Source organism: Haliotis rufescens, unplaced genomic scaffold (assembly GCF_023055435.1).
Source record: "Haliotis rufescens isolate VD_foot unplaced genomic scaffold, xgHalRufe1.0.p SCAF_3, whole genome shotgun sequence".
Lineage (NCBI taxonomy): Eukaryota > Metazoa > Mollusca > Gastropoda > Lepetellida > Haliotidae > Haliotis > Haliotis rufescens.
This window is the reverse complement of record NW_025964001.1, coordinates 66,254,293-66,307,971: the sequence shown is the minus strand read 5'-3', so window position 1 is coordinate 66,307,971 and position 53,679 is coordinate 66,254,293. Positions and strand designations below refer to the sequence as shown.

General features: G+C 42.9%; 1 protein-coding gene and 1 long non-coding RNA gene across 3 annotated transcripts; both read left to right on the top strand.

Moving 5' to 3' along the window:
- Positions 1-3,318: 3,318 nt before the first annotated feature.
- On the top strand, positions 3,319-6,906 carry LOC124151484. Its single transcript, XR_007223217.1, has 2 exons — positions 3,319-4,972; positions 5,116-6,906. It is a non-coding gene; the product is annotated as an uncharacterized LOC124151484 (long non-coding RNA).
- A 17,787-nt stretch (positions 6,907-24,693) lies between these two features.
- On the top strand, positions 24,694-28,878 carry LOC124151483 (NF-kappa-B inhibitor cactus). Of its 2 annotated transcripts, none has more exons than XM_046523972.2 (5): positions 24,694-25,366; positions 25,996-26,348; positions 26,515-26,603; positions 26,774-27,039; positions 27,179-28,878. In XM_046523972.2, exons 1-4 carry the CDS (start codon positions 24,885-24,887, stop codon positions 27,014-27,016), a joined length of 1,167 nt encoding a protein of 388 aa, XP_046379928.2. In that variant the 5' UTR covers positions 24,694-24,884; the 3' UTR covers positions 27,017-27,039; positions 27,179-28,878. The 2 variants fall into 2 exon arrangements, with proteins under 2 accessions (XP_046379928.2, XP_046379927.2); XM_046523971.2 differs by having other exon boundaries at positions 24,695-25,366; positions 26,774-27,007.
- The last annotated feature ends 24,801 nt before the right edge of the window (positions 28,879-53,679 follow it).

The following is a 53,679-nucleotide window of genomic DNA, read 5'->3' as shown; positions in this document are numbered from 1 at the left end:
TGGATTCATACCTTAAATGTTTACTTGAATGGCTGTTATATCAAACACTAATTAGTAGTGAAAATTAGGGGGCGGTCGGATAGCCTAGTGGTTAAAGCGTTCGATCGTCACACCGAAGACCCGGGTTCGATTCCCGACATGGGTACAATGTGTGAAGCCCATTTCTGGTGTCCCCCGCCGTGATATTGCTGGAATATTGCTAAAAGCGGCGTAAAACCATACTCACTCACTAGTGAAAATTAGTAGTGAAAAAGTAAATATTTTCATCCGTTGCGTTATACTTGACACTGCCAACTGTAAATCGTCAGTGTGCCAGGTATTTGACTATCCTGTCTATGAGGAACATGGCTTACACACCACAGAGCACTTACAAGTATCGTGATACGTATAGTATCGTGAACAAGTTATTGTGATACGTATAGGATCGCACAGTTGGTGTATCGTCCCAGCCCTAATATTTTTGCTACCAAGCTCGGAACTTGTTTGGACGAGGGCAGGGTGTATAATGATGAAGTCATGTTATGCCAAAATTCATCATTTTGAACGATATTATCATGAAATTATGAAGGGTAAACACATCAATGTATGTGCACGTTGCAGTTGTCATTAAGGTAGAAAATGGTATAAGTTTGAACATTACATTAAATATCATGGAACTATTGCTTTCTGAAAAGGTAGTGTACCTTGGTATGTTTATTGGATAGGTTAGATTGGACTATATTGTTAGTTGGCATGTACATAGCCTTTCTGTGTGTACAGTCTTGTACATCATGTTTCCGACACATATAACCAATATATGCAGAAGTGATGAAGAACTATTTTTGGTGAAACAATTTTGTGTGACATTTAGATCTATGGTGTGCCCAGCATCCATCTTGTAGTCTGGTAACTCAAAGTGCCAACAGCTTTTGTTGTGACGTCCATTCAACAACCATCTTCCCGAGGTAAGGGAGTTGACTGACTGTAACAGTTCAATTTCCACCCTTGTTGAAATAGGCTGGAATTTCATGGCTTGATCGTAGCGCCACCGGTGCTATTACTAGTTATGTCCCTTCTATGTTCTTCCTATTGACCAATCAGTTTCCACCTCCCATATCACTTGCATTTGCTTCAAATAAAATGGCGCCCAGTCAAGACAATCTGATCACTAATCAAGATCTATATTGTAATAAAACGGGTCTAACTTGGCGAAGTGCATCAAGTCATGTGAACACCTTGATTAAAAACTTGAAAAGATTTGCAAAATATCTATTGACCCTAAGTTGTCGGTATACATGTTTTGCAAATCCTGCAATCAACCGAAATCTGTGAGGCAGTTTACGAATCGGATGTCGATTTCCTTACGCATAGACTCGTTAGTCCAGCCAACATATAACTACATAGTTTCAGCCTAGTTCGGCAAGGGTGGAAACTGGACTTTTGTTAGTTAACTCCCTTGCCTCAGGAAGATGTTCAACAAGACATCACAATGTCTGTATACACCAACCAGCCAAATTGTACATATTCTTTGCCATCTAATACTTGCCTAACAGATTATCTTACGTACAATGAACAGGAAGATATTTTGGTAAAATATGTGGCGATTTCAAAGTTTGTAAATGCTTGTGATGAGAAAAGTATTAATTAGTGAGCATTACTGCGATAGTCAACTACTATGTCCTCATCTTGATACATCATCATTATTCATTTACCACAACAAAGGCGTTTCACTGATTTATTTCACTTGTGAAATGAGAACAATGTACACTGTATGTTTGGAGCATCATGGAGGCGGTCGGGTAGCCTCGTGGTTAAAGTGTTAGCTCGTCACGCCGAAGACCCGGGTTCGATTCCTGACATGGGTACAATGTGTGAAGCCCATTTCTGGTGTCCCCCGCCGTGATATTGCTGGAATATTGCTAAAAAGCAGCGTAAAACCATACTCACTCACTCACTCACTCACTCCCTCTTTGGGAGACATGTATGGCTGAACGTTATCAAGAAGCTTGTTTTACGGACCATTTTTGATATGCGAAAACAATGATTCTTTTGGTAATCACGTGATGAATCTATTGGTGATCACGTGATGAATCTGTTGTGATCATGTGATGAATCTGTTGGTGATCACGTGATGAATCTGTCGGTGATCACGTGATGGATCTGTTGATCACATGATGAATCTGTTCATGATCACGTGATGAATCTGTTGGTGATCACGTGATGAATCTGTTGGTGATCACTTGATGAATCTGTTGATCATGTGATGAATCTGTTCATGGTCACGTGATGAATCTGTTGGTGATCATATGATGAATCTGTTGTTGATCACATGATGAATTTGTTGGTGATCTGTTTTGAGGGGGTAGGGGTAGATTTTTATTGTTCCCAGAGTCGTGGAGTAATACAGTATTCCGTCAAAACAGATTGCAAAAAATGACACATAACACTCTATAGAATTTAAAGGTTTTGAAACAAACATTGTCACATTTCAAACTGAAAAGGTTGCAACACAATAAGACTCCAACATAGCATGTGTCAACAGAGAGCTAAGAATCGAATGCTGAGAATAAAAGTGACCTTTTTTGGTGAAAATTATTTTTTGTCGTCCTTTTTTATAACAATAAATTTCTCGATTGAATTTATGTTTTTAAGTAGTTTTAAACGTATATCTATGTTCGGTTTGATTCCTATGATTCCACATACATGCCTTTCCCCAATAAAAGTATGTGATTGATAAAGGTATTAGAGTAGTTAGAACCAAAACTAATAAGATATTTTGTCAATTTAATTATTGTGAAAGATAGTTAAGAAGCCAAGGTGATCTGTTGTTGTTCATGTGATGAGACCAATGTTGTTCATATCACAGTGTTCATACCATCATACCATCACACCATCATACCAACATACCATACCATCAGTTGTGTGTACTGTGTTTGTGAAATTACAACCAGTTTGCTTGTATAGGATATCATTACCGGTTTTTCAAAAGCTTTAAAAAGGCCTTTCAGACTTGGTATGATTCATGGCGGGTTAAGGGTCAGCACAGATTTTGCCGCTCCATTCGTTGACATGATATGACATCACATGCTTAAGGACGAAATGGTCTGTCAAACTTGATCTAGATACATGTATGTACCTCATTTATTTATGTCATGGTGCCATCTCGATAATTACACAGGGGCACGGGTGGCCCAGTCGTCTAAGGCGCCGCGTTTCGCTGTGCAGAGTTGTGTCCCTTGGGCACGCCAGAAACAAATGATTGTGGGTTCGAATCCTGGTTCGCCCCGATAATGTTTCTAGGTTTGTCAGCACCATACCCGTGCTCGTGGGTTTCACCGAAGTGGTAAACGTCTGAGACATGCATCACTTCGTGCTTTCCTCCCACATTAAGCTGACACGCCGTGATATAACTGGAATACTGTTAAAAGCGGTGTTAAACCAAACTCACTCACTCACGATAATTACTCAAAGTTTACATTTCTTGATTACCAGCTACAGTAGTTGCTGGAAGAGGATGAGACGAGGATGTGACCTGTGTGGCGTGATTAGAAAAAGTGGGTGATCTCTCGGATTGGAATATTGACTACTGAAGAACCCTTTTATGGGGAAAACTTGTTATGAAATTATTGCAATGACCAAACAGGACAAGACTGTGGTTAAACTGTTAAGTGGATAATTATTATTCTTATTTGCTTGTCTGTGAATCAGATGAAAATGTCACCAAATATCAGCACTGTTGTAACTAGGGCTGTAACGATTCATGATACCTACGATATCATTGGTACTAAGGTACACACGCTACTTGAATGGTCAGTTTGTGAGATCGTCATACACTTAAAATAGAAACTGATAGAGTTACTTCCCGTAGTGGCAGAAGTAGCATAGCGCAGGTTGTAAGCATGGCGGAATACAAGGACGTGGTGATAGAGGACCTGCCTGCTATTAAACTATTACATTTAATAACCATCCCTTCATTTAAAACTGTTTTGTTCTTGGTTTTTTTGTTAACACGTTTTTGATATGATACTAAGTAAATGTTTGAATCCAGAGGTTTTAGAATTATATTTCAGTGATTTTATGATTTTTTCCTATTTGTAGATGTATCATGATACCAGTGCTATCGTCAGTCTGTATTGTGATACGTATTGTATCGCAAGGTGCAATGTGATACGTATTGTATCGCAAGGTGCAATGTGATACGTATTGTATCGCAAGGTGCAATGCGATACTCAGCTCTAGTTGTAACTATCTAACAAATTAAGCCACGTAAGAAAACATGAATTAGGAAAACAATGATACTTAGCTTTCTGGCCATCGCCTCTCATTTTGACGAGCGCAGTAGTTGGGTTGGCTCAGTGTTGGGCTGCTGCCTTGGCGGTGTCCTAGGTTCTATTCCCCTCTAGATATGGTGTCCATTGTCTCTCAAACACACCCTGAAATAGAGCAGGGATGCTCCAACTCTCCCATGTATGACAGACCCAGGAAGACCAGGGGTAGAATAGGTCTTCAGCAACCCATACTTGCCATAAAACCCATGAGGCGAATAAACTTGTCATGAAAGGCAAATAACGGGATCGGGTGGTCAGGTTGACTTGGTTGATACATGTCATCGTATCCCCATTAAGTGGATCGATGCTCATGATGTCAGTCACTGGATTGTCTGGTCCAGACCCAATTATTTACAGACCGCTGTCATATAGCTGGAATATTGCTGATTGTGGTGTTAAGCAACAAACAAACATGTATGATAATGTATAATGTGCTGCTTTCATGTTCTTACATTTCGAGGAGAAGGCTGTTTAAATCATAGCGAGCTGCCAGGGTACTGAATGTGCTGTACATATTTTGCTATGTGTTTTATACATGTTGTCAACCCATGTTAAACATCAACAATATCATTGATAAAAGGATTTCACATTGTTCAAGAGTTATTCCTTCGGTAATCCAAGCTTCATTTTGAATGAAGGAAATTGTTTCACAATAATACTAGAAGGTCATGATACGATACGTATCATGATACATAGGTCACGATGGATATGTATCGTGATACACATATTTTCTGTCAAATCTTGTGGAAACTTCTTAACTTTAATTAGTTTCATAATAATACTATTAGGGGTGAAACGATACAGGAAGGTCACGATACGATACATATCATGATGGATATGTATCAGGATACGCATATTTTCGTCAATCGTCGCACTAAAACTCACGATGCACCGGTGTATCGTTTCACCCCGAAATACTATTATAGTATTTGAAAAGATAGAAGTGGATTTGTTTTTGACAAGTTTCCTTGTGAAAACTGGCGATTGTTGAGTATAGATATTCCCATTCTAACATGCCGAGTCAGCAAGTGTCCACAAGCCCAGTGTTGTGTGGCCCTGAACACCAGCTTGTTGTTTAGTGATCTGATGACAGGAGGCAGGTCAACAGCTGGGATGGAATTTATTGAAGTCAGAGCAGAATTTCTGTCAATGGAAAGAGCTGACAGTTGACTCAGAATTGACACATGGCTACTGATGAGCAATGGGAACTTACATGCAGGATCTTCAGATGGAGCAAGTGCTTCATCTGGGTGATCCACATCTAGCTTTCAAGGTTATGTCTCGCGTGCAAAGAATATATTTTTTCAGGTTTATTTTAGCCCAAATGGTGAATATTTATGATGACATTATCTTCTAGAAACAATTTTGAAATTCAGAATAAATACAAATCTGGGATGTCTCCCATTTGATTTCACTGAATATTTCCTTTGAATAAAATGAGTGATTGCAACGTTTGTGTCTGGCGCATTCAAACCCAAATGGTTTTTTTGTTCAACTTTCTTACAAATATATGCCTTTCTGAATAGCTGTTCCCTTATTTTTATTCATCAGTATATTTCTTTCCAAAGTTTCATCCAATAACATATGAAGTAGAGGTTTTCGCAAAATGAACTTGGCACTGAGACCACCATAAGTCTCTGTTAAGAATTGGCTATGACCATCTTAAGTCTATGTTAAGAATGGGCTACGACCATCTAAAGTCTTTGTCACGAATTGGCTACGACCATCTTAAGTCTCTGTTAAGAATCAGCACTGTGACAGTCATAGCTATAAGATGATTTTGGAATGAGGCCCATTAGTCATTACAATTCATTTTGTGACAGATACGCAGGTATTAGCAGTAGAAACTAACACTATTGTCTCCATAGTCCCACTAACTTATACCAAAACCCTTAAAAAGGGCAAATTCCTACTAGTCCTTTTGATACCTTACTATTGGGCAGTTTGACAAGGATGAAAGGACTAGTCCCAGTGTCTGATACTGGTCATGGTTTCCCAGCAGCATGACATTGCCGTGTGTTTTGTCTATGCCCTGAGATGACATGTGTACAGGTGTGTAATATTCATGTGCTTCACCTCCCCATATTGTACAAAGCACTTGTTGAAGGAAGCAAACACAGTCATCAAAAAGGAATTTGATTTTTGTGTATGTGTTCTATTTTAATTTTGATCCAATTTAGGATTATGATACAAGATGAAGCCTATGTTCTTTAATATTTGCAAAATATTTTTAGAATTCTAATAATTTAATAAAATTGTAGTGTTTATTCTCTCATGTGCAAGTAGCCAAGACCTTAGGTTGTCTGCAGAATTATTGGAAACAAACAAGAGAAATCTGTATATGAATTATAAGGTTTTTATTCAACAATGTACTGACAATAAAGACATGGCTTTAAGGGAGGATTTCTATGTAATGTTGAATTAACTTCTTATATTGAGAATTTTTGTTCTGAATTTTGTAAAGTAGCTGGCGTTGGTGGTGTTTGTAGATTATTTCCCATTTGTACATATTTTGGGGAGTACATGTAAAACAATCTGTTGTATGCATAAGTAATCAACTTATTTAAACATACCTTGTAAATAAACTTTTTTTTACAAATATAGAGTTGTATTTTGTAAAGATTTTAGATTTGATTTCTTTTGATGGCATTCGAGATACTAAGAATGGGTCACCAGGTATGCCAGGGTTGAAATGACGTGGGCCTCTGATTGTCACCTGGCTGATTGTGTGACATCAAGGTTAAAGTGGCCTTAGATGGGCCTCTGATTATCACCTGGCTGATTGTGTGACATCAAGGTTAAAGTGGCCTTAGATAGGCCTCTGATTGTCACCTGGCTGATTGTGTGACATCAAGGTTAAAGTGGCCTTAGATGGGGCTCTGATTGTCACCTGGCTGATTGTGTGACATCAAGGTTAAAGTGGCCTAAGATGGGCCTCTGATTGTCACCTGGCTGATTGTGTGACATCAAGGTTAAAGTGGCCTTAGATGGGGCTCTGATTGTCACCTGGCTGATTGTGTGACATCAAGGTTAAAGTGGCCTAAGATGGGCCTCTGATTGTCACCTGGCTGATTGTGTGACATCAAGGTTAAAGTGGCCTTAGATGGGCCTCTGATTGTCACCTGGCTGATTGTGTGACATCAAGGTTAAAGTGGCCTTAGATGGGCCTCTGATTGTCACCTGGCTGATTGTGTGACATCAAGGTTAAAGTGGCCTAAGATGGGGCTCTGATTGTCACCTGGCTGATTGTGTGACATCAAGGTTAAAGTGGCCTAAGATGGGGCTCTGATTGTCACCTGGCTGATTGTGTGACATCAAGGTTAAAGTGGCCTTAGATGGGCCTCTGATTGTAACCTGGCTGATTGTGTGACATCAAGGTTAAAGTGGCCTAAGATGGGGCTCTGATTGTCACCTGGCTGATTGTGTGACATCAAGGTTAAAGTGGCCTAAGATGGGGCTCTGATTGTCACCTGGCTGATTGTGTGACATCAAGGTTAAAGTGGCCTTAGATGGGCCTCTGATTGTAACCTGGCTGATTGTGTGACATCAAGGTTAAAGTGGCCTAAGATGGGCCTCTGATTGTCACCTGGCTGATTGTGCGACATCAAGGTTAAAGTGGCCTTAGATGGGCCTCTGATTGTCACCTGGCTGATTGTGTGACATCAAGGTTAAAGTGGCCTAAGATGGGCCTCTGATTGTCACCTGGCTGATTGTGTGACATCAAGGTTAAAGTGGCCTAAGATGGGCCTCTGATTGTCACCTGGCTGATTGTGTGACATCAAGGTTAAAGTGGCCTTAGATGGGCCTCTGATTGTCACCTGGCTGATTGTGTGACATCAAGGTTAAAGTGGCCTTAGATGGGGCTTCTTATTGTCACCTGGCTGATTGTGTGACATCAAGGTTAAAGTGGCCTAAGATGGGCCTCTGATTGTCACCTGGCTGATTGTGTGACATCAAGGTTAAAGTGGCCTTAGATGGGCCTCTGATTGTAACCTGGCTGATTGTGTGACATCAAGGTTAAAGTGGCCTTAGATGGGGCTCTGATTGTCACCTGGCTGATTGTGTGACATCAAGGTTAAAGTGGCCTTAGATGGGGCTTCTGATTGTCACCTGGCTGATTGTGTGACATCAAGGTTAAAGCGTTTACCCGTGAAGAGATAATTTAAACCATGTCAGACAGTCAGTCACCCAAGTCACAAATCTGATCCCTACACCAGGCTACTATGTATTCATCATTTGATAATGCAATAGTCATCGACCGCACTAGTATATGTACAGAGATCTGATGCGTAAGCCAGCAGGAGTTATCTCCCCCTACCGGAAAGGCCGCCATTCCATTTCCGGGAGGGCGTGCGCATGCTTTCAAGAGGGCGCCACAACCGGTTCTGGGGAGGAGGAGGACATAAGAAGCGCTCGTAAACTTTAATCTTTTTTAAAAAAATGATCAGAAGCGCACGGGTTTTGTTTTTTTGTAGTTGAAGAAGACTTCCCTTTGAAAACATCTACAAATCGGGCGCCAGTATCGTTGAAGATGCTGAACAGAGACTCGTCGACCCTGACCAGGCTGGTGGACGCCAAATTACTACAAAAATCGTTCTTATCATTATTAAAAATAGAGGTGCCGTTTTCGCCCGACACGTAGTAGCCGTTTTCGCCAAATGCGGTGCCGTTTTCGCCAGAGAAATCGGTGACGTTTTGCTGAGGTGCCGTTTTAGCCTGCACCCAGTTGGATCCACTCCCTCGCCTATAAAAAAAAGAAGAGCGAAGCCACTGCGCACGTTTAATCTCCTATATCAGTCAGTCAGTCAGTCACTGCATTCTATGAGATCAACATGGAAAACAGCACAGAGAATTGGGATGTGGACTTGGAACTCACGAAGACAGAAGCATTGCCATCGCCTCCATGGCTATGTAGCATGTGCCAAGGCCGTCTTCCAGTCTACGCTCTTGGCACTAAGGCACGTGATGGGACGTTTCAGTGCGTCTATTGTAACACCGTCCTGAAGGACACTTACGTGAGGCGTTTAACCGACACCAGTAAGTGTCCTGTCAGAAGACAGATGACAGTCCATCCATGCCTTTGTAGCACAGCGGGCGGTCGGGTAGCCTAGTGGTTAAAGCGTTCGCTCGTCACGCCGAAGACCCGGGTTCGATTCCAAACATGGGTACAATGTGTGAAGCCCATTTCTGGTGACCCCCGCCGTGATATTGCTGGAATACTGCTAAAAGCGGCGTAAAACCATACTCACTCACTCACTTGTAGCACAGCGCCTATGTGGGTGAGGAGGTAATCTTCAAGATCAAACAGCCCTTTTCAGGGCCACCCCACTCTCCCGAAGGAACGCTTTCATCATTGCTTTGCGACCTGTGAAGATTCCGGGGTAGAATAGGTCCCCATACTTGCCGTAAAAGGCGACTATGCTTGTCGTAAAAGGCGACTAACGGGATCGAGTGGTCAGGCTCGCTGACTTGGTTGATACATGTCATCGATCCCAATTGCGTGGATCGATGCTCATGATATCAATCACTGATTTGTCTGGTCCAGACTCTATTATTTTACAGACTGCTGTCATATAGCTGGAATATTGCTGAGTGCAGCGTTAAACAACAAACCAACCAACCAACCAATCATTGCTTTGCCTACCAACCACAACAACAAAAACTCCTCCCTCCACCACCTCCTTTTTTTTCGCTTTTTTTAAAATGAGGAAAGTGGAGGATTTTACGTGCGCTTCTGTTCATTTGTTTCCCTGCTCTGCATTAGGGGGATAGAACAACGACTGGTCGGCGCGGAGTCAGTATAATGTGTGAATCATGTTAAACTGTGGCATGGTATCTCAGTCGGCTAGCACTATGAAACTGGCATTAGTCCGGACTAGTACAACAGGCCTATCAAAGAAAACAAACAGAGCTAACAAGCTATGGAAAATGAACACACTTTTAAAAACGACAGCCGAACAATTTACAAAGAAAGACACAACCCCCATAAAGTTTGTTTCGTAATGCTTACAACCAGGCACATTTTCAATGGAACCAAACCGTGGGAATCACGCAGCGTATAACCATTCTGGGTTTGTTTTTTGTTTTTGTTTTTTGTTTGTTTTTTTAAGATGCGCGTACACACGAACACGTACACACACACACACACACACACACACACACACACACACACACGTCGCTATTTAAGTGCTGTAACACTGAACGCGACATTAAACCCCATTGTGCCTCTTCTCGCCTCGCATGTAAAAGTCGAGACATTACGTAGAGGGGAATGTCCGAGCAACTCTCCATTCCTTAAAAATAATGGAGCAGAGGCCCATTATTTTTAAGGAATGGAGAGTTACGAGGATATTCCCCAACTTAAAACTCATCCCTACTTTTACGCTTCAAGATAATGTACAGTTGACAAGCAACTCTCCATTCCTGAAAAATAATGGAGCGTTCAAACTATAGAATAGTCTGTCTTACAGACCCTGATACAAACATATATCAAATACAGCCCATGCAAGTCTATAATGTTTGGCAAGTCTAGATTACCGCAGTGTCTGAAAATGAAGAGAGTCACTGGGCTCCCTTTTATTATATTTTTATTACGATAACTGAACAACTGTTTTTTCTGTACGAGATGTTCATTTCAGAGACTAGATGTTAGTCTAACTATAGAATGACGTCACCGATGTGTTTTAATGTTGAATGAGTTCCAAGGGGCATAACTCATCTCCACCTAATGACCAACGTTTTGAAGCGGACGTAAAATACATCCAATTGATGTAAACTGCAGATAACGGACCCATCTCGAACCTGTTCTCTGATCCATCTAAACGATATTTCACTCATAAAACTTTGTGGATGTACTGCTGCTAGTATATGAGGGAGAGAGTGTAAGATCTGTAAAGTCTTGTCGTTTTATTTAATACGCTCTCCAATATACCCTAGCAGGTGTACATGTACAAAGTTTTATGAATGAAATATCGATGAGTTGTATATATTCCTGAGTTGTTTTGTCTTTGACGTAATGGGCGATCGAACCCAAATTTCGCAGATTGGTGTTCTCTGTAGCGGCCATATGTGTGTCGACTTAATCAAATCAAATTAATCAACTTTGGGCGCCATGACGTAGATGACAGAATAAGCCCCAGTACCACTTACTCACTCACGCACTCACTCACTCACTCACCAAGCCACTCACTCACCCACTCACCAAACCACTCACGCACTCACTCACACACTCACCAAACCACTCACTCACTCACCAAGCCACTCACCAAGCCACTCACTCACTCATCAAACCACTCACTCACTCACCGGCCCTCCCTACCACTTACATCCTCGCTCACTCACTCACTCACCAAACTACTCTCACTCACTCAATCACTCACCGGCCCTCCCTACCACTCACTCACTCACTCACTCACCAAACCACTCACTCAAGCGCTCACTCACTCACTCACTCACCAAACCACTCACTCACGCGCTCACTCACTCACTATCTCACTCACCAAACCACTCACGCGCTCAAGCACTCACTCACTAACCCACTCACTCACTCACTCACCGGCCCTCCCTACCACTCACATCCTCGCTCGCTCACTCACTCACCAAACCACTCACTCACTCACTCACCAAACCACTCACTCACTCACCAAACCACTCACTCACCCTCCCACCCAGTCACTCGAAATATAAGCCTAAACGGCGCATTTTGACAAACGCCGCGCAAAAGAGTTAACTATGTTTATACAGTTTCGAAACTGAAAGTCCTTCATAATATCTCTTGAAATGTGCGTATCTTCATGTTCGTCATCTGAAATCGCCATTCCACAAACCCCCCTCTCATCCTGCTTCAGCATTTCCATTTCCATGTCAATATTCCAAGTTTCTATATCCTGTACACGCACTCACTGATGCGTGGAACTAGAACTTGTGTTTTATCCCTAGTAACTGAACTTGTTCCGCGTGTTATACAAGTGTTTGCCCGCTATGTACACATCTCTCCAGAACTGTTCTGCGGGGGATGTGCTTCCTTCATGGCCTCGCGTGTATCGATATTACAAGCCGGAATTTGTGAGATGAAAAATATGCATAGTTTCATCCTCAGAAAACGTAACTTAGTAAAGCTAACTGATTCACACTGTATTTCCTCTCCATTGTCATCCATACAGCTGCCAAATGCGACCCGTGAAGATCGGGGCAGAGATTAGGTCTTTAGCAACCCATGCTTGCCGTAAGGGGCGACTGTGCTAAGAGGCGACTAACGGGATCGGGTTGTCACGCTTGCATATCATCGTGTCCCAATTGCGTGGATCGATGCTTGTGATGTCAATCACTGGATTGTCTGGTCCAGACTTGATTATTTACAGACCGCCGTCATATAGCTGGAATATTGCTGAGTGCGGCGTTAAACATCAAACCAGCCAACCCAATGTGCGTACAGAGGAATGGTATACCTCCCTTCCTGTCTGATCCTTGATTACGGAAATGCGTCAGCCTACTGGCGATTTTACTGCAAATCTACTCCAACACTATGACTGTACCAAGAGCAGTTTTCTGTACTAGTCCTCGTAATAAATCTGACCGCCTCCGTGGTCTAGTGGTAGAGCGTCCGCCCGGAGAGCGGAAGGTCCGGGGCTCGATCCCCGGCCGCGTCACACCAAAAAACGTTAAAAGATGGTACTTGTTGTTACCCTGTCAGGCGCTCGGCATTAAGGGGCTAAAACAAGGACTGGTCGGCTCGGAGTCAGTATACTGTGTCTGAGTGGGGTATTCATGTCAAACTGCGGCATGGTATCTCAGTGAGCTAGCACTATAAATCGGCATCAGTCCGGACTAGTACAAGCAGCCACACAAACACACACACGTACATGCACGTCACTTTATAAGTGCGATAATCTTGGACGCGACGTTAAACCCCATTTCACCTCACCTCGTAATAAATCTCGATGGTGAAATCTCAATATGCCGCATTCTAAATTTATGGGTTTTCACGATAACATACATATGTTCTTTGAAAGCATATTTCCCCCGATTAGAACATTTATTGATTTAGTTTGAAAATTAATTTTTATGGTCACAATTGCTATATACATTTTTTTTCATAAGACGTGAATAGGTTGGGTTTAATGTCGCATTGAACAGTATTCCAGTTATATCACGGCGTGTCAGCTAAATGTGGGAGGAAAACCCGAAGTGACGTTTACCACTTTGGTGAAACCCGCGAGCACGGTATGGTACTGACAAACCTAGAAACATAGTCGGGGCGAACCGGGTGTCTGGTGCGCCAAAGGGAGGCAACTTTGTACAGCGTTGCGGTGCCTTAGCCGAACAGATGATGATTGTTCTATTCATTTCAAGTGAGACATTACTATCTCACATGGTGCCGTTGTATAAAGCGATCATAGCGCTAAGGTGATCGTAACTCCCATACCTTAACATAGACCTACGACAGTCGTAGCACTAAGGTTTTGTACAACGGCATCCAGATACCTATAGCTGTGGGGGCGGTCGGGTAGCCTAGTGGTTGAAGCGTTCGCTCGTCACGCCGAAGACCCGGGTTCGATTCCCGACATGGGTACAATGTATGTAGCCCATTTCTGGTGTCCCCCGCCGTGATATTGCTGGAATATTGCTAAAAGCGGCGTAAAACCATACTCACTCACTCACTTACTCTATAGCTGTGTGTGGCACGCCAGGCTTGTGATTTCCAGAAAAAGATCACAATTTGAATATGAAATTAATGTTTCATGCTTCGATGTTGGAAGACATACTGCATTTCCTCATCACATGCCTAGAACTGTGTTATATTTTTAGGCTGAAGGAATTTGCTTTGCCTTTTGCAGAAAGCATGTATCATTTCCGCTAAATATATGCTAACGAAAAACAAAGCCCTCTAGGTAAGGAAGTTAACTCTTCGACTCGTATTTCAAAGAAAGATGTCAGGTGTATATAAATTTATTTCTCCCAACCGTAAAATTATTTAATTTATTTTAAATTAAATTCCGTAAACCACAATACAAATATTGGAAGAATAAACAAAACGTACGACATATGCTTCTACAGATCATCACAGACTTATATGTTACGAGTCCGTGACAATTATGTAATGCACATACGGAAAAACCACCCTATCGACCTGCCTGACAACAAGCAAACACAAGGTGAATACTTTCGAGTACCGATCCGAATTTTCGGGGACCAGAAAGTTCATCGGTTTAAGCGAGAATTCAAGACAACACATAATTCTGGTTCGAGTAAACGAGGTTTCGCTGTAGCGTCTGTGAGAAGGAACGCAATATATTCCATGCCATTCATCAACTACAAAAACAGTTCAATACAGTAAACTACGGTTATAACGAACTCAAATGGACCACTGATTTAAGTTCGTTATAACCGTAGTTCGTTATAAGCATACATTCAACATCAATACAGCAAATGGAGGGGACCGAAAATTAAGTTCGTAATAGCCGTCAGTTCGTTATAAGCGTGTGCGTTATAAACGTATTTTACTGTAGATTATATACTTCCAGGTTGTACTATTTGTCCGCGTTCAAGTGCCAATCCCAGAATGTCAGCTGCGTGGTATATGGGTCTTTCAGTAATTTCAAAGTTCATTTCCTCAATCCATTAAGGAAATGCATCGTGTGGCGGATTAAAAATCCCCCAGATTGACATCATGGGGCATGTAGGCCGGCACTAACTAGTTTCAACCTTCGGACGTTAGTCACAGTTCAACAGATCAACTTTAGAGCGATTCATGTGACGGGAAATATTCCCATTTAGCTAGGTTTATGCTAATGTCACCAAAATAGAATATATTCAGTTCTACAAAGGCATTTTCAAGTAGATGCAGAAATACAAATATATGGTTGATCACACTTTCATGAAATCATAGATTTGTCGTCTAAGGCGCCGCGATTCGTGTCCAGAGTTGCGTCAAGAAAACGCCAGAAACCTATGAGTGTGGGTTCGAATCCCGGTTCGCCCCGATTATGTTTCTAGGTTTGTCAGCACCATACCCGTGCTCGTGGCTTTCACCAAAGTGGTAAACGTCTGAGACCTGCATCACTTCGGGCTTTCCTCCCACATTAAGCTGACACGCCGCGATATAACTGGAATAATGTTAAAAGCGGCGTTAAACCTAACTCACTCACTCACTAGCGGTATACTTAATGTCATGGCTTCTTCAATGTAACATTGAATACTTCAATGTCAAACATTGGAAACTAATATTGATACCAACAATCATATATACATACACAGTTGGAGAGAAATACATGGCAGGAATCTAATCTTAAATGCCAATGGAGAAAACCCGTGAAGATTCCGGGGTAGAATAGGTCTTCAGCAACCCATGCTTGCCGTAAAAGGTGACTCTGCTTGTCGTAAAAGGCGACTAACAGGGTCGGGTGGTCAGGCTCACTGACTTGGTTGATGCATGTCATCGATCCCAATTGCGTGGATCGATGTTCATGATATTAATCACTGGATTGTCAGGTCCAGACTCGATTATTTACACACCGCCGTCATATAGCTGGAATATTGCTGAGTGCGGCGTTAAACAACAAAGCAACCAAGCCAATGGGGAAAGACATTTAATGTGGCGTTGCTGCTACAAAGCATCGTTATACAACAGTCATACATTTCTTGTCTCAATTCCACAAACAGAATAAAATATTGTCAGTTGTTTAAAGTAATAACGCCAAAATGATTTTCATTTTGTAACTTTGATGAGTATTTCTGTTACAATGTTCACTGGTTCAAGACACCAAGAATCTCACCCGATTGTGTTTGGATATCAAATATATCTACACGAGTCGATAAAAATTTTAAACGCGTTTTGGATGATACGTACATTTTTTTCTTCGCTGTTATAAATCCGTGGCATACATGGTCGGCCCCTAAGAATGGAAAAGTGAAAAGGATGATTTCAAATTCAAGTGATTTGAAAAGTGAATCGCAACGTAAAGAGAAATTTAACTATGAGCCAATTTGTGACACAAGAGGATCTTTTTACCATAAGTCTTTACTGTAGTTACAATGCGCTCGTAACGCTCCTAAAAATTAGAATTAGTCAAATACATGTTAGGTATTTGAAAATCGCTTCCCCTAAACCACTAAAATAAGCCCTTTGGGAACACTTTAGCATTACCTAGATACTTAAAGCCATGTAAACAATAACGTTATGTAAATGAATAACCGATACAAGAATTCTGTATATTTTCTCAGGACATCTTATTTCCTTATTTTGGGACTTCATTCCAATTTAGTTCTCGAAACATCGTATATTCCAAAGAATGGACACTTGGTGTAATTATTCATATACACAAAAGGACCAATATGTGATATGAATAATGACAGAGGTCTAACATTCTCCAGCATCCTCAGCATTTGTATTTATTTCAATAATAAATATAGAAATGGTATTTTGGTCTTAGACAAGAAGAAGCGGAGTTGAAACGTGGGTTCTCCGGATCCACTACGGAAAACATATTTATTTTACAGGCAATTATACATAGATATATGCAGGGTAAACATAGAAAATTACATGCATTTTGGTGGACTTCTCTAAAACATTTCATTTAAGTTATAGATGTAAATTATGTTTTTTATTTTGTTCTCACAGGATAAGTTAAAAATAGGAAGGTTATTATGTAATTTCTATTAGGATGTAAAATTGTGTGTTAGAAACAACGGTATACATTCAGTGGTTTTTACAGGTGTGCGACAAGGATGTGTGCCATTTCCCTTCTCATTCTATATTAATGAACTTTCCAGACACATTAAACGTAAACATAAATGGGATATGAAAATACATCCAGAAATTATGACATTATTATTGTTCCTCTTTGCAGAAAATATTGTTATGTTCTCAAGTACTGTAAAGGAGTGAGTGGGTGAGTATGGTTTTACGCCGCTTTTAGCAATATCATGGCGATTCTATAAAGGTTATTAGACATACATTGTAAAAATCGGTAGCTCAAAGTTAATATGGTGACCCCCCTCACACACACACACACACACACACACACACACACAATACTCACAATTTCTAAGGTTTGCCCAATTCTTGTTTAATCAGCTCTGAAGTAGCTCTTGGTGTGTGTGTGTGTGTGTGTGTGGGGGGGGGGGGAGTAATTGAATCAGTTCATATTTATACGCGTAATAGATTCCAATGAATTGGTGTATGGAGAGTGTACTTGAACGTTAACCGTTATATATTTCACCATATTACAGTTATTTTCGAACTTTCATATGTACACATTGGATAACTTTCATATCTTCTATATGCACACACTGGATAACTTTCATATGCACACATCGGATAACTTTCATCTGGATATCGGATAACTTTCATATGCACACATTGGATTACTTTCATATGAGCACATTATATAACTTTCATATGCACACATTGGATAACTTTCACGTGCATACATTGGATAACTTTCATAGGTACACATTGGATAACATTCAATGTGAACACATCGGATAACTTCCATATGCACACATTGGATAACTTTCATATGCACACATTGGATACCTTTCATATGAAGACATCAGATAACTTTCATATGCACACATCAGATAATTTTCATATGCACACATTGGATAACTTTCATATGCAAACATCGGATAACTTTCATATGCACACATTGGATAACTTTCATATGCCAAATTGGATAACTTTCATATGTACTCATCGGATAACTTTCATATGAACACATTGGATAACTTTCATATGAACATATCTGATAACTTTCATATGCATTCATCAGATAACTTTCATATGCATTCATCAGATAACTTTCATATGCATTTATCAGATAACTTTCATAACGATTTCGAGAGGCATTGTTCATGTCCTGCATTCTGTGGATCATGTTGACCGCAAGGGCCTCAGCACACCTGTTACTACCCGTGAAGATCCGGGTTAGAATAGGTCTTCAGCAACCCATACTTGCCGTAAAAGACGACTATGCTTGTCGTAAGAGGCGATTAACGGGATCGGGTGGTCAGGCTCGCTGACTTTGTTTATGCATGTCATCGTATCCCAAATGCGTGGATCGATGCTTATATCAATCACTGGATTGTCTGGTCCAGACTCGATTATTTACAGACCGCCGTCATAGAGCTGGAATATTGCTGAGTGCGGCGTAAACAATAGACAAACAAAACTTTGGTCTACAGAATGAACAGACTCGATTCACAACGATTATAACTGACTGACTGACTGATTGAGTATTGTTTTACGCCGCTTTTAGCAATATTTCAGCAATATCATGGCGGGGGACACCAGAAATGGGCTTCACACATTGTACCCATGTGGGGAATCGAACCCGGGTCTTCGGCGTGACGAGCGAACGCTTTAACCACTAGGCTACCCGACCGCCCTACAACGATTATAATGTAGGTGAACGACGGGTGTCGTTATTATGCTGATGATGTGTATGTGTTCATGTCCCGGGTCCTTCCTGCCCCACACTGAAACACAGTGTCATGTGTTCTCAGGCAAGTAACTTTGTTCAAAATATGCCTGTTCACTCAGCAGCAAATGGGTACCCGGTAGGATGGACGGTAATGTGTACGCGAAACCTACAGGCTTCTAGCAGCTTGGGTTGTATACTCCCCAGGGAGCTGATAATGCAATTTGACTGATCCATTGACTGGGTAATTGTGTCGCGTTGTGAGCTCCCTTTAGCGCACATATATACGGCGCAATAGACTATGTATTTACTCTTATTATGCCGCGTAAATTAAATATGTAGGTTAGGGTGCAGCCTAAAGTCACAGTCACATGCTACAGGCTGGTATAGTTTCCTTGTGAACAAGACCTCGTAAAACAATAATACTCAGCTGGTGTAGGAAAACCCAACCCGGAAAAAAAACAGATGACGGCAATAGATATATATCTTAATTTACTTCCATAAACGACGAGGATTTCTCGGGGAATATTTGAAACCTTTAGGCATTTTGAATGAATTGTAAGTTGTTTTATGATAGTAATGAATTCCTCTTGATATTCTTGGAAGTGATGATTATATATATGAAGATTTTAAATCACAAGTTGCGTATGGAATTATCCTGAGGACATGAGGCATGTCGTCACAGCGTGCTGGTGGACTTTTATAGCGTTAGCATTTGAAGATTTGGCATTGTCAGTTATGAACCATATTGGGGCTTTCTCACGGGGGGCCCAGTCGTCTAAGGCGCCGCGATTCGCTGTGCAGAGTTGCGTCCCTTGGGAATCTCGGTTCGCCCCGATTATGTTTCTAGGTTTGTCAGCACCATACCCGTGCTCGTGGGTTTCACCGAAGTGGTAAACGTCTGAGACCTGCATCACTTCGGGCTTTCCTCCCACATTAAGCTGACACGCCGCGATATAACTGGAATACTGTTAAAAGCGGCGTTAAACCAAACTTACTCACTCACTCACTGAAAGCAGCATAAAACCATACTCACTCACTCTTGTCAATGATTCGGTTCTTCTTAAACTCTGTTCCATGGATGGAGCTTAATAAACGGCATTGTTTAGATTTGTTTTTTGTTTTAATTCTCTTTAATTAGCCACAGGGATTTGGCAAAAGCGAAACACTTGCATAACATTTTCCAATAGGATAATTACACAGACATTGGAATAATACATGAAAAGTCGTTAACACTATTAACTCCGAACTGAGGCCCCATGTGAAGCCCTTTCTTCTTATAAGCGTCACTTAGTTGCAAAATAAGTGTTTGCCCGGGGATACTTTTAAGAAACAGTTGATTGAATTGATACAATAGGTGGATCGCCTGATACAGGGTCCATTACAACAAGAACGGACAACTCAAGCGCAACACGTGCCATTCGTGACCAACTCGTGTTATTCCGGGACAAGACGAATCTTCTTGCAGGTTACGGAAAGGGGCGAGTGGTGACGAATGCACACGTGCGTTACCCCGTTAATGACACACAATACAAAACACTGTCTATAGGTTTAAAGTACAACCTATTTCCTCCACATTGGGGATCACTGGTCTAAAAACTAAACTTGAAACAAACAACATAGCATTGCCTTTGTCTTTGATCAATGAGTTGTAGGGTTTGTCACTTAAAGGGGTCGGGATAGAATAGGTCTTCAGCAACCCATGCTTGCCGTAAAAGGCGACTATGCTTGTCGTAAGAGGCGACTAACGGTATCAGGCTCGCTGACTTGGTTGATGCATGTCATCGTATTCCAATTGCGTGGATCGATGCTCATGATGTTATTCACTGGATTGTCTGGTCCAGACTCGATTATTCTCTACCAAATGATGCAATTCTCTACCCAACATTTGACTGCAACATTAAGGTAATCTGAAAGTGGGGGATAAAACCCGAACGTGACCTCTAGCACGAGATATGCACACGAGGCTGTAAACGATCACAAATTTTCCACCTCCGGGGATTACCCGTTGCTAAATATAGAACACGAAAGCCACAGATGGGATTGGGGAAGTGGTATACTTGCTGTCACTACTGCCACAATATACCCATTAAGTAACGAGTATACTAGTACGCTGTGGAGTATGAAGGTATACTCATGACGTATCCAAATGTATACCCATGAAGTTAAAATAATTAAAATATACCCGCACAGTATTAATATTTACTATTTGCAGTATATAATGTACTCGTGAGGTTTGGACTATACTCGTAAGGTAGCGAATTATAACCATCAAGCTTCCAAATACATACATAAATATATAAAATATCAACTTATTCTCATTAACTATCAAAATATTCGTAAAGTATCGAAATATATATGTACTCCTGAAATCAAACCTCTAAACGTTTAAGCTCAAATTTCTTTTTTTGTAAATTCATTCAAAATGCAAGAAAAGCGACAAGGGGCTTATCACAGATTACTGGAGAATAGTAGGTATCATTAAAATATTTGGAAAATTTAATAATTTAAAAAAAATAAACGTTGCAAGGAAGTACAACTTTAAGTGTCCCATGAGAACAAGTTTCATCATTATTTCTCTCGTGGGGAAATACAGGACGCAAACCAGGGTGATTCTTAGACTAACATTTAGTCTCTGAAATCTTATACAGTAAACTACGGTTATAACGAACTTAAAGGGACCACTAAATTTAGTTCGTAATAACCGTAGTTCGTTATAAGCACATACACAGCATATATACATCAAATGGACGGGGCCAAAAAACAGTTCGTTATATCCGTCAGTTCGTTATAAGAGTGTTCGTTATAAACGTTGTATACTGTATTACACAATATCCTTCTTGACTCTAAAAAATATAAATAATCCCTATGCTGTGGAATAGAGCTAGCTTGAGCTGGCTAGACTTGCTTTTGTATGAGTTTCTCGATTATTATTTTTTCATAAAATAAATATATTCCAAGGTCATGGTGCAGGACGAGGTGATACTATGTCGTGGAGATTACATTCCGAAGAAGTTCCTTAAGTTCTGACTAACATTTCCGCCATTGTTACTTATATTCCGAAGGTAAGAAGTGATAAAATGAATGAACATGAAATCAAGATTGTTATGTAAGACATATTTGCAACATGAACCATAATTAATAATACATATTTTGTGGAGTTAAACGTCATGTTATTCTAATAATGGATCTTAAAGTTGATGAAACAAGAAGGTCGATGACGACGACGGCAATGATGATACTGACGACGAGGATGACGCAAGATCGTAGATAATGAAGTAAATGAAATAATTAGATCGATACCAGCTATAAATGATGATGATGATGATGATGATGATGATGATGATATTGGTGGTTATCATCACGATGAATCGAGAAGAACGATTGCAGCAATGCTGGTTGGGACAATGATGATGATGATGATGATGATGATGATGATGAATCGAGAAGGTTATTATTTCAATAATAATGACGATTATGGTCTACGAGCGGGTTTTGGGCCGACAGATAAACGTCATAAGAAGGACGAATCTTGTATTCGCATCCGTGATCAGCGGGTCCTTGAACGGCTAAGGGAAGCAACTCTGTGTGATACATTGTATACCGCTAGTGAGTGAGTGAGTTAGGTTTAACGCCGCTTTTAACATTATTCCAGTTATATCGCGGCGTGTCAGCTTAATGTGGGAGGAAAGCCCGAAGTGATGCAGGTCTCAGACGTTTACCACTTCGGTGAAACCCACGAGCACGGGTATGGTGCTGACAAACCTAGAAACATAATCGGGGCGAACCGGGATTCGAACCCACAATCATAGGTTTCTGGCGTGCCCAAGGGACGCAACTCTGCACAGCGAATCGCGGCGCCTTAGACGACTGGGCCACCTGTGCCCCCGTATACCGCTAGTGCTACTGTACACTAATAGATGTGATAAGAACATGGAGCATTGTGATAATGCTAACAGTTTTCAGTGAGACTTTTTACAACATTAATTAATCTATTGGTACTAACTAAAATAGCACGTGCAGGTGTAGCTGTTAATATACAGGAAAACGATATGCCTACAGATTGATCAAAATCATAACGTGTGAGGTATGTTCAAGCTAAATGTACGATTCATGTTTTCATTCTGAAATTAAGAGGGTCTGCGGTAGCATTATTGTTTGAACGTTGACTAATGGTCCGGATTCGATTCCCCACACGTGGTTTGTTGGTTTGTTGTTTTACGCCGCACTCAGCAATATTCCAGCTATATGACGGTGGTCTGTATTTAATCGAGTCTGGACCAGACAATCCAGTGAATAACATCATGAACATCGATCCACGCAATTGGAATCGATGACATGATTCAACCAAGTCAGCGAGCCTGACCACCCGATCCCGTTAGTCGCCTCTTACGACAAGCATAGTCACCTTCTACGACAAGCATGGGTTGCTGAAGACCTATTCTACCCCGGATCTTCACGGGCCGTAAGTTATGTTCAAGCTGAATGCACGATTCTGTAATTACGAGGGTGTGGGTAGCGGGGATGGCCTGTGTTCGATTCCCCACACGTGCTCAGTGACATGTCAGGTCCAGTGGTGGTGCCCGGCCCTCGGGTCGATGTGTCCGGAATATAGCAGTAAATTGTACTCCCTCAATCACTCTGTCACAGAGAAATGTGTGGTTCTTCTGCCTATTTATAACGCCATTTTCAGTGAAGGGGTACTCAAATGAAACTTTGAAATTTTGCATACTTTCACAGAATTTTTTGGATGATACGAGGGCCCATAGTATCGGAATACATACAGAAATATTTGTTTTCGCGTGACATAAAAAAACGGGTTACCCAAGATATTATAATAAACTATAAAATATGTATCACTGCCGTTTATACACTATATGGACAGAAATACAGAACGGTCACTGTAATCCCATAAAAATTTACGTATCGCCCACATCGAGCCAATCCCATATTTAATAATTGTTACACACATATTTACATGATCAAGTAGCCCTATTACACCGGCTCTGGTTCATTACCCAGTTCAAATATAACCCGTTGGACTACTCAACATTCCGACCCATTCGGGACCACTCGTGTCATTCCGGGGCTTGTGTAGGTAGTAGACAAATGAGAGTTGTTAAATGATGAATCCGAATGATGAATGAGTCGGTCATGGTCGCCCACGCGGTGACTTGACCGGTCGGCGGTCTATACTAATCTGAGTTGAAAGTGAGTTGACACATAACCAGTCAAACTCACACAGAGAGGTTGCAATGGGGCTTAATGTTAATAAATTAGCATAACAAAATGTGGATAAAAAACGATTAAAATTTAATTAAGAAACATAGAGAAATATAGCCACGCGGATATTCATTTACCATTTCTTCTGCGTTGAAAATCAATACCCCATGCGAAACTTGCCAAGCTGCACCAAATTCCCGGTAAGAAAGAAGTGGTTTTGATAAAAATCAAGACATTTTTAACATCCGTTCTATCACAACGCATTGTATAAAACCCACCATGTTGATTAGAAAGTTATATTAGGAAAACGAACATTATTTCAGATTCAGTTGTACTTTTCCAAGAATTTATTTAACGTTTTAGATTTTGTAATATATTTTTGACTGCAGGGTGTCATATTTACTATCTTAATATCACATTTAATTCATGTGAATCGCTTCCTTGTTAAGCGAGACAACATATATATACTATTAACTAATTTAACTAAACAACAAGTGTGTGTCTCAGTTAATTCTATTTACTGCTGCGTGAATTTTACCTAGGGCTTTGATAATATTGTCACTTTGACATAAAACACCATAAATATGAACAGTAGTCACTTTTAGTGCATTCATTCAAGGAGGTCTTACTTGTTTACTGGTATTAGCTACACGCTTGAGTACGCTAACGCCCAGCCAATGACTGCACACAACTAAGGGGATTCCCCTTCTTCCTTACAAGGCCCTACATGTCACGTGAATTTTTAGCTCCAATATCTGGGCTAGTGAATTTATCCTGGTCTCACTTCCCTCGGGTTTTACCGACCATATTGTATAGTATATAACACCCGTGTACTCAGTCTCAGGGGTATATTTGTGAACAGTGGACTGAAGTTCTATCCGATTTGTGAACTGGAACAGCATCACTTGCTTTACTACAGTACAGACACGTAGTCATGTACCGCACTGCCGACTGTGTCAATATGGAGGATAAGGACGATCTTCAAGTTGACTGCGCGATGGTTGAGCCAAATTCACAAGCAAGAATCCGTTGTGGGTTTGAGAATATTCGACAAGAAATCAAGAAGTTAAATAACTCCTCGGCGAAGACGGAGGGACAGAGAGAGGATTCTGGGATATTTTCATTTGAACAGAGCTTGAAGTCGGTGGACGATGTTTGTGACAATGACATGGTGGACGGGTCTTTACTTGAGGAAATTACCAAGATGCAGATTTCGGAGCCAGAAATTACGTCAGAATACAAAAAGTGCTTGGAAACACACCACGAAGACGATGGATATCACAGTAAATCTATGACAGACATTCACAAAACATGGGGAGAGTTTGGTTTGTCAGTTGAAGAAGGAGGGCCCGTCAACATACCCGGGATTTCACAGGAAGCAATAGAAGCATACATGCAAGACGACGATGGCGACACGTAAGTGCAAATGTTTATTCATTGTTCTTAATTTTACTTATTTTAATGCACACGAAAGGGACAAAGGGTTTTGCTCTGCTGTAGTTTAATGGAGGCGCAGGGCAGTGCAGCGGGCCGTTGAAGCGAGGTTATATGCGCAGTAAAGTTTTGCGCAGCCATGGAGGTCAAAGTCTCCTTTGTGTGTCGGTTATTACGTGGGTTCGCAAATAGCGCGGTGGAAAGACCCAAAATGCGACGTAGTCAACCTAGAGATCTTTTGTCACGGGAAAGTCCAAATGCGTCATAGATAGCCGTTTGTGTCAGGGCGTACATTTAGCGTCCTGGTGACGTGAGCCAAACAATCCCAGCTGAGATCAGTAATAGGGCTTACATTGATGATGGGAAATTTATGCAACTTAAAAAATGGGGGCGTTCCCGGGGTAATTAAGTCCGTATTTTTCGATTAATTTTACAATCATATTTTTTTAAGTACGTGTTTTACATTTCATATATTCATGTGGAACAAGGTGACATTATCGTTTATATAATATTACACAGGAAAAGATATTTTTGAAAATGTACATTTGGAAATATTATTTTTATTAATTTAACATATGAGCGAGATATTTATTTGATACTTTGATTTACAGACAACTTCACATGGCAATCATTCAACTGGCTGAGTCAATTGCACTGCAGCTGATCAACTTGGCACCAAATCATGAATGGTTAAACTTGGTCAACACTCTTCTTCAAACACCCCTTCACCTTGCCGTCATCACACGACAGGAGAAGATTGTCAGGAGACTGATGGCTGCTGGTGCTTCTGTTGATGTTCGAGATCTCCATGGCAACACACCCCTTCACATAGCAACCCGCGAAGGTTACCAGGAGATTGTCAACCATTTGTTGAAACCAGTTTGCTATGAAGAAACACAAGAAAACAAATACGAAATCCCTTACCAGAGGGTACCTCAGGACCTCGAAGCCAAAAATTATGAAGGTAAATATATAAAAGTACCATGCATTTCAGTGTAAATTATTATTGAATCTACAAGTTTATTGTGAAATATTGGTGTTATAACACCAAATCGGGAATCATGATAATTTTTAGACATGCAGACTAACAGTTGTATGATGATGCTGATGTTTTGACTTGTTTGTTTCAGGCCATACCTGTCTCCATCTCGCCGCCCTTGGAACACACACAAGGGTCATGGAGTCGCTCATCAAGAAAGCAGCCAAAGTTAACGCCCAGGTAAGCTAATCTCACATCAGAAACAAACAAGTCAACATCATTTTGTCTGTTATACATTGTCTTCTCTCTCTGGTCATTTTTTTCCTAAATAGGAGATCTATTTAAGATGTATTGTTCAACCCAACATCTTAGTTTTGAATTAATTTTTATATGTAATTCTGTCTCTGCAGGATGGCAAAAGTGGTCGCACTGTTCTTCATTATGCTGCTGAGACTGGAAACCGAATTCTGCTGGAGTTTCTCCTTGGATGCAAACGCCTTGACCTTGACAGCTGTACATACGGTGGGCTGACCCCCATTGTCCTGGCTGCAGGAAGAAAGTTCGGAGATGTTGTCGGAATTCTCCAAGCCCATGGCGCCGATTGTTCCAGCTTGCAGGATGACACAGAGGATGAAGATGAAGATGTACGTTGACAAGAACATACCAAGTTTAATATGTAAATATTTACCAATCAATGTGATTTATTCATCTTTTTTCATTGTCATTGACTAGTTAAAAAACGATTGAATTAAAAGAACTTTGAAAAAAGACCTAAGTGTAATACATATACTTATGTATCTTCCTCATCTTTACAGATGATTGATGATTTCTGCATTGCTGGTGAGCCGTTGTTGCGATAGAGGAAAGCCGGCTTTACGACAGAGTTGGTAAATTTCGAGATTCTCATTTTGATGAGGAAAACACTATAACTACCCGTGTGTAGTTGATACAAAGACACTCCAAGGCCAGCCCGAGGGATATTAGAGCTGTGCAGTCTGATCTGAGTGCGAGCCAATCAGAAATGTGGAACCACAACACCAGCCAATGAGAGGCCACCTTCCAGACAGCAAATGAAGCCGTGGTTCTTCTCGGAGTTGAGGTTCCATGAAAACTAATCAAAGGACTCCTATAGACAATTGAGACGATGTGATCAGTTGAAGTTCTAAGACATTCACAAAGCAGTTGATGTCGATAAATATTCGGCATCTTGGTGTTAAGGGTCCAACACCAGGCGTAATTCCGTTCAGCGCCACCTACATTCAGCCATTTCATGTGATGACGTGTCAGTGTTGATCTTGGATCTTTGGTTTATGTTAGTCTTCAAAATATTACTTTTTGTTATGAATATTTAAAAAATATCTATTTATAGATAAATCGTGAAGGAAAACGTTTTCTCATGTCCCTGTCCCCAAAGCATCAGCTCTTTTCACGGAGGGTTCAAAGTCGTGCTTTCCCCCATCATAAATATTAATTTAGCTCACTTGGGTTTATGAGCATATGACAAATATTGTCCATCTGTGTACGCTTTAAAATATCTGTTCAACTTGATTAAAAATTCAAAGCTTAACTAACTTGCAATTCATTTTACTTGAAATTTCTGAATTATTTATGAATTGCACTAAATAATTAAAAGTCAAAGTTAAGATGGGATGTTTTCAAAACATTGTCACTGGCAGTTAATCGAGGCTGTTGCAGACAATTTTGAGAAAATAGCCCTCATCTTAATGTTAAAAAACTTGTTAGCTCATACTTGTTTTCATTTATTGAATGACAGACCAGAGGAGGAACAAAAATAGATAAAAATAGTTTAAATATATTTGATATTCCTGACCACTCTAGTTTTGACAAGCAATATGATATGACACGGTTTCTAAAACTCTTAGAAAAAGTAACTTATTGAATGATAAATAATGAATACTCTCTGGTCACTGAATACAGCTAATAGTGTCACAGCTCTATGACAAGAGAACACGTGAATAGTTATACCATGGAAAATGTCCTGCATTTAATACAGATTTTGCTGTAATGTCCAATCAAAACCAACAGATGCAGAGAACTTGATATGAAAAATAGGATAATTTGTTTGGGGAAAAAGTCTGTTTACAATATAAAAAATTTGGCCTTAAGTTTAAAGTTGTTTCTACATAAATAAACTTAATATATTTTAATAAAGTACTAATTTTCACAGAATAATCCATCAATACCAAATAATCATGATAATTGAGTTACTTTTTTAATGAACCTGGCTATTGACCCAGGGACATTCCATAAAGTGATCTTTACACTAAAGTGGTCATAACTCCCATGCCTTTTCAGGCTTACCACAGTGCGAAGGTCACTTTGTGGAACCCAGGTTCTCAAAGATCCAAGATATTGTTGACAAATTGTGCAATAATTTTGCCAATGAGTTGATGTAGCAAATCTGCTTTTGTAAATAGATTGTTTTTGTTATGTAGTTAGATGAGTTGTGTATATAACTTGAATAATTTATTTTTAATAAAATGTGAAATATATACTTTCTGTGTTAGTTTTGAACTATGCTGCAGCGAAGAGGGTACCGACTTCACCCCTACAGTGCCCCAACCAGGTACCCCAGGTTACCATGGTTACAGGCGCCCAGGGTGCATTTTTTTTCAAATCGATCTTAGCGCTAATGTGATTGTAACTCCCATACCTTATCATAGACTTACGACTGTCTTAGCGCTAAGATTGTTTGTACAACGCCACCCAGGGCCCACTTGTACAAAGTGATCTTAGCGCTAAGACGATCGTAAGCCTATCTTAAAGTATGGGAGTTACGATCATCTTAGCGCTAAGATCGCTTTATGCAAGTGGGCCCTGTTGTGATCAGGGATATTATGGAAGCAGGATAGCTATTATTGCTGATAGTATACTACCCTAAACAAGTTAAAGAACTCTCAACTCTTCCATTAACTATAGTAATTTGAAAGAGTTGATTGTTCTATAACTTCTTTTGTGTAGTATATTTCATAGAGTGTTGTGCTTCCTCGTCCAAGTGCATCACAATCTGTGATGAATATATGCAAGAATTATTAGTGAAGTCTTGGTGTTATTCACTGGGGATTTTCCAACAGGACATACTTTGTGTACAAGACTGTGGCAATACTTACCCTAAGTATTCATATTGTCTTTATGGTAGAGGAAATATTTATTAATTTCTTAAAAGTGTACATATGCCTTCATAGAGACAGTACTTAGCTTAGGTTGTATTTGTTTTCCATCTTTACAAAATAAGTACAATACTAAAATACATACATATATGTTGTGTATATAATAGATATAATACGATACTGAGACTCTGTACAGCATGTTAAGTATACCATCCTCGATGAGCCAGGGTGTTATATCTCTACTCTGTTATGCTAAATACCCTGGCCCCATTAGCCGCCATAGCTTTGTTTCTGAAGCGAGATCGAAACCTCCATTTATTTATCTCTAACTTAGCACAGAATGTTTATTGGTCTTGAGAGTAGTTGGTTTAGGGCTATATTTCAGTTTGGTGTCAGTATCAGGCTCAAGACTGCTGTATTTCAGTTTGGTGTCAGTATCAGGCTCAAGACTGCTGTATTTCAGTTTGGTGTCAGTATCAGGCTCAAGACTGCTGTATTTCAGTTTGGTGTCAATATCAGGCTCAAGACTGCTATATTTCAGTTTGGTGTCAGTATCAGGCTCAAGACTGCTGTATTTCAGTTTGGTGTCAGTATCAGGCTCAAGACTGCTATATTTCAGTTTGGTGTCAATATCAGGCTCAAGACTGCTGTATTTCAGTTTGGGGTCGGTATCAGGCTCAAGACTGCTATATTTCAGTCTGGTGTCAATATCAGGCTCAAGACTGCTGTATTTCAGTTTGGGGTCGGTATCAGGCTCAAGACTGCTATATTTCAGTCTGGTGTCAATATCAGGCTCAAGACTGCTATATTTCAGTTTGGTGTCAGTATCAGGCTCAAGACTGCTGTATTTCAGTTTGGTGTCAGTATCAGGCTCAAGACTGCTGTATTTCAGTTTGGTGTCAGTATCAGGCTCAAGACTGCTATATTTCAGTTTGGTGTCAGTATCAGGCTCAAGACTGCTGTATTTCAGTTTGGTGTCAGTATCAGGCTCAAGACTGCTATATTTCAGTTTGGTGTCAATATCAGGCTCAAGACTGCTGTATTTCAGTTTGGGGTCGGTATCAGGCTCAAGACTGCTATATTTCAGTCTGGTGTCAATATCAGGCTCAAGACTGCTATATTTCAGTTTGGTGTCAGTATCAGGCTCAAGACTGCTATATTTCAGTCTGGTGTCAATATCAGGCTCAAGACTGCTATATTTCAGTCTGGTGTCAATATCAGGCTCAAGACTGCTATATTTCAGTTTGGTGTCAGTATCAGGCTCAAGACTGCTATATTTCAGTCTGGTGTCAATATCAGGCTCAAGACTGCTATATTTCAGTCTGGTGTCAATATCAGGCTCAAGACTGCTATATTTCAGTTTGGTGTCAATATCAGGCTCAAGACTGCTATATTTCAGTTTGGTGTCAGTATCAGGCTCAAGACTGCTATATTTCAGTTTGGTGTCAGTATCAGGCTCAAGACTGCTATATTTCAGTTTGGTGTCAATATCAGGCTCAAGACTGCTATATTTCAGTTTGGTGTCAGTATCAGGCTCAAGACTGCTATATTTCAGTTTGGTGTCAGTATCAGGCTCAAGACTGCTATATTTCACTTTCACTTTGGTGTCAATATTATCTGAATATCACTTATCACAATTTAAAGCGGTTTGTGTATTTCTACCAAACTTATATGTTTTCAGAGACGAAGCGTTAGTCTAGGTGTTTTCTCGTGGGCTTTATTCTGTTTTAATAATTCATTCATGACTGGGCATTATTGAGGCGGACGTGTACTTTATGACTGTCATTACTTGAGAACGGATCTTGGGGAACCGACCCCGAAGTATGCGAAAGTGATAAGTCCCATCGTTTTACGACGTTGATTAATTATTCAGTCTGTGATAGGAACAGGATTCGGGGAAGACCTGCAAGGTTTTCCCAGAAACGGACCATTGAATTGCGAATCTACTTCCTGTTTCTCTCACTATCGGTGTTTACAATTGCTAGTTCGGGAAAATGAATAGCTGTGATCTATTTTTTAGTAATTGTGTCCAATGTAAACTCCCATCCTCTTATATCGTGGAACTTTAGAAGTTACTCGACGCGTGTGGATATTTATGACATGTATATATAAATATGTATGTATTGTGGTCTATCCTGTTTAGCCAGGGGGTAGGTAGTGCATATAATATCCCCTGGTTTTAATTTAATGGTACGTGGTTAAAATCATAACGATGCTTATATTTGTTTTGATTGTTGTTTACGCTACACCCAGCAATATTCCAACCTTTATTAATACCGGAAATGTTCCGGTATTGTCTTTTCACAGAAAAAGGCTTGCTAGAAATGTACGATTGTAGACATGGAGACGCCCTGTCTCCCCATCTTCCCGAGGCAAGGGAGTTAACTGACTTTAAAGTTCAGTTTATCACCCTTGCCGAAATAGGTTAGAATTAAGGAGTTATATTTTGGCTGGACTAACGAGTCTATACAGAGTCCAATCAAAATTCTGTAACGATATCGACATCCTGTTCAGAAACAACATGGCAGCTGCCGAATTCGGTCGATTGCAGGATTTGCAGTGTGTACTGTTAACTGCGCGTCGACAGATATTTTCCAAGTCTTTTCATGTTTTAATCAAGGTGCTCAAGTGATATGATGCACTTTGCGAGGTAAGGCCCGTCGACCTGACGCCGCCATTTTGTTTGAAGCAAGTGCAAATGATATAAGATGTGGAATCTGATTGGTCAGTAGGGGGACCATAGAAAAGACATAACCCGTAATTGCCACTGGTGGCGCTACGATCGAGCCCAGAAATTCCAGCCTTGTTCGGCAAGGGTGGAAACTTGACTTTTAAAGTCAGTTAATTCCCTTGTCCCGGGAAGATGCGTCTCCCCATCCAATAGCCCAGTTACCTCAGCCTCGTGTGATGCCTGTGGTCTCTCTGCACTGGCTTCCACCTCTTGTCTGACAGACAGACACTCTTAGTTTATAAGCTGCCTAATTTCAGAAACCGAATTTAAAGATTGCGGACTGGAGACGATTTGTAACAATATGGCCTTTTTGTCTCGAACTGCGGATAACGTGATGTCGCAATGACTTGATTGCACGGGCTTTCACTGTCTTTAAGTCCCGTTTCATTTGTTAGTAAATAAGACTCGCATTGAAGTTGTTTCCGCAAATGCTCCTGACATTTCCTACGCAAAGGACCTATGCTTGTTTATTTTTGTGTCTAAATGATCCCTACTTAATATACTCTTAATCTTGACTCTTACACTTACAGGGGGAACTTGCTGGCTCCAACTGAAATATAAATACCAGTGTTTGATAACCGGGCGAGGATTTGCGCCAAAACGTTGCAACACATGCGCTTCGCAACCGTCTCTACTGGAGAAGTGGATTTGTGTGCCAGTGCTTAGCAATCGTGTCCATGGTTTTACAGGCGAAGGGAATTCGAGGAGATTCGTGTGCAGGTGCTCAGAAACTGTTTCCATGGTTATTCCGGAGAAGGGGATTCGTGTGCCAGTGCTGAGCAACCGTTTCCTTGGCTCTACCGGTATGAGTGATTCGTGTATCAGTGCTTAGCAACGCTTTCCTTAGCTTTATCAGAGAAGAAGATTCGTGTGCCGGCGTTTAGCAACCGTTTCCATGGCTCTATCGGAGAAGGGGATTCGCGTGTCAGTGCTTAGCAACCATTTCCATAACTCTACCTAAGAAGGGGATTCGTGTTTCAGTGCTTACAGCAACCAGTTTCATGGCTCGAACGGAGTAAGTGATTCATGTGCCATTGCTTAGCAACCGTTTCATTGGGTCTACTGGCGTGAGTAATTCATGCATCAGTGCTTAGCAACCGTTTCCTTGGATCTACCGACGTGATTCATGTATTAGTGCTTAGCAGTTGTTTCCATGGCTCTAAGGGAGTGAGTGATTCGTGTGCCATTGCTTAGCAACCGTTTCCTTTGATCTACCGACGTGATTCATGTCTCAGTGCTTACCAATTGTTTCCATGGCTCTAACGGGGAGACTGATTCGTATGTCATTGCTTAGCAACCGTTTCCATGGCTCTACCGGCATGAGTGATTCGTATGCCATTGCTTAGCAACCGTTTCCTTGGCTCTTCCGGCGTGGATGATTCGTGCACGTGGTAGCACCTTTCTGGAAATTCGTTTTCGACACTCAAAACAAAATGCTTTACACTGTGAAATCTAACCTTACAACAGTAACAAGCCGCCATATCAGTATTATTCACGAAATACAGACATTGTTTTGTATAGTTTGACCGATGAGCAGACAAGGTATCTCGTGTATGACGTGACGGTTTATCTCGTGGATGTCGACACATGCCACGGATGGGTATCACTTGTGATAACTGATCATAGGGAGTGAATGAGTATGGTTTAACGCCGCTTTTAGCAATATCCCAGCGATATCACGGCGGATCTATAAAGGCGGATAAACCAATTAGAAATATATTGTAAAAATCGACACCTTATATGGGCTTCACACATTGTACCCATGTCGGAAATCGAACGCGGGTCTTCGGGGTGACGAGCAAACGCTTTAACCACTAGGCTACCCGACCGCCCCTAACTGATCATGATCATTATCGGTTTGGGGATTCGTGACTCAACTGAATAACAAGTTGAGAAAGAACATGCCAAATGAGATAGTTAAGATCCTGATACTTTGGTTTGTGGTTTTGGGTAAAAAACCAGGAATGAACTCTGGGGACATTCGATCTTATGGATATTGTAAAGGACATCGGGATGGGGTGTCAAAGTGCAATTTTATATTTCGAACAGTACCACATATAATGCACTTTTGTTTGTTGTTTGTTGTTTAATGCCGCACTCAGCAATATTCCGGGATCGTGTGGTCAGGGTCGCTGACATGGTTGATGCGTGGATCGATGCTCATAAAGGCCAATCACTGAATTGTCTGCTCCAGACTCGATTATTTACAGACCGTTGTCATATAGCTGGAATATTGCTGAGTGCGGCGTTAAACAACAAACAAACTAACAAACAAACAAAAAAAACACTTTTTGAATGGCATTTTGTGTTCATACTTTGTCCCTGTCAAAATGCAAGTTTCGAACTTTAATGAACTCTGAAACATTTCGCAATTAAGGATTGATCCTCAACCAGGTGCGGACCGCTGTCAGATGCCTGCTACGCTATCAGGTTAAGTACATTGCGTATGCATTGAAGTGGATTTATCTATTGCCCCGGGATTTCCACCTGCCTAGTTTTACATTGCTATTGCGGAAACCTATATAGATGACCTCCTTATCCCCAAAGCTGTTTATAAGGACATGCATGCTCATAAATATAATCGTGACTAAAACAACAGTTGGCATTCGTACAAATATACCAAAAATAGTCTTGATCAAACCCAAAACTATTTGCCTCTTATCAAAGACCCTTCAAGAATACATCGCAGTGCCAAATGTCCGCTGTCAAAAATATATAAAACGTCAAAGACCAGTCTCGATTATCCGAAGATAACATTCCATTTGGCGTATATGGCAAAATATTATGAATGGATCACTGCAAATCAGTGATCAAACCAGGTGTTTAAAGCGTAAGCTTGTCCTCCCCTACCGGAGGCATTTGCCCCTCACACAATTTACAAAAAAAAAAAATGTGTTTGTTGTCTGATATCGTCTTGGGGTTACCCCGTCACGTGACGGTGGCATGTTTTGTTTGTTGTTTAACACCGCACACAGTATTCCAGCTATATGTAAAAAATCGAGTCCCGTTCGTCGCCTCTCACGACAAGCATAGTCACCTTTCATGGCAAGCATAGGCTGCTGAAGACCTATTGTACCCCGGATCTTCGTCGGCTTGGCATTTCTAAAGCAAACACAAACATATCTTTTTATACAACTTTTTTCGCTTTTATGAACTTGCTAAATCCTTATAGGTGAGGTGTAATGGGGTTTAACGTCGCGTTCAAGGCGTTTCATGTATGCTCATCTAGTACTATCTTGTAACGTCTTTTGGTACGACGCGGCCGGGACTCGAACCACCGACCTTCCGCTCTCCGGGCAGACGCTCTATCCACTACACCACGTAGGAAGTTCCTCAATCCTGATAACCTGTACTATGATTTGCCACATTCGCGCATTACTTACTTCGATATTTATTAGTACGATAAGTAACTGCTATTCTCGTTGCGACAGTCAGCTGTCAATACAAGCGCTATCGCTCCATGACAGGACACAAGCACCAGGTTGGCATTGCGCCATCTTGTACCAAGCCGTCAACAGCGTGTTTACCTTAGTCACGGGAGGGGAATCCCCTCGCCATTGACGCAAACACGCATCGATCACGGCTCCTTTGATCGTTTCTCACACACGGGTTCACCTGTATGCATAGGAATAAATAAATAAGTTTGCTTTTTGTCGTCATTGTGATGACGCCGCTCTTTGTCAGAGCACTAAGTGACTGGTAGTAATTTATGTTGACCGTCTATATGTAGTCATATGCTATATTAACGTGTAGATAAAGTATTTCATGTGATGATGGTAATGTGGTCGTGTCTGACGGTTGCAGTTTATAGGGTTATTACAAAACAATCCCAAATAGGTTCCCGTAACTTTAGGATAAACCACATGGTCCCGTTTAGTCATAAATGGTGTTATTGCGATCTATCTTACTATTTTAACTTTACGTGTCTACATATCGTTGTCTGTGCCCAGGTTTAATTATTATCCCCCTGCTGATGTTACCTTTCAAAATATACGCACCTACAGACACCCATATACACAACACTGCTTGACGCAATGTGGGCAAAACACGAAGTGTGACAACCCCAGGCTGATACACCCAAGTACTGCCAACTCTCGCCTGATACACCCAAGTACTGCCAACTCTCGCCTGATACACCCAAGTACTGCCAACTCTCGCCTGATACAGCAAAGTACTGCCAACTCTAGCCTGATAAACACATGTATTGCCAACTCACTCACTCACTGAAAAACACATGTACTGCCAACTCTACCCTGATAAACACATATACTGCCAACTCTAGCCTGATAAACACATGTACTGCCAACTCACTCACTCACTGATAAACACATGTACTGCCAACTCTACCCTGATAAACACATGTACTGCCAACTCTACCCTGATAAACACATGTACTGCCAACTCTACCCTGATAAACACATGTACCGCCAACTCTCTCCTGATAAACACAAGTACTGCCAACTCTACCCTGATAAACACATGTACTGCCAACTCTAGCCTGATTAACACATGCACTGCTAACTCTAGCCTGATAAACACATGTACTGCCAACTCTACCCTGATAAACACATGTACCGCCAACTCTCTCCTGATAAACACATGTACTGCCAACTCTACCCTGATAAACACATGTACTGCCAACTCTACCCTGATACACCCAGGTACTGCCAACTCTATCCTGATAAACACATGTACTGCCAACTCTACCCTGATAAACACATGTACTGCCAACTCTACCCTGATAAACACATGCACTGCCAACTCTACCCTGATAAACACATGTACTGCCAACTCTCTCCTGATAAACACATGCACTGCCAACTCTACCCTGATGAACACATGTACTGCCAACTCTACCCTTATTAACACATGTACTGCCAACTCTACCCTGATAAACACATGTACTGCCAACTCTACCCTGATAAACACATGTACTGCCAACTCTACCCTGATAAACACATGCACTGCCAACTCTACCCTGATAAACACATGCACTGCCAACTCTACCCTGATAAACACATGCACTGCCAACTCTACCCTGATAAACACATGCACTGCCAACTCTGGATGCGTGAAACCAGGTGTCGATAGCATGAGCACCGACACACCAGGGTACGGCGGCACACTGTTAGCCATCTCGCACATCGCCACCCGGCCTTCCCTTGAGTCGGGTGTTTTGGAGGGGAGACCTCTCTACATTCCTCCCGTGAGATAGACCCGTGAAGATTCCGGGGTAGAATAGGTCTTCAGCAACCCATGCTTGCCGTAAAGGGCGACTATGCTTGTCGTAAAAGGCGACTAACGGGATCGGGTGGTCAGGATCGCTGACTTGGTTGATGCATGTCATCGATCCCAATTGCGTGGATCGATGCTCATGATGCCAATCACTGGATTGTCTGGCCCAGACTCGATTATTTACAGACCGCCGTCATAAAGCTGTAATATTGCTGAGTGCGGCGTTAAAAAACAAACCAACCAACCAAATGATGTGAGATAATGGCGAGAACAACTACTGCTAGATTTTGACACGACGAGGGCTCTTAGAATTATTCTTCTCTCAAATATTTAGTCAGTTAAATTGGCATTCATGACATCATGTACCAAATATAACGCCATCTTGACAATATTTAAAAAACACACGCTTAAAACACATGTGAACATGGATATCGACCACCTTTGCATACCCTATTTTCTTTATTCATCACCTGGTTATTTATTCATGTTCGGGGCTCGTATGGATTTCAATGTATATTATCAGCCCACGTATTTTCAGCTACTCGTAATATTGTAAGTGCTGATGCAAGCGTAGTGATGTATTAGTAATATTCGGGAAATGTTTTCCATGGGAATCAACACGGAGCGCGACAACTAGGTCGTCAGGTTTAACATCAGTCCGAACTAGTACATGCAACCACACGCACGTGCATGCACGTCGCTATATAAGTGCAATAATCTTGGACGCAACGTTAAACCCAATTTCACCACACCTCACCTCACCTCACCTCACACAACGTGTCGAGGCGACTCTTTAATTGTCCCTTTGTCACCTGTTTGACGGGAGTCATGTGGCATAGTCCCGTCTGTATCCTGACCCTTGCTTAAGGAGCAAAAACAGGCGTCGAAAGGTTGTGCACAGAAAATGTTGTGTTCTATACTTCTTGTGTCTTAACATGGTGTCCATTTACTCAAGGTTGATTCATCCGTAGTCGGGGCAGTTAGTTAAACAGACACAGCCCTAAGTCGGCATGTTTATATACACGTTTCTCTGGAGTAAAGAATGCTACAGAGCAATATACATATAGGCCTGGTACAACCGCACTAAAGAGAATTTGATCTACGTTGTGATTGTCAATACGTGGCGTCGCTTGGTAATGATCTAGTAAACAGCTGGTTTGTTGTCGATGTTGATTTTGTGTATAAGCATATCAAATAATCAGCCATAACTATGGTAAACAGCTGTTGTTTGGGGAAATCCCCCAACCCACGCGCTGCCGCGTGGCGTTTCATCATATGTTATTGCTAACTCGAGCTATTCCGTCTATCCTCGGATTGATTGAGTTCAATTATAGCATGGAAGATGCTTTACTCGTATGAAACATAGCGCACGTGTGAATGTGACAGTTGCATTAACTTTATATATGATATATACCCCCTCCCCCCATCCCCGTTAATCCAGAGACAATCAGACACCCGATTCCACGTGAGACAATCAGACACCCCGTTCCATGTGAGACAATCTGACACCCCGTTCCATGTGAGACAATCAGACACCCCGTTCCATGTGAGACAATCAGACACCCGATTCCACGTGAGACAATCAGACACCCCGTTCCATGTGAGACAATCTGACACCCCGTTCCATGTGAGACAATCAGACACCCCGTTCCATGTGAGACAATCTGACACCCCGATTCCATGTGAGACAATCTGACACCCCGATTCCATGTGAGACAATCTGACACCCCGTTCCATGTGAGACAATCAGACACCCCGTTCCATGTGAGACAATCAGACACCCGATTCCACGTGAGACAATCAGACACCCCGTTCCATGTGAGACAATCTGACAACCCGTTCCATGAGAGACAATCAGACACCCCGTTCCATGTGAGACAATCTGACACCCCGTTCCATGTGGGACAATCAGACACCCAATTCCACGTGTGACAATCAGACACCCCGTTCCATCTGAGACAATCAGACACCCGATTCCACGTGAGACAATCAGACACCCCATCCCATGTGAGACAATCTGACACCCCGTTCCATGTGAGACAATCAGACACCCCATTCCATGTGGGACAATCAGACCCCTGATTTCATGTGAGATAATCAGACACCCCGTTCCATGTGAGACAATCTGACACCCGATTCCATGTGAGACAATCAGACACCCCGTTCCATGTGAGACAATCAGACACCCGATTCCATGTGAGACAATCAGACACCCCATTCCATGTGTGACAATCAGACACCCCGTTCCATGTGAGACAATCAGACAACCCATTCCATGTGTGACAATGAGACACCCCGTTCCATGTGAGACAATCAGACACCCCGTTCCATGTGTGACAATCAGACACCCATTCCATGTGAGACAATCAGACACCCGATTCCATGTGTGACAATCAGACACCCAATTCCATGTTGGACAATCAGACACCCCATTCCATGTTGAACAAACAGACACCCCGTTCCATGTGTGACAATCAGACAACCCGTTCCATGTGAGACAATCTGACACCCCGTTCCATGTGAGACAATCAGACACCCAATTCCATGTGAGACATTTAGACACCCGATTCCATGTGGGACAATCAGACCCCTGATTCCATGTGAGATAATAAGACACCCCGTTCCATGTGAGACAATCTGACACCCCGTTCCATGTGAGACAATCAGACACCCCGTTCCATGTGTGACAATCAGACACCCCGTTCCATGTGAGACAATCAGACACCCCGTTCCATGTGGGACAATCAGACACCCGATTCCATGTGTGACAATCAGACACCCCGTTCCATGTGTGACAATCAGACACCCCGTTCCATGTGTGACAATCAGACACCCCGTTCCATGTGTGACAATCAGACACCCCGTTCCATGTGAGACAATCAGACACCCCGTTCCATGTGGGACAATCAGACACCCGATTCCATGTGTGACAATCAGACACCCCATTCCATGTGAGACAATCAGACACCCTGTTCCATGTGTGACAATCAGACACCCCGTTCCATGTGTGACAATCAGACACCCCATTCCATGTGGGACAATCAGACACCCCATTCCATGTGAGACAATCAGACACCCCGTTCCATGTGTGACAATCAGACGACCGATTCCATTTGTGACAATCAGACACCCCGTTCCATGTGAGACAATCAGACACCCAATTCCATGTGGGACAATCAGACACCCGATTCCATGTGAGACAATCAGACACCCGATTCCATGTGTGACAATCAGACACCCCGTTCCATGTGTGACAATCAGACACCCCGTTCCATGTGCGACAATCAGACACCCCATTCCATGTGGGACAATCAGACACCCCATTCCATGTGAGACAATCAGACACCCCGTTCCATGTGAGACAATCAGACACCCCATTCCATGTGAGACAATCAGACACCCCGTTCCATGTGAGACAATCAGACACCCCGTTCCATCTGAGACAATCAGACACCCGATTCCATGTGAGACAATCAGACACCCCGTTCCATGTGTGACAATCAGACGACCGATTCCATTTGCGACAATCAGACACCCCGTTCCATGTGAGACAATCAGACACCCAATTCCATGTGAGACAATCAGACACCCAATTCCATGTGAGACAATCAGACACCCCGTTCCATGTGGGACAATCAGACACCCCATTCAATGTGGGACAATCTGACACCCGTTTCTATGTGGGACAATCAGACACCCCATTCTATGTGGGACAATCTGACACCCGTTTCTATGTGGGACAATCAGACACCCCGTTCCATGTGTGACAATCAGACACCCGATTCCATGTGTGACAATCAGACACCCCATTCCATGTGAGACAATCAGACACCCGATTCCATGTGGGACAATCTGACACCCGTTTCTATGTGGGACAATCAGACACCCCATTCCATGTGAGACAATCAGACACCCCATTCCATGTGAGACAATCAGACACCCCATTCTATGTGGGACAATCTGACACCCGTTTCTATGTGGGACAATCAGACACCCCATTCCATGTGAGACAATCAGACACCCCATTCCATGTGAGACAATCAGACACCCCATTCCATGTGGGACAATCAGACAGTACAGTGGTTTCCTGACCAGCACTGCTGACAATTGACATGCGTCAGTTTGTGTTTGTGTGTGTGTGTGTGCGCGCGCGCGTGCGTGCGTGCGTGCGTGCGTGCGTCTGTGTGTGTATGTGGCCCAGGTTAGCTTGGCCTACTTTATCGATAACACTTCTGTTTAATGGGTCAGTGTGACCTACTATATTGACGGCCATACTCTATATGTACAGCGTGACCTACTTACTGACTTCCACTCGGGTAATCTTGACCTACTTTATTGACAGCCCATCTTGATATAGGTCAGTTTGACGTTTTTCAACTTTATTACACTAGAGCACACGTTCCCCGATTTATGTGATGTCACACGAAAGCACACTTGGTTGTAGTGTACACAATAGGTACATGGGCGTGGCACCTAATGTCAAATGTATTTTATATTAAAAAAAGGTACATGGGCTACCTTGCTCAACTGTTGTTATCGGTGGCTCACGCAATAATGTTTGAACATAGCTTGACGCCATGGGCACCTGACAAGACTCGATCATCGGAAGCATGAAGCTGTTTCAGCTGATGAAGTTGTGCCGCTTTTATACGGGGACCTCGCCACGAGTCGCCGGTTCAGCCTTTGTAACAGAGTGGGCGTCATTAACATGGAACATCCCCGTGAAGAGTTCGTCTTCAGCAACCCATGATTGTCGTCAGGGGCAACCAATTGGATCGGGTGGTCAGACTCGCTGACTGGTTGATGTATGTCATCGATCCCAATTGCGTGGGTCGATGCTCATGATGTCTATCACTGGACTGTCTGGTCCAGACTCGATATTTACATACCGCCGCCATATAGCTGGAATATTGTTGAGTGCTCATGATGTCTATCAACAAGACTGGTGGTCAGAATCGCTTACTTGGTTGATGCATGTCATCGTATCCCATTTGCAGGGATCGATGCTCATGACGTCAATCACTGGATTGTCATGTCCAGATTAGATTTTTTACAGACCGCCGTCATATAGCTGGAATACTGCTGAGTGTGGCGTTAAACAACAAACAAACAAACAAACAAACAAACAAATCAACTATTCGCACTTGCAATTGGTTGGCTGTTTATACAATGTACCATTCGGGGCGGTCGGGTAACCTACTGGTTAAAGCGTTCGCTCGTCACGCCGAAGGCCTGGGTTCGATTCCCGACATTGGTACAATGTGTGAAGCCATTTCTGGTGTACCCCGCAGTGATATTGCTGGAATATTGCTAAAGCGGCGTAAAACAATACTCACTCACTCACTCGAACATACTAGTCTTTATTTCTCGAAACCGAAACTATACCCGAGGTATGACAGAGGTATTCCCGTCCTCAGAAGCCTTCGTTTCGATTCACGCTGCATAGGTCGATAGTTTGATCGATAGTTTGTGGCATTCGTATTGATGTCTGTTTCACAAACAGGTTTATGCACTGAAAATTGATCGGTGAAACAGCAACCGAAGATCTTCGGACAACTGGGAACTACAGCAGTTGTAAACAACGTCATTTGAAGGAACAACAGTCTTGTTTGTTTGTTGTTTAACGCCGCACTCAGCTGTATTCCAGCTATACGACGGGGGACTGTAAATAATCCTTTTATATAGTACTGACACTAGGTGTCAAATTACATTCCAAGAAACGAAACTACATATTATAGATATCTAATCGTGTTTCTAAGAGAAAATGTCCATAAAACTATCCACAAATATCAGAAATTACATTGTACACATTCCGTGCAAATATCGCACTAGACGGATCACTGACTATTCTCACAAACAAAATATAAATTTAATTGATGATTTATGTCTAAGTGAAATATTTCTCGAACATAAGAACGTCATCAACATCACTTAAATTCAAACAATACTAGATACTTTGATCTACTTTGTTCGTCTACATATTGTTTGTTTGTTTGTTTGTTTGTTACTTCACGCCACACTCAGCAATATTCCAGGTATATGAAGGCGCTCTGTGAATAATCGAGTCTGGACCAGACAATCCAGTGATTGATATCAAGAGCATCGATCCACGCGATTGAGATACGATGACATGCATCAACCAAGTCAGCGAGTCTGACCACCCGATCCCGTTCGTCGCCTCTTACGACAAGCATAGGCACCTTTTACGACAAGCATGGGTTGCTGAAGACCTATTTCTACCCCAGATCTTCACGGGTCCGTCTATATGTAGACTTTGACCTTTGTCAGTACATATTACTAGTATGTATTTCGTGCAACTAAAAACGTCCGGGCATCACGTGATCAATGAAATATAAACTCATGACACGCGGTCATATTGTTTTATGCTTGAATCACCATTTTTGATATTATTAGAAATAACTGTGATACTTTAGGGAAATAGGTCTCATAAGCACACGCACGCCATTGCAAAACGCAACAACCAGCTTGGGAAATGCCACCATGATGATATTTCATACACGACACAGGTTTTTCCCCGCGTGTAGGCTCCATACAGCGTTGTGTCACTGCGTGCTGGTCATACATAAGTCTGTATACGTGGAGCTGCATGTAGCGCGAAAACGGGTCACGCCCTGTAGAGAGCTATTGTCAAAGCCTGTCTCTATCTAGGGTCCTAGATCTAGCACAGGTCTCCGGGGCTCAGCTTTCATTGTCACACAACGGGAAGGCCCAATTTGCGTTTTTCTTATTTTCGATTTGAAATATGAAAGTCATGAGGCGTTTTTGTGTTTTGTTTGTTGCATTTGCAGGTGTTTTAATTCAGTGTAAACGTATTGTTCATTTTTCTGTAATAAATGATGCATATGTAGATATATTATCTTGTTTGCGTGCATGCTTCCTTTGCACTTATGTAGCGACGTGCATGCACGTGTATGTGTGTGTGTGGCTGCTTGTACTACTCCGGACTAGTGCTAGCTCACTGAGATACCATGCCGCAGTTTAACATGAATACCCCACTCAGACACAGTAAACTGACTCCGAGCCGACCAGTCCTTGTTTTAGCCCCTTAATGCCGAGCGCCAAACAGGGTAACAACAAGTACCATCTTTAAACGTCTTTTGGTATGACACGGCTGAGGATCGAACCCCGGACCTTCCGCTCTCCGGGCGGACGCTCTACCATTAGACCACGGAGGCGGTCTCAAGTGGTAAAAGTCTACTGGGAAGATGGCTGTCTGTACTCCACAAACTAGCACGTGCAACTGTACACACATTTAACCCTCGCGTACCTCAATCAGACCCAGTGCTGTCCACACGTGTGACGTCATGTCCGGCCAGTGTGGGGATCGGATGGTCATGCACAGGGACTGTGAGTGACAGACTAAAGTCGGGGTTCTCAGTGGTTGGAGATGGTGGGGGTGCGGTGTGGTGAGGTAAGGTGGTGGTGCGATGGTCGTGAGAGGGGGGTGAGGTGGGGTGAGGTTGTTTAGAAATGCGGTATGTTTGGGATAGATTGAGAGAAGGGGATAGAGAACTGGAGATAGAAAGAAGTGAATAGAGAACTGAAGATTGAAAGAATGGGCTCGAGAACTGGAGATTGAAAGAAGGGGATAGAGACCTGGGGATTGAGAGAAGGGCATAGAGAACTGGGGATTGAGAGAAGGGGATAGAGAACTGGAGATTGAGAGAAGGGGATAGAGAACTGGAGATTGAGAGAAGGGGATAGAGGACCTGAGATTGATGGAAGGGGATAGCGACCTGGAGATTGAGAGAAGGGGATAGAGGACCTGAGATTGATGGAAGGGGATAGAGAACTGGAGATTGAGAGAAGGTGATAGCGACCTGGAGATTGAGAGAAGGGGATAGAGAACAGGAGATTGAGAGAAGGGCATAGAGGACCTGAGATTGATGGAAGGAGATAGCGACCTGGAGATTGAGAGAAGGTGATAGAGAACTGGAGATTGAGGAAAGGGGCTCGAGAACTGGAGATTGAAAGAAGGGGATAGAGAACTGGAGATGAAGAGAAGGGGATAGAGAACTGGAGATTGAGAGAAGGGGGTAGAGACCTGCAGATTGAGAGAAGGGGGTAGAGACCTAGAGATTGAGAGAAGGGGATAGAGACCTGGAGATTGAGAGAAGGGGATAGAGAACTGGAGATTGAGAGAAGGGGATAGAGAACTGGAGATTGAGAGAAGTGGATAGAGAAATGGAGATTGAGAGAAGGGGATAGAGAACTGGAGATTGTGAGAAGGGGATAGAGACCTGGAGATTGAGAGAAGTGGATAGAGACCTGGAGATAGAAAGAAGGGGGTAGAGACCTAGAGATTGAGAGAAGGAGATAGAAAGAAGTTGATAGAGACCTGCAGATTGAGAGAAGGGGATAGAGAACTGGAGATTGAAAGAAGTGGATAGAGACCTGGAGATAGAAAGAAGGGGGTAGAGATTGAGAGAAGGGTATAGAGACCTAGAGATTGAGAGAAGTGGATAGAGACCTGGAGATAGAAAGAAGGGGGTAGAGATTGAGAGAAGGGTATAGAGACCTAGAGATTGAGAGAAGTGGATAGAGACCTGGAGATAGAAAGAAGGGGGTAGAGATTGAGAGAAGGGTATAGAGACCTAGAGATTGAGAGAAGTGGATAGAGACCTGGAGATAGAAAGAAGGGGGTAGAGATTGAGAGAAGGGTATAGAGACCTAGAGATTGAGAGAAGTGGATAGAGACCTGGAGATAGAAAGAAGGGGGTAGAGACCTAGAGATTGAGAGAAGGAGATAGAAAGAAGTTGATAGAGACCTGCAGATTGAGAGAAGGGGATAGAGAACTGGAGATTGAAAGAAGGGGATATAGATCAGGAGAGGAGACATCTTCCTTGATTTTCCTCCCAACAAAAACTGACTGATATAAATAAAGTCTTCCTTCAACAACATACACTTCTTCAAACAATTTGAACTTTCCATTGCCGTATACCTATTTTCGTCCTACCCGACTTTAAGAACTGTGTGAATTTTAAAATTGACCTACTACATTTCCTGGTGATATTTATAGTGATCAGAAGACAACACATTGTAGTTCAGATAACAAATCACTGGGATATTAGCTTGTTTCCTCGAGAAGAGTGACGGGGAATACCCCCACTGTTACAGTCAACAGTACAAGGAAGTTACAGTCCAGCGCACTGCGTTCATCCTCTATGGTGTCCCTTACAGTCCAGCATACTGTGTAACTGCCCTCTGTTGTCCCCTACAGTCCAGCATACTGTGTTACTGCCCTCTGTTGTCCCCTACAGTCCAGCATACTGTGTAACTGCCCTCTGTTGTCCCCTACAGTCCAGCATACTGTGTTACTGCCCTCTGTTGTCCCCTACAGTCCAGCATACTGTGTAACTGCCCTCTGTTGTCCCCTACAGTCCAGCATACTGTGTTACTGCCCTCTGTTGTCCCCTACAGTCCAGCATACTGTGTAACTGCCCTCTGTTGTCCCCTACAGTCCAGCATACTGTGTAACTGCCCTCTGTTGTCCCCTACAGTCCAGCATACTGTGTTACTGCCCTCTGTTGTCCCCTACAGTCCAGCATACTGTGTAACTGCCCTCTGTTGTCCCCTACAGTCCAGCATACTGTGTAACTGCCCTCTGCTCTCCCCTACAGTCCAGCATACTGCATGGATCCCCTCTGTTGTCCCTTGTGCCCTACAGTCCAGGATACTGCGTCACTACTGTGTCTTTCAAGACGACAACGATCGTGCCCACAGTGCAGGTATGGTAACCGACTACATCCAGCCGCAAAATATTACAAGAATGCAATGGCCACCATGAGCCCTGACCTTTCCCTCACAGAGCACAATGGCCACCATGAGCCCTGACCTTTCCCTCACAGAGCACAATGGCCGCCGTGAGCCCTGACCTTTCCCTCACAGAGCACAATGGCCACCATGAACCCTGACCTTTCCCTCACAGGTCACAATGGCCACCATGAGCCCTGACCTTTCCCTCACAGAGCACAATGGCCACCATGAGCCTTGACCTTCCCCGACAGGTCACAATGGCCACCATGAGCCTTGACCTTTCCCCCACAGAGCACAATGGCAACCATGAGCCCTGACCTTTCCCCACAGAGCACAATGGCAACCATGAGTCCTGACCTTTCCCCACAGAACACAATGGCCACCATCAGCCTTGACCTTTCCCCACAGAGCACAATGGCCACCATGAGCCCTGACCTTTCCCCGACAGGTCACAATGGCCACCATCAGCCTTGACCTTTCCCCGACAGGTCACAATGGCAACCATGAGCCCTGACCTTTCCCCCACAGAGCACAATGGCCACCATGAGCCCTGACCTTTCCCTCACAGAGCACAATGGCCGCCGTGAGCCCTGACCTTTCCCTCACAGAGCACAATGGCCACCATGAGCCTTGACCTTCCCCGACAGGTCACAATGGCCACCATGAGCCTTGACCTTTCCCCGACAGGTCACAATGGCAACCATGAGCCCTGACCTTTCCCCCACAGAGCACAATGGCCGCCGTGAGCCTTGACCTTTCCCTCACAGAGCACAATGGCCACCATGAGCCTTGACCTTCCCCGACAGGTCACAATGGCCACCATGAGCCTTGACCTTTCCCCGACAGGTCACAATGGCAACCATGAGCCCTGACCTTTCCCCCACAGAGCACAATGGCCGCCGTGAGCCCTGACCTTTCCCTCACAGAGCACAATGGCCACCATGAGCCTTGACCTTCCCCGACAGGTCACAATGGCCACCATGAGCCTTGACCTTTCCCCCACAGAGCACAATGGCAACCATGAGCCTTGACCTTTCCCCCACAGAGCACAATGGCAACCATGAGCCTTGACCTTTCCCCCACAGAGCACAATGGCAACCATGAGCCCTGACCTTTCCCCACAGAGCACAATGGCAACCATGAGTCCTGACCTTTCCCCACAGAACACAATGGCCACCATCAGCCTTGACCTTTCCCCACAGAGCACAATGGCCACCATCAGCCTTGACCTTTCCCCCACAGATCACGTTTTGGACATGATCGGGAGACGTGTACATCGACGTCAAAAGCCAAGTTGACAAATCTCCCTTAAATTGTTCTCGGGAGATTGATTCGGTCCCTGCCAAGCTGTATCAACGACTGTTTGACCAATCGTGGGGCCATGACCCATTACTGATCAAGGCTCAAACGTTCATTTTTTCACAACACACCCATATCGTCGTTCATGGTTGTTTTCACCTTACAATACACCACCAACATGTCCTGTTGGTTATCGTGATGCACCAAGTCCTTTCATATTTGACCGCCTCCGTGGTCCAGTGGTAGAGCGTCCGCCCGGAGAGCGGAAGGTCAGGGGTTCGATCACCAGCCGCGTCATACCAAAAGACGTTAAGAGATGATACTTGTTGTTACCCTGCCTGGCGCTCGGCATTAAGGGACTAAAACATTGAGTCAGTATATTGTGTCCGAGTGGGGTATTCATGATAGGTGTGGTGAAGTGAAAGTGGGTTTAACGTCGCGTCCAAGATCATTGCACTTATATAGCGACGTGCATGCACGTGTGTGTTTGTGGCTGCTTGTACTAGTCCGGACTGATGCCGATTTATAGTGCTAGCCCACTGAGATACCATGCCGCAGTTTAACATGAGTATCCCATTCGGACACAGTATACTGACTCCGAGTCAACCAGTCCTTGTTTTAGTCCCTTAATGCCGAGCGCCAGACAGGGTAACAACAAGTACCATCTTTGAACGTCTTTTGGTATGACGCTATACCTTTTTGTATTTCTGTAATCATCTGTTGTTTTCGAACTAACCTGATGTATGTCATCGTATCCCAATTGCCTGGATCGATGCTCATGATGTCAATCTAGATTGTCTGGTTCAAACTTGACTATTTACAGGCCGTCGCAATAAGCTGGAATATTGCTGAGTGCGGCGTTAAACAACAAACAAACATTCCTTAACTGTGCCGGGATAGGCTGATCGTGGGTTCGAATCCCAGCTTCACGTTGTTTCTTCTTCTTGAGTTGTCAAAACCAAATCCGTCCTCAAAGTTGACAGACGTATAGGACCAACTTCTATTCGCACCTTCCCCCCACATTACGCTGACAGACCGGGATAGAACTGAAGTAGTTGTATCAAAACAACTACCTTATTTAAACGCTCTTGAAAGTGGCGTTAAACCAAACTCAGTGGTGTATTGCTTTGGAGGGTTGTTGAGGTGTGGCGTAAATAAAATCTGATTTGTTTTCATTACGATACAATTATGATTTAAAACAACGACGGGAATCTCCACATTAAATAGAAAATTATATTAGAATATATTGTGTAGGGGTGGGGAAGTGGGGAGGTATGGGGTCAGGGCATCAAGCACTTCGACAGCCGTATCGTTATCTCGGATTACATCTAGCATGAGGCATCTAGCCTCTAGCCTCAAGTCTCTAGTATCTAGCCTCTAGAATTTAGCCTCTAGCCTCAAGCATATAGCCTCTAACCTCAAGTCCCTAGCCTCTACCGTCAAGCCTCTAGCCTCTAACCTCAAGTCTCTAGCCTCTAGCATCTAGCCTCAAGCATCTAGCCTCTAACCTCAAGCCTCTGGCATCTAGCCTCAAGTCTCTGGCATCTAGCCTCAAGCCTCTAACCTCAAGCCTCTGGCATCTAGCCTCAAGCCTCAAGCCTCTAACCTCAAGCCTCTGGCATCTAGCCTCAAGCCTCTAACCTCAAGCCTCTAGCCTCAAGCCTCTAGCATCTAGCCTCAAGCCTGTAGCCTCAAGCATCTAGCCTCTAACCTCAAGCATCTAGCCTCTAGCCTCTAGCTTCTAGCTTTTAGTATCTTGCCTCTAGCCTCTATAATCTAGTATCTAGCATCAAGCCTGTAGCATCTAGCCTCTAGCATCTACCATCTAGCCTCTAGACTTTAGCATCTAGCCTATGTCGCTAGGTACATGTCTTGGTCGGGTGCATTCAGGTGCGCACTACCGCAGTGTTGACATCCAGGAAGGTCTACCCGGTCAAACGTGTGACTTACTCGGGATAGGTAAACATGTGAGGTACACATGTCCTTGTGCACGTTCCGCTGATTTGGAAAGTACGTTGCATTTTAAAACGCAGTTCCGTGTGTGTTATCAGTTCACCCGATAGGCGATATTCTCAGGAAGTTCAAGTATACGCCAAGTATTCTTGTTGCCTGTTTTTTTGTTGTTCAACGCCACACCCACACTCACACATAATCGAGTCTGGACAAGACAATCCAGTGATTGACATCATGAGCATCGATCCACGCAATTGGGATACGATGACATGCGTCAATCAAGCCAGCGAACCTGACCACCCGATCCCGTTAGTCGCCCCTTACGACAAGCATAGTCGCCTTTTACGGCAAGCATGGGTTGCTGAAGACCTATTATAAACCTACTGGCTGTTTGTGTAACTCGATATGGAGTTTTTGAAATTGTGGTAACACCTCGCAGGAAGGCTTACAATCATTGTAAACCCTTGACTGAACAAAAACTACGAACAGCCTTCGAGACGCACGGGCAGATTTCGTGCCATTGCGAGATGCACGTGCAGATTTCGCACCGTTGCGAATCCCACGTGCTGAGGTCACCGGTTTCATTGAACCGAGTTCACGACTGCAGGCGATCTTTCATCTCCGATACAGGTTATACATTTGAGAGTTTTTATTACAGTTATTTAAATTAAAAACGTTGTCTATGCGGTGAGTCGGTTTATAAGTTGGACAAACCATGTCTCCTCGATATTACTAGAGATTGTAAACCAAACGTCCCTCGGGGGCCTACGGGACGTTCCCGAATGTGAGGGTTTACAATCTCTAGTAATACCTCGGAGACATGGTTTCTCCTACACTTCTACCCCGGATCTTCACGAGTTCCACGGAATGAGGGGCACAATCTTAATCACACGTCTTAATCGGCGTCTTGAAATATTTCCATGGTTAAGTCCTACATAAAGCAACAACACTGTGTAGGTAGGAATGTTCTAATGGAGTGCATTTTTCGCCCATGATTTGTTTGCATCTATAGGGTGCGCCTGAGACACACACGAGAACGAAGCATGCAACTTGTACAAATTAAACAAAACCGGGTGACGAAACATTTATTTGTGAATCTGTTCACATAATTTAAATGCCGCATGCCCGTACTACTGTCAATCTTTGCTGTTTTATTATACCCGTATAAGTCCATGCGATCTACATTTAGCTCACGTACGTAGATAAAGCACAGCTGTCGTCACTAGACGTAGCAAGGCTGTTTACTGTGCATAGAGCCTATTGCCCCGTCACAGGCCTCCACACATTACTGTACGTCAGCGCGGCCAGGGCTATTGGTTGCCAGTGCTTGTGCGTCAGTTGTTGTCGGCGAAGGAAATAGGCCATGCAGCCAGCTGTGAACGAGGCACATATTTACTTGCTGGCTGACGCGGTGCTTTGGTGTTAGTACATAGCAATTGCTTGTGATTGTAATACACTCACAGTTATACAGGGAGAAAGTTGCAGATACACAAACTAATTATATAGCTATGCATAAGACAGGGGGACAGATGGAGAGAAGGGAGATAGGGGATACGGAGGAGGGAAAATACACGCCCAAATAAAGATAGCGAGGGGAGGGATAGAGATAGAGCGATACAGAGGGGGAGAGATATAGAGAGGGATGAGAGAGAGAGGAAGAGGGCGAGAGAGAAAGAGAGCGCGAGGGAGATAGAGAGGGCACAGAGAGAGAGGAGAGAAAGCGCGGGGGAAAGAGAGGACGAGAGAGGAGAGACAGGCGATAGAGGGAGAAAGAGAGAAATAGAGGACAAAGAGAGAGAGAAATAGAGGCGAGGGAGAGAGAAGGAGAAAGAGAGGACAGAGATAGGGGAGGGAGAGAGAGAAAAGAGAGGAGAGAGCGCGAGGGAAAGAGGACGAGAGAGAAAGAGAGGAGAGAGAAAAGAGAGAGAGATGGTTTGGTAGGATTGTTGTTTAACGCCGCACTCAGCAATATTCCAGCTACATGACGGCGGTCTGTAAATAATCGAGTCTGGACCAGACAATCCAGTGATTAATATCATGAACATCGATCCACGCAATTGGGATCCATGACATGCATCAAGCAAGTCAGCGAGCCTGACCACCCGATCCCGTTAGTCGCCTTTTACGACAAGCATGGGTTGCTGAAGACCTATTCTACCCGGAATCTTCACGGGTGAGAGAGAGAGAGGAGAGAGAGCGCGAGGGAGAGAGAGAGAGGGGGGGGGGGGGGGGGGGGGAGAGGCGGTAGGGAGAAGGGAGTTAGAGGTGGGTAAAGGGACTGAGTGTTTTTCTGTATCCCACAGGACCCCACGACGTGTATTTAACTATGATTACTGTATATATATATATCATTGCTTATTTTCTGTCGAGTATACATTTGTTTTCCTTTTGCATTGAACATAAACATTATTCATAACATTGTTTTGGAAGCATAAAGAAAACGGATGTATTCCATTATCAAGCCGCATCTTGAATACAAATATTATTTTATTACAAACACATCATATGATCATATAACTATATCAGTATCAGGAAGGTTGATAACAGATACATCTGCACTGTTGACATACACAGAGATATTGATAAACACTCGCCAGGAGTTCCGCCTGTGTTACTTCCGGGAGCTCTCTGATTGGCTGATTCAACAGGAAATATCCTGTAAGTCGGAACAAGGCACTGTGGGTGAAAAAGAGGAGGGACGGGGACTCAAAGCCAGAAACGTGAAGTGTGTCTTTGTACATGTATGGGGTATGCGGGGAGTTCCTTGAATAATCACAGCTTTCAGCAACGTTGTCCTTGTCCCCAAGATTACCTTCTTTGAAAAAAAACAGGTCTTTTTTGTACCAGGAAACATGACTGCTTTAGGTATGGTCATCTATAATGGAGCTTTACCATGGAGCAATAATAGTTTTATAGAAGGGGAGGAATACTTTCCAAAAGGAGTATTTGGCATAAAAGGGGAATTAATGGCAGTTACACCAGGAAACAAATATCTTGGCTCACTCTTTAATTCTTCAAGACCTTTCATTCAATATATATATAGTTGTACAAGTCGTCTAAGGCGCCGCGATTCGCTGTGCAGAGTTGCGTCCCCTGGGCACGCCAGAAACCTATGATTGTGGGTTCGAATCCCGGTTCGCCCCGATTATGTTTCTAGGTTTGTCAGCACCATACCCGTGCTCGTGGGTT

Bases quoted from the DNA above. Each gene is read 5' to 3' on its own strand.
- LOC124151483 (XM_046523971.2), top strand. From the start codon at position 24,885: ATGTACCGCACTGCCGACTGTGTCAATATGGAGGATAAGGACGATCTT. The intron at 26,349-26,514 runs GTAAATATATAA...TGTTTGTTTCAG, and splicing joins CGAAGCCAAAAATTATGAAG to GCCATACCTGTCTCCATCTC. The intron at 27,008-27,178 runs GTACGTTGACAA...TCATCTTTACAG, and splicing joins CAGAGGATGAAGATGAAGAT to ATGATTGATGATTTCTGCAT.